The 60,948-nt window shown below is 33.4% G+C and overlaps 2 protein-coding genes across 2 annotated transcripts; one reads left to right on the top strand and one right to left on the bottom strand.

Annotated features, from left to right (window-relative positions):
• Positions 1 to 226: 226 nt before the first annotated feature.
• Positions 227 to 9,942, bottom strand: LOC123668678 (chromatin complexes subunit BAP18-like). The gene is made up of 5 exons (XM_045602385.1): positions 9,753 to 9,942; positions 8,865 to 8,956; positions 6,731 to 6,832; positions 5,585 to 5,744; positions 227 to 1,048 (listed from the first exon to the last, which is right to left on the bottom strand). The coding sequence occupies exons 1-5, from the start codon at positions 9,771 to 9,773 to the stop codon at positions 941 to 943; spliced, it is 483 nt and encodes a 160-aa protein (XP_045458341.1). The 5' UTR covers positions 9,774 to 9,942; the 3' UTR covers positions 227 to 940.
• A 41,448-nt stretch (positions 9,943 to 51,390) lies between these two features.
• LOC123668495 (myrosinase 1-like) lies at positions 51,391 to 60,591 on the top strand. The gene is made up of 11 exons (XM_045602229.1): positions 51,391 to 51,419; positions 52,127 to 52,230; positions 53,725 to 53,872; positions 54,548 to 54,714; positions 57,275 to 57,535; positions 57,854 to 57,948; positions 58,232 to 58,379; positions 59,210 to 59,373; positions 59,724 to 59,876; positions 60,150 to 60,241; positions 60,441 to 60,591. The coding sequence occupies exons 1-11, from the start codon at positions 51,391 to 51,393 to the stop codon at positions 60,589 to 60,591; spliced, it is 1,512 nt and encodes a 503-aa protein (XP_045458185.1).
• Positions 60,592 to 60,948: the final 357 nt, after the last annotated feature.

Below are 60,948 nucleotides of genomic sequence, written 5' to 3'. Positions count from 1 at the left end.
AATACGCGATATTAATGACCATTTTTCTAATTTAATAATTGTTATTTTAATATTAATTTTCACTTTTCTCGGTTACATGAAAAGTTCAAAAATGTACCATTTTTCACAAATAGCCTTTACTAGCAAAATCTGTTCTTAATGTGATCTCATTTTAAGAAAAACAAATGAAACTTTAAATAACAAAAGAAGTGTAGTAAGTAGATTTTAAAATAAAACCATATTTTTTTAATTATGTACCTTTTTTTGTGTTCCGCTAAATATGCCAGTGTGTTTAAATATGTATGAAATTACTTAGTTTTTAGGAACTCTCATAATGTCAATAATATTTTTGATAGTTTTGAGTAAAGTGTAAGAAGTATATTAAAAGCCTATTTAAACAAATAAATTTGTTTCACACTGAGGCATACATTATTTTTATTTTAAAAATTATATTATACTGATAGAATTTGTTAATCTGTAGTTAGATGACTTTACAGCATATGCTAAACTTTTGTCTGCTGCTTGTCAACATAATTATTATATGAAAGATTGACGAGGTTATAGAGCAATATACTTTTTGTGGATGTTGATATGTTAGTCGAGTAATCCACATGTCTTCTGGAGAGAATAATATAAGTACTACATTTATAACATTTGTGTGGTCTTTGAGAAAGCTCATTATGTAAAAAAAACTGTAGACGCTTTTAGTAACATCCACCGCATGCAATCTTTCCTACGAGGATGACAGCGGTAATTAACATTTCATTAATTTGCAAGGAACTATAATATGTATTAACTTTTCTTACGTTTTCTATTAGTCTATGCTATATTCTAATTTTCTCTTTTTTTAACATTGTATTGGTGTAAAGTAAATATGTAGTTTAAGATAACTTACTAAAATGCTTCAGTGTGAAATAAGGTTAGTGTTGCCCGTTTAGAGGTACGAAAAGCTATACAAATTTCAGGCACCCACATCATCGTTACTTGTTTCGAACTCCAGTTTCACATCACCAGATAAGCCTTCAACGTCTACCTCATTTTCTGAAGCGTTCAGCATGTTCAGTGTCACCTGTAAATTGAGACATTGTGTACTGACATTAGGCATATTTTACTTTCTTTTTTATGTTGTTATATAAATTATAGATAATTACTTATATTATAATAATAGAATATTAAACATGTAATTGAATATGATATTTCTTATGATATTTAATTTTGACTAACGTTAAATGGTCAAGTAACAATAAACTTAATTATGCTTGAATGGCATTAAATGGCTAAAAAAAGGAATTCATGTTTAAACATATTAATTGCTAATTAATAAATACACTTACAAATAATTATTCAAATGTATAAGCAATGTCAAATTAAAAGTTTTTTGTTCTCATTCAATTGTATTTAAGTTGCAATAAAATTAAAACAATCACTACATTTTTAAATTTCACCATTCTACTGTATGTTTATTCCTATACTCAAAAACTATTTGTTTATCTCACTGACCATTCTCTTTCGAACTTAAATTTAATTAATTTATTTATTTAAGATGTTTTTAGAATATAGGAATCTGTCTTATAATCTACACATGGAAAAAATTGATTACTTTAAATTGTCTACAAAAATTTTACTACCAAACTTGTAAACATTTCCAAATTTTTTTTAATCCTTCAATTTTCTAAATAATCAAACTACTTATTTTCGTACTAAACTTCATGCTTGTTATACAAATATATATATACATATAATACAACACTATCGAACCCATAACTAAACTTATTACAAATATGTTATATCAGTATTAAATGTAAATAAAAATAATTTGAAAATGCATTGTGTTACTTGTACAATACTTTGTTTTTAAGAACTTTACTAACTTGATTATAACAAACGAGTAATTTACAAACATTTTCAAATTTAGAACTACTAGAAAAATAGCCAAATTCAAGCTTATACTTCCACCTCAAACCAAAGGGTTCTGTACCACAAAATTGTATAAATTTTTTAAGTTCTTTATTTAATTTTAAGCTATGTCAGTTCATAGTATAAATCAAAGTCGCTTCCCGTTGTTTGTATGCTTAGATCTTTAAAACTACGCAACGGATTTTGATGATATATATTACATGTGGTTACGGCATTAAGAATATAACCACCCCATCTCTTCCCGTGGGTGAAACTACGCAACGGATTTTGATGATATATATTACATGTGGTTACGGCATTAAGAATATAACCACCCCATCTCTTCCCGTGGGTGTCGTAAGAGGCGACTAAGGGAAAACACAGTTCCACTAACACCTTGGAACTTAAGAAGCCGACCGATGGCGGGATAACCATCCAACAGCTGGCATTGAAATGCACAGGCCGAGGACGGGCAGCAGCGTCATCGATGCGACAAAGCCAGCCCTGCGGTCACCAACCCTAATGCCCAGCGTGGTGACGATGGGCAAAACACATGAGCAGTCTAGGTCATGTCAGTCAGTATGTCCAGCAGTAGACTGTATTAGGCTGAAATGATGATGATGAAATGATATATATATATATATATATACAAGGTGTACACGACCATACGACAATAAATGAAAACACAGGTCGTATTGGTATATAGAAATATCATAAAACTATCAGAAAATATTTTGAACCGTTTTTGAAAAAATGAAATTTTCGAACAAACTTAATATTACAAAATAATAAAATACATAGTACGCCATTTGTAATTTAGAGTCACTGACCTCTGACTAAAGGCGGGCGGGCAGGTAGCCTCTCGCCGCTGTAACACAATACATCGCAATACTTTGACACTATTATAATTCAATTATTTGTTTTTGAATGTCAGAATAATTAACACATACAAAATACATTAAAAGTTATTACATTTTAAAATTCTTAATATGTCCACCATGAACTCGAACACACGAAATGTATCTACGTAAAATATTATTTCTCACTTTTGATAACAGGTCACCATTAACTGCCATACTTTTTAATTTATCAAAAGATCGTATTATACGATTTTTTAAGTCGTCCACATCAGTTACATCCGTGGCGTAAACATCATTTTTACCATAACTCCATAAAAAAAAGTCGAGTGGTGTGAGGTCTGGTGACCTCGGTGGCCACCTCGTGGGGCCATAACGGCCGATCCATCGCTCTCCAAACATCTCGGTTAAACGTGCTCTCGCAGAAATCACGGAGTGTGCAGGTGCACCATCCAATTCGTATACCAGCCCACACATTGATGGCAAATCTGTACTGATGCGAGCTGTCTCTCGTCAGTCGCCGATTTTCAGTGCTCCAGTGCCTTAAGTTGTGACGGTTCCATAAACCGTTCTTTGTAAAAGTACTTTCATCCGTCCACATTACGTTGAAGAGGAAGTCGGGGATTTCTTCATTTTTTCGTAACATTGAGTTACGGAATTCTTCTCTGGTAGACATATCTCTTGTTAACAATGCCTGTACTTTTTTGTATTTAAAAGGCTTACGTTTGTCGAGTTTCAAAATTTTGTGGACACGAGTGAGACACACGAAAATGGCGAGCTGCCCATACCTCTCTTGATATGAACGAATCGCTAAAGCAGCGTTTGTGTGACATTCTCCATAAATTAATATCATATCGGTGTACTCTGAAGCCGTATAATTATAGCGAGGCATTTTTATTAAAAATATTACTATTTGCACACAAATAAGCGTCTAATTTCGCACAGTTTACCTAATAAATATCCTAAATAATGTGTCTTCACTTAATCTCACTCTAATATCTCACAGTAACAAAAAATATACTTGAGTACCTATAAACAATGGCGTCACTAGATCGAATGTTGCGCGAGCGCTGAGGTATCAAATACCTTAACACGTCACAGGCTAACGGCAGTCGGCGACCCACTGACCTACTTGCGATTACGAATTACGATGTGCGAAATACGGAAGAAATCGATGGAAATATTTCAGAAAGAAAGCGCAAATCAATTATTACCTCTCCACATAATAATTCTAGTGTCTTATGAACAACGGTATAAGGTTTATTTTGCGTTAAATTGTAGCATGATTAGTGAAATTACATTATTTACAATTTTTATTTAAATTGTTTCAAATACGTAACTTGTGTCGGACATGACAGATTAATAACAGATATGGGGTGATGTTTTAGTTATAAAAAAAGAAAAGTGTTTTGTGACTAAACTATGAGATATTAGTCAATTTATTTTTGCAGGCTAATTGAGAATGTTACTAGCTATACTCAGTATTAATTATTGTCGTATTGTCACGACCACCTTGTATATATATATATATATATATATATATATATAATTTTTTTGCGCATATATTATTTATTTTATATTTAGTATCAGCATTGCACCCGTGCGAAGTCGGGGCGGGTCGCTAGTAAATAATAATATATGGAATTATAATGGCCATAGAAAAATAGTCCAAATACACCAACATTGTCAATACTGAATACTTAAATAGTCCTACTAAAAATATTTTTAAATATATGTACTTATAGGCTGCCATTTAAGAAATGAACAGCTATCTAATTAATGAGATGGTATAGATATGTTTTGAGTACAGAACCCTTATAATACTTATATTACCACAAACCTCATGAAATTTATTCACTATCTAATAAATAACTTAACAATACAGCTTAAACAACATTACTAGCCGCTTTTTATCAACACACAATCATTATTTTAACACTAAATTGATTTATTCGTTCTGTTTTACTATTTGTGGAGACGTAATCAAAATTAACGAGGGTCCAATTCAAATTAGTGATGTATAATAAAAAATCTCTTTATATTCAAATACTGATCTTCATAATCCATGAATTGAATTTGACAACCTGTTCTCATACCCGTACATTCCTTTATTCTTTAACCAGTGACTGTGACATTAGGTAACTGTCAGTTTTATATTCACTGACTATTCCAGTGACATAAATACTTGTTTAATAGTTATCCCTATATTCTTTCTTAGACCAAATTTTATACCGATCACTTTAAAAAAAACTTTAAACATTTATTCTTTATGAAGTTTAAAGGTTTTATAGTAAGCTATAAAATAGAGCTCTTTATAAAAATAAGAGAAGTGAGTTAAAGTTTTCAATCCTACGTATATTAAATTTAAACTAAACATTGTTAGCATGAAATAAGCAATATAGTGATAAAAAAATTATCTATAAATACAAAAAAAAAAAAAAAAATATTATTATATTATTTGCAAATTCTTGTATTCATTATCGTTATTATTTAAAAAAAAAATTAAGAGCCTTTGAAACATCTTTTAAGAGTACTTGGTTAGTAAGTCTGACAGATATGATATTATTAGTTTTTATTGTTTAAAATGATGTTAAGTAAATAATAATGTATAGTAGTAGTCTGATAAAAACTAAGATAGTAAAAACATATCTTAAGTAAGCTTGCAAGTATTAATTTCTTATAATTTTTAGTTTAAAGAAATTTTTTCAGACTAAACTATACACTTGAGTGTGAGGCAAAGATAAAAACTAAACAAAAAATAAATTCAAACTTCACTAACTGAAATAAAAAAAAAAGACAGCACAAGAACTATAAAAAAAATCCTTTATGTGATAGTCAGTGAAGATTTGAACCTCGGCGTTTTTTCCTAACACGCTCTGTTGGCTGATGATGCTCAGTGGCGAGACTACCTGAGGTTGCTGGCTCGAGCTGGCCATTGTACTGCTTACCTGCCTCACTGGTATACCTGCATCCTCAAAGGCTTTCTTCTTAAGAGTAGTACGGATTTGTGAACTGCAATATGTGATATATACAATAAATAAAATAAATGTGATAATATACAATAAAAATTAAATAAATATATTTATTTACACAACTTATAGTATATTTATTTATCGACTAGCCCATTGGCGCAGTTTGTAGTGACCCTGCTTTCTGCTCCGAGGGTTGTGGGTTCGATTCCCACCCTGAGTCTGGGTGTAATATAAATATTTATTTATATATTTATATATGTATTATTTATGAGTGTTTATCGAAAAAAAAAAAAATGTAGCTATATACCAGTCGGCTGTTACCTATAACACAAGCATTAAGTTGCTTACTTTAGGAACAGACGACCGTGTGTGTATTGTGTAAATATTTATTTATTTACGTATACATTAAAAAAAAATATAATATTTACCAATATTTAAAACATTTTAACAATTTCCAAATACAAGGTACATTATGTTAAAGTAATTTTTTTGGCTCCAAATATAAAAACTAAAATATACTATTCATTGCAACGTAATAGTAGTCAACAATATTTTTGGAACAGCTTGCAAATGCTGAATGCTGTGCAAAACACCTTTTCTTTCTCTTAAGCCTCACTTGCAAATACAACTAGTAAAAACTTTAAGCCGCGTTGGCACCACGTTGACAGCACTGGTTTGTGACTGTTGCGTTGGCGGTTGCGGGTTCGATCCCTGCACATAACAAGCATTTGTTTTGGCCATACAGATGTTCGCTGTGGTCTGGGTATTTCTGTAGTCCTTGTGGGTCTCCCTACCGTGCCTCGGAGTTGTCGTCCGGGTTGTTATCATGTACACCTGATGGCGATCGTTACTCATACTACAGAATATATACGACAACTCGCATTGGAGCAGCATGGTGGATTAAGCTCTGATCTTTCTCCTACATTTGGTAAGTGGCCTATGCCCAGCAGCAATGGGGAATGAGGCAGGCTGAAGCGTATAAAGCGTAAAATCTTTATAAACGTCAATTAAAAAGGAAATACTCACACTGTCCTAGCTTTTATATGCTGACTTAGTTTGTTCAGGTCGACCGCAAAACGATGTACACAATTACGTAGCATTTCTATCTCTTCTTCTGTCCACTTACCCCTGTAAACGAGCATTACTTTACAGAGTTACTTGGGTTTGGAATATCAAAAATATCATTTTTTAAGCATTTTTGAATATCATATCAAAAATTGACCGCTCCAGCGGGATTCGAACCCGCGTCTCCGACTGACCGTGTCGGCGCTCTAGCCAATTAAGCGATGGAACAATGTACCCGCTAGAGCGAAACTTTTGATATGATGATTTTTATTTTCGGTTTAAGCGAACCGTGGCGCCGTCTATAGTGAGTTCTTTACAGAGACCCGTAACTATTCAAAGTTTCATATTACAATGAAAATCTTTGACAGAAGACGACACCATGCTATTTTTAATATGCATGATTTTATTTTTGTGTTACCCACACGGTTCGCTTAAACCGAAAATAAAAATCATCATATCAAAAGTTTCGCTTTAGCAGCCCCTATTTTTAAATAGCGTTTAGCGGCAAGACAACGTTTGCCGAGTCAGCTATATATACATAAATTGCTCGTCTATAGGTATTAAATTATTGTGTGTGCACTACATTTACATATGCTCCAATTATTCTCCTATATAGAGAAATATATAAAGCCACTACATTCAAGTCCATTAAGTTTCTATTATTGATTATTTATTTATTATTTTTAAATGACTTCAAAATAGGATTAGAAATGAGACTATCCGCGAGAGAACGAAAGTTACCGACATAGCCCACAGAATTAGCAAGTTGAAGTGGCAGTGGGCTGGTCATCTGTGTTGCAGGACCGATGGCTGTTGGAACAGACAGTTGGGTCCTGGAGTGGAGAACACGTCTTGGCAAACGCAGAGTGACACGTCCTCCGGCCCGTTGGACTGACGATCTACGTAAGATTGCTGGTGTGGGCTGGATGAGGATTGCGGAAAACCGGAATGTCTGACGCGAACTTAGGGAGGCCTATGTCCCACTGCTGGACATAAGCCTCCCCCGACTGCAATAGGCTGAACTGACTAACTGACTGATGACTGACTTCAAAAAAGAAAAAGATTCTCAATTTAATCAGATTTCTTTTACGTCTGTTACCTTTTTACAATTTTTTTACTGATTTTGACAAATTTTAGTAAATGGATTTTGATATTTTTTTTTAATTCACACCTGGTGCTTGTCGCGTGGTTCCATTTAAATTTGATCGAGATCAGACGAGCACTTTTTTAGTTAATCCCAATAATGTGTATAAAATGTTAAATATTTATTCAACTACCTACATTGCATTGCTTGTCTGTGTAAATTGAAGTTCTTTGTTTTTCGTTTGAGAGTAAACTTAATTATTTATTACTACTACTACTACTGCAACATTAATAACAATTACATGATGAAACAGTACAGGCAGACTGTATATTTCTTGTACAAATATCGAAAGCTATATGGCACTTGTACTATAATAATCAATACATATATACAAATAAATAAAATTGGAGTGTGTGTGTATTGGTGTGTGATGTATACAAGGTACTAATCTCTGAAATGGCTTGGCCGATTTTGACGGGAATTTCATGCAGACGAAGTCGGGGGCACAGCGGGTTTTTCATAACTTTTGTCTGTCTGTCTGTTTGTTCCAGCTATTTGACTGCAGATTTTGACGAGACTTTTACTGGCAGGTAGCTGAGGTTACAAGGAGTAACTTAGGCTACTTTTATTTTATAACTCGGCGAACGAAGATATTTATCAACGAAAATAGCACCCAAAACAATGATTGTTAGAATTATAGTCTGAAACGGCTTATCTGATTTAGATTTGGTTTTCACTAATATATCGTGGTGTGGTATTCACTTAACATTTAGTGTTAGATTCATGTCATCGGATCAGAAATAAAAAAATTGTGTCTTTTTAAAGAATCACATTGAACATGTAAATACCGAAAACACACACAAAGTCGCAGGTTGTGTTGTTTACACCATTTTTGAAACTTTGAACACATGCAATAAAATAAACTATTCCTTGCAAAATTTAAAATGTTTGTCTAAATATTAGATAACTTTTATAATATCATATATATTTTGTAATAAGTAATATGCATACCCCGGTTGCGTTTCACCCATCGGATGTAGAAGCATTGTCATTTCGGACAATTTGTTGAAGGCTGTTCCGGCCTCCCGAAAAATTTCTCCTACCTGTAATAAATATAATAAGATTATAAAATAACATTCAAGTTCCATAATCTAAAATAATACTACATACTTGCTAATAGTAATAGTAATTAAAATACATTTACTGATTGATGGAACCACAGTTTGAGATCGTAGAATACTATGATTCATAAAATTGAAGAGTGCAAAAAAAGTTAGTTATTTAGTTTAACAATAGGCATTACTTATGGGGCTCGTTTCACCAGTTGAGGACGATATCCAACAAATAAGAGTTATATTATTCATTTTTACCATCAAATTGAATCTACATTTATAAGATATTTCTATTCACAAATATGAATCTAAAAGCTATTTTTTACTAATTATAGAGAAACAGCCATAACAATCTATTCTTTTGCTGTCAAATTCTACTCATAGCTTATGTGTAGGATAAATTTTATCCACAAGAGAAACCAGTCCTAAGTATTTCCATAATATCTCGTATAGATAAAAAAACAATCTCTTTTTGAAATACCCACCTTTACAAATTAATTGAATACATTTCTTAAACATTATTTATATATTTCTATGTAATTAAAGTTATCATACAAAATGAAGTTATAAAAACATTTTGCACAAGATTCCAACTTGTAAAAAAAAAAGTAAAAATATGCGTAAAAACATATCAACATTTATTTATTTACTTGACCAAAGTGGTTATAATGTGTTACCATGATACTAATATACATTAACTTTTTTAAAACCATGCCAATAAATTTTAGACAGTTTAAAATAAAACTTGTGATATAATAATACAAACTTAGTTTAGCTACTGCCTTACCTTTGCCGCCGAATTGTTCATGATGCCGAGGGATTTGAAGTTAGACAAAAAATGAAATACCGACGAAAAATTATGGATGGTTTGAAAAGTATACAAAATATTTAGAACATTAATTGCAATTAAAAGCCAGATAATACAAATGCAAAAGGAAAATATCTTATTGTATTAATGTAATGGACAATTCAACAGACAACATGAGTTATGGTTGAGTTATGAGCACAGATTAGACATGTCGCTTTAAAATCGATTAATCGAAAAATCGATTATTTAGAGTAATATAATCGATTTTTCAGATCGATTTAGAACCCTACGTCGATTCAATGACTCGATTCATAAACCTCCCGAATCGGACCGATCCATTCAAAGAACTAGCGATAATCTTCCTCAATTGTCTGCGGTAAAAAGTAAAGTAAAGTAAAAACTAAATGTTTTTTTAATTTTTTGCTGTCGTCGGACGCAAAAGCAACTGGTAGTACTTGGTCAATAATTTGAACGCGTCATAGAGTAAATATTTATGAACGCTTCTGAAGGTGGGCGTTACTTGCGTTAAAAAAAAAACATTTTATTTTTCTATCCGGCTGTCAAACCTAACCTATCTAAAAAATAAAAACCTAAACCTATCTAAATTTTATAAACTTAAAATTTAATTAATTTATTAACCGACTTACAAGTACTTAGGCGAGACTAGAAATTTAAACTGCCACATTAGTTTAGTGGTCGCAAGAACTACTGCTAAGCAAAAGATCCTGGGTTCGATTCCCACCTCTACCTATTCTTTCGAAGGAATATAGGCGTGATATTATGTTTATTAATTTAATAATACTTCTATCCAATTACTTGTATTTGCAGTAAATGGTCATCAATAATGTCCTGTATCTTTATTAGGCAATTAGTCATGTTTGAAATTGGCTCGATTAATCGAAAATCGATCTTTTAATGCTCGATTTAAACAAGAATCGATTCTAGTATGTCCGATTTGAATCGAGTTGGAGATCGATATTTTTTTTAAATGAATCGACATGCCTAGCACAGATTAGTAATTACTAATAAATTAGTATCCACTATACAGAGAGGGGACAGTAGGAGTGGACGATTTACATCGATGTATTAAAAACACTCGATGTATAGTAACGATGCATCGAATCAAACCGATATATTGTTAACTCTCGGTAGAGACTTAGAGAGTACTATATTCCTTGATTGTTAATATTTCAACATCGACTATACATCGATGTAATTTTTATTTGATGCTTCGAAGATGCAAACAAACCCTCAAAAATTATTCTTTAAACAAAATTTATGATACATTTTATTATTAAATAGTAAACAAAAGTGTTTACTTTTACACTTAAATGCAAAGTAAACTAATTTTGCTTAAGTTATCAACTTACTATGTTCGCTGGATTATTCATCGAAATTCTTAAATGGACACGGGCACGTCACGTCTATGACTTTACCTTTTTTAACACAGTATTCTCTACTTTAGTAGTAGGTAGTTACGTTTGTGAAATATAAATTAAACCAAATAAGCACTTTGAATAAATCAAATATTTGCCGAAGAGCCAAAAACGAAAATATAATCAATAAATTGAAATATTATTATTTTTTTTAATTTATTGAGAGCTGGATACAAGTCCTTCGTTCTAAGCTGTACAAATTTTTACATCTTAAACTAAAACAATAATAATTTATAAATATAAACAAAATCTTCTACACTTCATATTTTTCCTTTATTATATCTTCTCTATTGATGAAACTATAAACTTGAATAATGGTTTAAAAATCTTGGATTGGCTAATATTTCTTCTAAGCGGCGGGGAATATTTATTTTATTTCCTGAGCAAATGTTATTTATATTCGAAGCCAGGATTAATTTGTGTAGCTTCAATGATTCACATTTAAAAATAACGTGGTTTAAGTCAGCGTATGGCTCGTTGCATTTAGTGCACTCACAGTCCGGCCGTTTTAAGAATGCGTTTCTGACAGATGGTGGTGAGCGATGTAACATTGAACTGGCGTACAATTTACGGCAAAATTTTAAATATCTTTAACGAGTGATAAAATTAAAAATCGAATAACTATGCCAACTTGTAGTAAATGTATTTAATTTTGGGCTAAAATTATTATAATTACTTAAATTATTACAATTAATTAAGAAATATAAAAACAATAGCTTTTAAAAGTCAATCCAAGTCAAACGGCGCTGTTTCAAGGTTATGTCAACTGTTTGTTTTTGTAGTGATGTGACAAAATAACGAGGCAATTGTAATCGAATATTTTTGTAATCTTAATATAATCTGTCGGGATAGTATAAAATAAAACGTTGTAATTTTATAATATAAAATAGTTAGTTAATATAATAAAGCTGGTACGTCCACACAAATCTTAAGGAAATTAGTGTCATAATATCAGTCAGATGAATAATAATTGTGTTTGCAGCCAAACGAAAAAAACCAACTTCAATTTTATCGACAAATAAATACTACGTAGGTAGACGAAAAAAAAAAGACAAGTACATACGCATTATAAAAGTTTACTCCAAAAGTTGTAATCAGATCTCGACAAAATTTAAATGTGACCACATGATAAACATCGGCTTTCGAGTAATTAAAAATAATCAAAATCGGTACACCTAGTAAAAAGTTATGCGGATTTTCGAGTTTCGTTCCCTCGATTTCTCTGGGATTACATCATCAGATCCTGGTTTCCTTATCATGGTACCACACCAGAGATATCTCCTTATATACACGCACGCCACTTTTTAAATATGGCGCAAAGTGCATCTTTCTTGAAATCTATTCGCTCCATTGTTCACCTTGACTGATCATTTGATTTTTGCGTTTTTAGACGTGGGAATAAATACATATAAAACCACATTTTTCATGAGTTTATACTCAATATTGATACTTAACAAATCATTCAGCATAAAAAATCGAATGTTTAATTTCGGTACTATACGCGGTTACAAGTAGCGTGCGAGCAGGACGAAACTACCGCTTTCTTGCGTCTTCTTCCGTCACGCTTCTACCGTCTTTGTTTTATTTAAAATCGTTTAAGAATATCATTATTTTTCTTACCTAACAGTTCAAAATTTACAGGCCAAGTATCGAATCGTGTAAAATACTTTGACGTACTGTATCGAAAGTGACACTTCGATAATTTACTAAGTATGATATATATGTACAACGTAAAATGTCGAAAGAGTCACATTCGATAAACTTTGATAAAATTATTTCCAAATAAATAATCGAAACTGCCTGTTTCGATTGTTCACACTAATTGATGAACGTAGGAAAGTATTGAAACTAACATTTCTCAAAATCTATAAAGAATTTTGGATAAAGTGACATATACATTTAATTGTCGATAAAAGTTTAGCATATATCTGAAATTATTTGTAGATAGCATCACTTCGGCCTATGGCAGTCCACTGTTGGATATAAGCTTCCCCAAGTTTGCGCCAGACATCCCGGTTTTCCGCAATCCTCATCCAGCCTACGCCGGCAATTTTATGTAGATCGTCGGGCTAACGACCGGAGGACGTCCCACACTGCGTTTGCCAAGACGCGGTCTTCACTCCAAGACCCGTCTACTCCAACGGCCATTGGTCCTGCGACACAGATGACCAGCCCACTGCCACTTCAACTTGCTAATTCTGTGGTCTATGTCGGTTACTTTCGTTCTCTCGCGGATAGTCGTATTTCTAATCCTATCTTTGAGGGAGACCCCAAGCATAGCCCATTCCATTGCAACCAACGTCCAACGTCTCCGTAAAGATGACAATATCATCGGCGAAACGAAAGTGAGAGATGAATTCACCGTTGACGTTAATGCCTCGTTCTCCCCAATCTAAGGTCTTAAAGACATCCTCCAGCACAGTGGTAAATAGTTTCGATGATATTACATCTCCTTGTCTTACCCCACGCCGGACGGAAACAGGTCCTGTTCTCTGGTCCTGGACATGAACGGTGATCGTCGCCGCGTCGTACATACATTTCAGTATCTCGATATATCGCCAGTCGATATGGCATCTCTGCAGAGAGTCCAGGACAGCCCAGGTCTCGACAGAGTCGAAGGCTTTCTTGTAGTCCACAAATGCCATACACAGCGGTTGATTATATTCTTCTGTCTTTTCAATAATCTACCGAACAGTATGAATGTGGTCCACGGTGCTGTAGCCATTTCGAAACCCAGCCTGCTCTGGTGGTTGGAATTCGTCGAGTCTTCTGGCGAGACGATTCGTAACAACCATCGAAAACAGCTTATAGACGTGGCTCAGAAGTGAGATCGGTCTGTCATTTTTTAACAGAGACTTATCGCCTCTCTTAAAAAACAGCACCACCACACTCCTGGACCACGCCTCCGGCGTGGTACCTTGGTGGATGACGGCGTTAAAGAGTCTTGCCAAGGCTTTTAGGACAGGTCGCCCTGCGGCTTTAAGGAGCTCAGTGGTAACTCCGTGATCCCCCGGGGCCCTCTCGTTTTTAAGCTGCCCGAGCGCTGCACTAATCTCGCCCTCTTCGAAGTCCGGGATACTCTCCGAATAATGGCGCAACAATGGTGCCCGTGGATCTTCGGTGTCCCAAGTCGCAGGTTTGCGTGCGCTCGACGAGTACAGCTGTTTATAAAAATTTTCAACCTCTTCTCGGATCTGAGGGTGAGAGCAGACGGTTCTGCCATCCGCTGTTTTTTCTTCGCAAGAAGGCTTTTCCCCAATGGTCTTTGGAAAACTTTGGACCCCCTATTCTGCTCAATCAGAGTAGCAATCTCTTTCGTATTTGAGCAGCGGAGGCCTCGGCGTACAAGTTTCCGTATTCTCTTGGAAAGAGCCCAGATGCAGAACCATTATTATGCAGATATCATAATAAATGACAATTTTGTACACAAAATTAACTTCATAGTGCTCTCCTGTAATGTGCCTTTTTTCAATTTCGATACAATACATAGGGATAGTTGATATATAAGGTCGAATTGAGTAACCTCCTCCTTTTTTAAGTTAATTAGTAAAAAAAAAACATTGAAAATAAAATAACTTATCACTTTGATTTTGAAAAAGAAGAAGATGTTTTTAAAAGAAGCATTTTTCAAATTTAATGATAATAGGAGACTTCTGTCTTCTGTGCTGTCTGATAGAACTTGTCTGAACTTGGGGAGGCCAGCAGTGGACTGCAATAGGCTGAGTTGACTGATAAATATTAAGGTAACTAGAGAAAGGAAAATTATTTCACAAATACAATCTTGCATGTTTCAACAAATATCGGTTAGACAGGCCCGAAATACACGTAATAATTGAACAGAGACCTAATAAAATAAAATTGCAGTAATTTTTTTAGGCGATCATGTATTGGGTTGTAGGCCTATGGGCTTGATCATCATGGACGTCCGCTTCAGAGAGTAGTCCCAGCCTCGCCAGCGGAACCATACGATTCCTTTAGAGAGAAATAATGATAATTTGTATATAAACTTATATAGATATAATTTAACATTTTTCACATCACATGGTAATGTTTATGATTCCTTTTAAAGCAAAAGATATGATACATATATTATGCACATGGTTTTCTAGTATGATCTAAAAATCATGTAATTACAAAAATTTGGTTTAAATATTCTCATACGAACTTGAGTTATCGATATTTTGACACACGGAACCGGTGTCAGCTTAAACAAAAAAAAAAAAATGTTTGTAATCTCATGATTAATAAGTAAAAAGTTGGAATTTTAATAAATTGTAAATTTGTATTTTGAATTTAATTTAGTTCGCTTGCTCTAACTTTATTGAACTAACGTAATTAAGGGTAAAGGTAATTGTGCTTTTAAATCTAAATTATGATATAAATATCAAAAAAAAAAAACGTTGGAAATAAAAATCCATAAAAAACTTTTTAGATGGAATAAAAATTATTAAAATTATAGATAAATCGTAATTATGTTTAAAGTCTGAGTGCAAAGCTCCATTCACCCTGTTTCCTGCATTCACTCTTCTTTCAATATCACTCTTATACTTTCCATCTCTTGTAAACTTTGAACCCAGATACACAAACTCATTCACCTGTTCAATTTGTTCATCTCCAATCACGATATTGCAGTCTGTCACTGCCTCACCTCTTTCCAACACCATCATTTTCGTCTTCCTTACATTTATCTTCATTCCCTTTCTTACAAAGGCTCTACTCATATCAGTTACCATCTCCTGCAACTCCTCGGGCGAAGACGCAAGTAATACTTGATCATCAGCATAGAGAGGACATTTGACGAGTAACTCATTCATTCTCAACCCATTTTTATTCTCTTTTAAATCTATCAAACAATTATCAACGAATAGATTAAACAGCCACGGTGACGCTACACATCCCTGTCTAACACCTTTTTCGATATTAAACCATTCAGTGTATGCTCCATTTTTCCACACACAAGCACTAGAATCCCTATAAAGAGATTGCAATACTCGTATGAGGACACTGCTCACACCATTTACGGACAATGCTGACCACAATTCATTCCTCATCACTCTATTACACACATTATACTACTACATTATACAATTCGACTTGTTATCTGATGTTGCATTAGGCAACGTTGAAGTGGTTTAAGAACTTATGGGAAATGCAAAATGAGCGCATAACGGTCTCTTGAAATAGTTGTGAGGAAAAGGTACCTGGGGATATCTGGGTATTATCTCCGAGCCCCGATGCAAAATAGTTCGTCTAGTATAGAAAGTAGTGCAAAGCGTAAAACATAGAAAGTAAATGTTGGTAAAATAATTAAGAACGTTTAATAAAAAGTAAACTACAATTTGAAAGTTTATTTTAACATAACTGAAATTTTTTCATGACTTTTCTTTTATACTGTCCTACTTGACAAATGACACAGAATTACTTTTACAAATTTAAATTATGCAACATAATTGTACAAAGAAGGAATAATCACTGATAGACGAACTCTTTTGCATCGATTAAAAAAAAATTAATCGAAATTTAATATTTTATATAGATATACAAAAATAATGAACTTAGAAAAAAATCTCACAAAGAATCTCAAATCTCACACTAGACGAACTATTTTGCATTGGGGCTCGTATATATAATGATGAGTGAAATCAATTTGATTTCATCAACGTTAGATACATTTCAAATTCATTCACATATTTAGTAGGATTATTGTTAAATGAGATCATACAAATATATCTATTATTATGTTTAAGCCTTTCATATCCCACAGCTAGGCTATAGGCCTCTTTCCCGACATAGGAGAAGGATCGTAGCTTAATTCATCCTGCTGCTTCAATGCGGGTCGGAGGATATATTCCCTACTATGAGTAATGATTGCTGTCAGGTTAACATAATAATAACCGGGACCGACGGCTTAACGTGCTCTCCGAGGTATGGTGGGGAGACCCACAAGGACTGCACAACACCCAGACCACGGCAAACACCTGTATAGCCAATACAAATGTATTAATTGTATTATTGTAATTATTTCAAAGGGGTCCTTCATATCGGGGTATAAAGTTACTGCATAAGTTGACAGCTGAACATGTGGTGCCTTCACTGATACCAAAGATGAGAGTCAAACACTGCTCACAAGTGTTCAGCAAGTCTGTTAGTGTAACACTAGGAAGTATGGCAGGTATGTTTACATTATGTTTATTACAGGTAATTAATGGCTGCATGGATAATTCTTGTACGTAGCTAGCCATGGCAAGTAATTTTTATTAAGACAGAATACTAGCTGTTGCTCGCAGTTCGCTTGCTCACGTTAATTTCGATTTTCACAAATTCAAAATTCCTATTTTAGCACCTTAACGACAGCCTGATATGTTCAATGATTTGAGCTGTATGTTTATAGATCAGTCAGTTAGTCAGTTATATACACAAATTAACTATTCCTAAGATTTGTGAAAATAATATCTTATTACTTGGTCTTTCGTCATTACCGTTTTATATCTGACATTAAAACCAAATCTTAATTAACTTAAAACAAATCTTAATTGACTGACTATCAACACACAGCACAAACAACTGGTCAAATCGGGCTGTAATCTCTACCTCTAAGAAGGTTAAATAGGGGTTGAAATTTTTGTGATTCACACCCATGAAATCGCAAAGCATAGTTAATTAATGGTTACTGAAAGTAAATTTTATTATGAATTTTATTCCAGGTCTCTTCCAGGTTTTGTAATGCAATTTTAACCTTTTTGAAAAATGTATAAAAACTCGTTCATATGATAGAAAATGTTACAACAGCAAATTCCAATGTTGAATTTTAATTTACAGAAAATGGAAGCATGCCAGCAGAGTGTATAGACACAGCAGATTTGTTACTATTGTTTGACAGTTTATTTGACTCTGTGAATTGTAATAACTACAATATAGAAGAGGGGAAACCATCCAACGCCTGTGACAAGGAACTCACCTCATTTACAATTCTGGAATGAAACATTACCAGTTTTGAAAACAATGAAATATATTCGAAAAAATGGTAGAGAATCGACTATTACGTAAATTACTAGCTGGGTAAAAACCATTGAAGGCTTAAAACAAATTACAAAAATGTTACATGCAAAAGGCATACAGTCAATACTGTTGTGTCATTTTAATCAAGACCGACTAGAAAACTTTTGGAGCAATAAGGTCTCACGGGTACAGCAATGTAATGTCCAACTCTGCACTATTCGAAACTGCATTTTAAACATTATTATAATAAATAATATAACCTCACCAACTTCATCACAGGCAAATTGTGAGAAAGATGACAACATTTACTCTTAATCATTAAAATCATTTTGAAAAGTGAAATATAATAAAAACAAAGAAGCTGCAGAGGATGGGCAAATCGAAATTGAGGGTGCACATTTAAATATCGATATCATAAATACTCAAACTATTATAGAGAGTAGTTCTCGAATTAATGTAGATAATTGCGCGGCCGTTGGTTATTGTAGTGGGTGGATGGCAATTAAAGCGAAAAACTATGTATTTAAAAACTGTAAATCTTGTAAAAGCTATTTCATAAGTGAAAGTAACGAAGATTTTCATAATTTCATAAAAAAAAGAATACGGAGGTAAAAGATGGTTGTGCTATCCCACCCGGGCGTTGTTTGAATTTTTGGTCCAAGTTGAACACCTGATAATGGAAGTTTTAAAAAGTTATGGTCACAAAGAAAAAAAATTGTGAATATGTTGCAGTCAAAACTCTTAACCAGTCAAAAGCACTATTGACTAGCAAAATCAGTCAGAAGTACTTTTGACCGTTTGCTTTAGTCAATAATACTTTTGACTAAAATAACAGTTAAAAGTACTTTTGCCCAATGGAGCTGGTTAAAAGTACTTTTGACTAAATGATTCCGTCAAAAGTGGTTTTGACTGGTTGTATCAGTCAAAACTCTTAAAAAGTTAAGGTGGTCGATAAAAATAACGACAAACACACATATAAACTTTTATATTACTCATTATTAGTTGAGAACGTGCTGATATTAGAACAAAAATGAGTGACTACGAAAAGAAAGAAGGCTTTTTGCAAAGAATTTTAGCGATGGAAGATATGAAAGATAGTCATTTCAATGTGATGATAAAAAAAAATTTGAAAAGTTTGCAGTGGATGTGGAAGACGCGAAATTTAATGAAAAAGAAACACCATTACAGTACAGTGGACTACAAAGCTTTTACACATTGAAGTTTGTGGTATAAAAAAATTAGTTACAAACACAGAACCTGTCAAATATTTTTGCCGGCTGAGGAAATCTACGACATTATTGATGCTGCTCATATTTCTATAGGGCATGGTGGTCGCGATAGACTTAAGAATGAAACGGCAAAAAAGTACGCTAATGTTACAAAAGAAATGATTAATTTATCAATGTGCGAAGTATGCCAAAGGAAGAAAAGCAAGAAAAGGATGGGTCAGGTTTAGAAACCGATCCTGCACACTGAAATGAACAGCCGCTGCCAAGTCGATCTGATTGACATGCAGTCGCAAGAAGATCGCGGGCATAAATTTATTATGGTTTATCAGGATCATTTGACTAAATTTATTCACATCTAACGAGTTAATAGTGCTTTTGACTGGCGCTTTTTTGCAGTTAAAACTACTTTTGACGGAGAGCGTCAGTCAAAAGTATTTTTAACCGCGAATTTGCAGTCAAAAGTACTAATAACCAATAATTTTCAGTCAAAACCACTTTTGACCAACTTGTCCAGTCAAAAGTACTTTTGACTGATTTCGCTAGTCAATAGTACTTTTGACTGGTTAAGAGTTCTGACTGCAACAAATACATTTCATTGATTGCGTCAATCTATTCTATAATATAAAAATGAGTCGTTGAATGTGTTGCTAAGCGCAAAACTCGAGAACGGTTGGACCGATTTCGCTAATTCTTTTTTTTAAATATTCCTTGAAGTACGAGGATGGTTCTTACGGAGAGAAAAATTCTAAAAAAAAAAATTTAAATTTCCTGAAAAAGTCTAAAAACAACACTTTTCTATACTCCCATACAAAAGGTTTGTGATAATACTTAAAAGTCAATTTGAACTTTAATACCATACGATAAAGTTTGTGTTAGGCGATACGAAGTTCGCCGGGTCAGCTAGTATTGAATAAATTTAATAAAATGTGAAAAACAAAAACACATTTAAAAAATATCTGCTAAATAAAAGTGTTCAATTTTTCACAATGACTTGTTGCAAACAAGTAAGCAATGTTCTCACTGGAAAAAGCTATATTAATTTAATTCGTTTAGATAATAGCGATGAAATAGACCACATTTTCCTACTAGCTCGAGAACATTTTAATAAAACAAAGGGAAGGAAACGGGAGCGGCAAACTACTAGTGTTTAATTATAAAATAAAATAAAAATGTTAACTGGGTCTTTGTCTTCCCTCTGTTCAGTAGTTTAACCCGATTCCAAGATTTTAATCGTAGGGCTTGTAGAGGCGGCACTGTTGTAAAATTATTTATTGAGTTGTTCTATAGTTTTCTTGTCATTGACTATTGTTATGTTCCCATAGTAAATACCAATTTAATAAATGTACTATAATCATATTGCCTATATTTAATGTATGTATTTTCATCTAAAGCTAGAACCTCAAGTTTGAATTTACCAAGAAATACAGGCACCACGCGTGCCCAAAGAAATTTGTTCGTATACTGGAACTAGTAAAAACCTGTATTCTTTAAGTAGTTCCAAACACCTGTGTCTAATTTTTTTATTAGGTATGTATAGCTTCTGCGCGCAACTTCTTCCGCGTGGAACAGAGGCGCGCGCAATACTTGATCATTATTTTGCTGCGATGTTATTTTAAAACTACGATATCTCCTGAGATACTCATTGAAATCGAATTATGCAAAAGGCATTATGGTAAATAGTATTATGTTTTAAGTTAAATACTTGTGATGAATAACGTATTTATTTAGATAAGGATTAATATCATGTTTATAAAAATATCTTCGCAAATAATGCATTGTTTTAGAACAAACTTGGTTAGCATAAAAAAGATTATAGTGAGCCAACCTTAAAAGATAGAATTATGCTGTCGCGGCCTTTTTTTAAAACTTTTAAAGAGGATCAATTCTATCATACATGATTTTTGCGAAACTTTAACTGTTATCACAGCGCACGCAGCGGAAGCTCTTAAAAGGAAAAAAGAACCCCCGATTTTGAAACATTCTTCAATGGTGCTCCGCTCCTTTTGGTTTTAGCGTGATGATATATAGCCTATAACCTTCCTCGATAAATGGGCTATCTAACATTAAAATATTTTTTCAAATCGGACCAGTAGTTTCTGAGATCAAACAAACTCTTCAGCTTTATAATATTAGTATAGATAACTATACAACTATAAAAACCCTTAACCTACCTGAAAAAACAAAGAAACGACATTTAAAGCTATTTTACCAATTCCTATACATAAAATTAAAATTAATTATTTCTTTTATAAGTGACTATTATGAAGTGTCAAAATCTCTATAAAAACAATACATATTACTACTGCTATAAAATAGGTACTAGGTATACAAATATACAAACTCAAAGGAATACATTCCTATATATATATATATATATATATATATATATATATTTATATGTATACACACAACTAATAGATATTATGAATATAAACGACATAGTGCAAGAGAAATATAGCACTAAATCAGTAACGATATTATAGCGACTTTAAGCAATGGTATTTCAATCAGCTCTTAAATGACTCTAATGATTGTGCACGCCTTAAACTTAAAAGTAAATAAAGAATTTCATAGTCGGGCCGTTTGGAAGAGAATGAGTTAGAGTAAAAAGAAGAAGAAGAATGAGATGTAATTTTAAAAAGGAGGTTACTATCAGAGCGAAGAGACCGATCGTGAGAATTCGATAATAATTCAAAGGGTTCTTTTAAGTAGCAAGGCGTCTTCGGATTGAACAATAAACAGTAGAGAAGTGATAGGGATTGAGTATTGCTGTGAAATGTAATTGGGAGCCACCCGAGTTTCCTTCGAAAATTAGAATTGTGGTCATATTTCCTTATCCCAAAAATAAACCGAATCGAGAGACATTGACACGATTTAATGATCTTAACACAAAAGAGGGTAGTTGTAGAAAAGTAATAACAGCAGTTGTTGAAAAGAGGGTAACTTGAGTTTAAAGTTAAAAGTAAAAAGAACGTCTGACATCTTCTCCTCATCTCCTGATTATCAAAATCCTTGGTAAGCAATTCGACTTGTCTCTGCAAGGCATTCAACGCTGAAATGACAAATGCCTTAAAATTTGAGAACTCTGTCGCCAATGATGTCGTCGTCGGGGATGAGGTTTTCTGAAGATCATGCTGGAACTCCTCCATCTTATTATGAAATAATGCAGTCATTTTAGCCAAAGAATCCTTTATTGAGTCCATAGTGTTATTGATGTGGTAACTTTTAGAATTAGAAAGAGATTTAACTAAGAGAATTGTAGCCGAAGGGATACTATTGATCACATATGTAAATTTAGCACTTAAAAGCTTTAATAAATAGTAAAAAATACATACTAATTTGAAGTTAAATTATAAGAGCTGTTGAAAACGTTTGTACAATTATTCTTGACTACCGCTAAAAAAAAACGCGATTGCATCACCACCATCATCACCATCGCCGCCACCAATAACACCGGGATTAACAGCAACACCAATGTCCACACTAGCAGGAACAGCAGGGACCGCGATTCTAGCATCTAAGTACAATAAAATGAAGTTGCTAATGAGGCTTTTATACTTTGGGTACATTTGTAGAATCCCACCCGAATAACCTCTGTTAGTAGAAGTTACTTGGGAGGTTAAGTAAGGAGGTTAATACAATAAAATCAATAATAAATTGTATTATTTAAAAAAAATATTTTTTGTGTAAATTTGCGTTTTACAGGAAATATAGATGAACGTGCTGTGTGGCTACGGCACTAAAGAATTTAGCCACCCCCTCTCTTCCCGTGGGTGTCGTAAGAGGCGACTAAGGGATAACAAGGTTCCACAACCACCTTGGAACTTAAGAAGCCGACCGATGGCGGGATAACCATCCAACTGCTGGCTTTGAAATACACAGGCCGAAGACGGGCAGCAGCGTCTTCGGTGCGACAAAGTTCAAGGTGCGGTCACCAACCCGCCTGCCCAGCGTGGTGACTATGGGCAAAACACATGAGTTCACGTTATTTTTGGCGTAAACTTGTGGAGGCCTATGTCCAGCAGTGGACTGTATAGGCTGTAATGATGATGACAATGATAGATGAACTTAGAATGAAAGACTGTATCTGTTTAGAAAATTTCATCAAAATGATTACAGCTGTTTCTGAGATATCCGAAGTATAACAAAATTAAATTTTGTTTTTTATTTATATTTTATTTAGGAAACAAACAGTACAATAATACAGCAATTAATCAATTTATACAACCCAATAAAGTTTCTAATTAAAATTAAAATAAAAAAAATTAAAAACAGTAGCCTAAGTTACTCCTTATTACATCAACTATCTGCCATTGAAGGTCCCGTCAAAATCGGCCTAGCCTTTTCAGAGATTAGCCAAAACAAACAGACAGACAGACAAAATTGTAGGATATGTTATTTTGGTATATGTACCGTGTACACACACACCTATATGCATTTAGTAATATTCAGTTATTTTAATATTAGTAACAGACACTGCAATTTTATTTATTAGTATAGATTAAATGTTAATTACGTTAATTTCGTTAATGTAACGTTAAAGTATAAAAATGTCCATAATATAAAATGTCTATGTTTAATTATTTATAAATTTCTATGTTTTAATTTATAAATAAGCCGTCATTATTAAGCCGACCAATGTTAAAAACACAATATTTGTTCGTATGACGTGTATGACGCGCGACATTATAAAATTGTAGGATTATAATAATTGTGTTTGCTCGCAAACAAAAAAAACCGACTTCAATTACATCGACGAGTAATACAACGTAGATCGACGAAAAAATAGTCAAGTAACTACTCAAAAAGTAGTTATCAGATCTCGATAAAATTTATATGTGAACACATGATAAACATCAGCTTTCGATTAAATCAAAAATTATCAAAATCGGTATACCCAGTAAAAAGTTATTGCGGATTTTCGAGAGTTTCCCTCGATTTCTCTGGGATCCCATCATCAGATCCTGGTTTCCTTATCATGGTACCAAACTAGGGATATCCTCTTTCCAATAAAAAAAGAATTATCAAAATCGGTACACCCGGTAAAAAGTTATTGCGGATTTTCAAGAGTTTCCCTCGATTTCTCTGGGATACCATCATCAGATCCTAGTTTCCTTATCAGGGTACTAAACTAGGGATATCTACTTTCCAACAAAAAAGAATTATCAAAATCGGTACATCCAGTAGAAAGTTATGCGGTATAATACAACGTAGGTCGACGAAAAAAGCGTCAAGTAAAAACGCATTATTAGATATAACTCAAAAAGTAGTTATTAGATCTCAAATAAATTTAAATGGGACCAATTGGCACACACCACCTTTCGATTAAAACAAAATTTGTCGAAATCGGTCCACCCGGTTAAAGTTCTGATGTAACATACATAAAAAAAAATACAGTCGGATTGAGAACCTCCTCCTTTTTTGGAAGTCAGTTAAAAAGTAGTAATAAATAGTTTCATAAAAGGCCCGTCGTCGATTCGCGCGAAGCGCTGATATCACAATAAATATGACGGCGGGTTTTTCAATTGAAGCGAATTTAAATTGAATTATGGTTTAAGTATTAGCATACTTGTCATATGGTCCCATTTTAATATAATGGAGTATCAATTAGTACTTTTTGAGTAATTTTGATGTCGCGTATTTATGAGACCAGATGTCCAACGCCATCCATGAATCAGGTTAAGCTGCTTCAATGAATATCATCCATGCCATCTACCTAAAGTAGGTTAAACTACTTCAATAAATATTTATAGAAAAATTAAATGGGTATTAATTATTATTATCAAACTATTTAGTCGTTAAGTATAATGCGTATATTTACAATAGTTATGAACAGCGAAGCAAATACTGTATCTTGATTGCATCATAAATTTGTTTACGTTACAGCTACAGGATGTCCCCCGAAACTAACGACGTTTGTGGCCATCTTTTAATCTAAATTTTCTCACACGTATTAGATTTTGCGTGGGGTGCAATTTTTGTTATGTTTATGCTCATTTGTGTTGTGATTGGTTTATTCAACTAAAAGGACCGAATTTTTTTTTTTGATGTCTGTGAAATTTTTTCAGTAGCCTAAAAGGCGAACAGTAGCTAATTAGATAGTTTTGTCGCCGATTTCCACTTCGAAGTTCGAGTAGCCTAAATAGGCAATACTACGTAGCGGCAGCGGCGGCGCGGGAGCGCGGCCGTTGGTTGCGCTGTACGGTGAGGCTGTCGACGCTTCAACGGACATTCGATTAACGTCTGTTACGTCTAATAACGTTCATTTTTTTAGAACGGACATTTGTTTTTTTTTTTTTTTTTTTTTTTTTATGTCACTAGGTCAACCAACAAGCGTACGGCTCACCTGATAGTAAGCGATTACCGTAGCTTATAGACGCCTGCAACACCAGAAGCATCGCAAGCGCGTTGCCGACCCAATCCCCAATCCCCCCAGGAGCTCTGGTCACCTTACTCACCAACAGGAACACAATACTGCTTGAAAACAGTATTATTTTGCTGTGATCTTCTGTAAGGTCGAGGTACTACCCCAGTCGGGCTGCTCCATATTTTGAGCAGGAAATTCCTACTGTGCCCTACCCCAGTTACATACCTAAATACAACATGAATATCTAGAAACATAATTATAATACGCGAAACATTAATTTTGTTTGATATAGGTACATATAGGCGCATATTTTTTTATTTCTTGTATTACATAGGTACTTAAATATTATTTATGAACTTCAACAATAATTAAATTAACTTAAATAAAAAAATGAGTATTGAACCAGAGTCACTCGAAATTTAAAACAGTAGATAGGTAATTATTGTTTTGAGTTCGTCATTATAATTTCGGAATACATTATAATTATGAATTAAAGGGAACGAAAACTACCTAGTATCTAATGACAAAAATCTGACCCGTCATTTAATAATATTTTTTGTTGGGTAGACCATTTCGATGAATCTTTTTTTAATCAAAAGGTGGTGCTTGTCATTTTATGGTGTCATTAAAATTTGATCTAGTACTTTTCGAGTAATCTATACTAATATTACAAAGTTGAAGAGTTTGTTTGTTTGTTTGATTGTTTGAACGCGCTAATCTCAGAAACTATCTACTGGTCCGTAAAGTTTCGCAAAAATCATGTATGACAGAATTGTTCCCCTTTAAAAGTTCTAAAAAAAAGTACGCGACAGCATATATCTATCTTTTAAGGTTGACTAACTATAACCTTTTTTATGCTAACCAAGTTTGTTCTAAAATAATGCATTATTTGCGAAGATGTTTTTATAAACACGATATTAATCCTTATCTAAATAAATACGTTATTCATCACAAGTATTTAGTTTAAAACAAAATTGATTCGATTTCAGTGAGTATCTCTTAGGAGATACTGCAGTTTTAAAATAACATCGCAGCAAAATAATGATCAAGACGGTATTGCGCGTGCCTCTGTTCCACGCGGACGAAGTCGCGCGCAGAAGCTAGTATCTAATAATGCGCATTTACGTGACTATATTTTCGTCTACCAACCTTATTGTACTTATCGATATAATTGAAGTTGTTTTTTTTTTTTCGTTTGCGAGTAAACACAATTACATTGTTTAATATTATTTATTTTATTGCAATATCTTTAAATAAGTTGTTTTTATTACCAACTGAATTCAAGTACTTCACTACATAGTATAAAACAAAGTCGCTTTCTCTGTCCCTATGTCCCTGTGTCCCTATGTCCCTATGTTTGCTTAAATCTTTAAAACTACGCAACGGATTTTGATGTGGTTTTTTTAATAGATAGAGTGATTGAAGGTTTATATGTATAATAACATCCATTAAATAGTGGAGAAATACTGTTATTTATGATGTTTCTAATATGATGTCGTAAATAATTACATTTCTTCCGCTTACATTGTAAACGCAGCCTGAACTCTACGAGATTTATCAAAATAATGTACTAAGTATTGTACACATTGAAAAGGTCTACAGAAAACTCCGCTATGGTATATGTCTATCTCTTATGGATATCCCACAATAACATTTTTTGTCATTTACTTTTTACGACAAATAATGGCTAATTTTCAAAGCGATTTTAACCAATACAGCATTAATCCTTATCCTATTAAATACCTTAAATACATTGTTGATTTAATATAGATCTATATGGCCCTTTACAGCATATGATTTAAATTAATATTTTCGAAGATATTACAGATTGAAAAATTGCGGTACGTAGGGTTTGCGGCGGTTCCGGTCGGCTTTTACTCTAAAGTTAACGCGTGCGGGTCACGGGCAGTAATGAATAAATCAAAACTACTGGATCGATTTTAATCATTTTTTCAGTGAATGACATAGGCTATAATTATATTTTATACCCGTGCGAAGCCGGAGCGGGTCGCTAGTATATGTATAATACATGCATATTAAGATAGTAGAGAAACACTGATAATTTTAGAGGTTTCTAATGTGATGTCGTAAATAAACATATTTTTTACCCGACTGCAAAGAAAGAGTTATGTTTTTCGCGTGTATCTTGTATGTATGTATGTAATATTCTTTATTACCTCATATCTCCAGAACCATGGAACGGATTTACATAATTCAGGTATCGTTAGATTCGTCTTAGCAGTCTCAGTTAAAGTGTAAGTGTTCTCAGATACGTGACGTTAAAAAAATCAAATATGACGGCTGTGCGAAGCCATTGTAGTTAATGAAAAAAAAATCTTTTTTGAATACTCCAATATGGTTGTCAAATTAACGAGCTCAATACAAGGATTTCAAAAAGGTATATCATAATTATTATTACCTAATACTAATAAAAAAAAGACCATGAGAAAGTTTAAAAAATGATGTAAACTCTTTTAATGAATTGAACTGGTTACGTTATTTGTCAAACTAATAAGACAAAAATAAAATAATAATAAAAAGAAACAAAATTGAGGGCTTTTGAGTGTTTTTCTCATGGCCAATTAGGTATAGGTATATCGCTCGTTCAAGAGTAACCTCTAAAGAAAATATGTTTGTATTGTCTAATGACAAAAAAACCACAAGGAGATCGGATGGATATTGTTAAAGTTATAGAATTTATCGATTTATGGCAGTTTTAAAGTTACGTAAATAGAAAAGGAATATAATAATAATAATAATAATAATACTTTATTTCAGACTAGATTTTAAGTCCATATTGGGTTAGTACTACAAAACAACATTTAGAATAAAAAAACAAAACAAAATTAAATTAAAAAATCAATAAGTAAAAATAAAATTAAATAAAGTAAAAGTAAAATCAAAAATCAAAAAATTAAAAATTCAAAATTCAAAAAAATGTGACTTAAAAATACTACTAAATATGACTTTTCCCTCTGTGAAGCAGGGGGATAAAAAGTATGTGGAGGGTACACGGAGCACTAGAAAATGATTTCGGTCGTAAATTTTTTTGTAAAAGTAAAAAATTTGAGGGTAAGGGTAGGTTGTGTATTTTATGTTTTGCGTATTATATGCCTATTTTCGGTGGGGTTATGACGTTTAATTACTGAGTTCCTATGGCCACCTTCCAGCTCCATCATCAGACTCTGGATACTATCTAGTACCAAAGTACTCGTCAAGGCGAATCAAACGAGCGCATACTCGATGAGGTTATGACGTTTCATTACTGAGTTCTTATAATCATTTTCCAGCTCCATCATCAGACCCTGATTACCATCTAGCATCAAAGTACTCGTTGAGGCGAATCAAACGAGCCATACTCGATGGGGTTATGATGTTTAATTATTGAGTTCCTATGGCCACCTTCCAGCTTCATCATCAGACCCTGGTTACCATTGAGAGACAAAGTACTCGTCAAGACTGTTCAAACGAGTCCAAACTCGATGAGGTTGTGTCGTTTCATTGCGTAGTACCTATAGCCACCTTCCAGCTCCATCATCAGATCAGCACCATGACATCATAATATTGCATTGTCACGCGATTTACACATGTATGCAAAATTTCAGCTTAATCGGTATACCGGAAAATGGATCAAATTTTGCAACATCGCCACACGTGTAACTAAATAAAAGCTTGTAATAATATTTTTATAACTTTGTTGTTATAGAGCGTTCAGTTATAACGATCAATTGTGCAATTTTTAACCGTTGTATTATAGCGCATAACTTTTTACTGAGTGTACTGATTTTGATAATTCTTTTTTTGTTGGAAAGGAGATATCCCTAGTTTGGTAGGTACTATGATAAGAAAACCAGGATCTGATGATAGGATCCCAGAGAAATCGAGGGAAACTCTTGAAAATCCGCATACATTTTTACTGTGTGTACCGATTTTCATGATTTTTTATTTAATCGAAAGCCGATGTTTATCATGTGGCCACATTTAAATTTCATCGAGATCTGATTACAATTTTTGGAGTAATCTTTGATAATGCGTATTTACTTGACTATTTTTAACCGAAATCCAAAAAAGGAGGAGGTTCTCAATTCGACTGTATTTTTTTTTTTATTTATGTTACATCAGAACTTTTGACTGGGTAGACCGATTTCGACAAATTTTGTTTTAATCGAAAGGTGGTGTGTGCCAATTGGTCCCATTTAAATTTATTTGAGATCTAACAACTACTTTTCGAGTTATATCTAATAATGCGTTTTTACTTGACGCTTTTTTCGTCGACCTACGTTGTATTATACCGCATAACTTTCTACTGGATGTACCGATGTTGATAATTCTTTTTTTGTTGGAGAGAGGATATCCCTAGTTTGGTACCATGATAAGGAAACCAGGATCTGATGATGGGATTCCAGAGAAATCGAGGGAAACTCTCGAAAATCCGCAATAACTTTTTACTGGGTGTACCGATTTTGATAATTTTTAATTTAATCGAAAGCTGATGTTTATCATGTGGCCACATATAAATTTTATCGAGATCTGATAACTACTTTTTGAGTAATCTTTGATAACGCGTAGTTGCTTGACTATTTTTTCGTCGATCTACGTTGTATTACTTGTCGATGTAATTGAAGTCGGTTTTTTTCTCGTTTGCGAGCAAACACAATTATTTCGTCTACTTACGTTGTATTACTTGTCGATATAATTGAAGTCGGTTTTTCTTTGTTTACCTGCAAACACAATTATTAATGTACTAGCTGACCCGGCGAACTTCGTATCGCCTAACACAAACTTTATCGTATGGTATTAAAGTTCAAATTGACTTTTAAGTATTATCACAAATCTTTTGTATGGGAGTATAGAAAAGTGTTGTTTTTAGACTTTTTCAGGAAATTTAAAATTTTCTTTTTTTTTTAGAATTTTTCTCTCCGTAAGAACCATCCTCGTACTTCAAGGAACATTTTAAAAAAAGAATTAGCGAAATCGGTCCAACCGTTCTCGAGTTTTGCACTTAGCAACACATTTTGCGATTCATTTTTATATATAAGATAATAAAAATTAATAACTATGGTATAAAATGTTCTTTACATAATTAATTTGTTAAAAATTTCAAGTATGTTATATAACAACAGTCAATAAATTTAAAATAAAAATAAAAAATCAATATTATGAAACATTTTTTTAAAATTGATTTAGTTTACGAATGAATCTAATATTTACAATATGAATAAAATAGGATTTTACTATGCCCCAGAAAATCTTTGTTAATGTGAGTTGCATAGTATTGGATGATAGTAGACCAACAAATTTTGGCGGTTGTAATTTCTTTAACCGACTTCCAAAAAAGGAGGAGGTTCTCAATTCAACTGTATTTTTTTATGTATGTTACTTCAGAACTTTTGAATGGGTGGACCGAAATCGACAAAAAAATTTTGATCGAAAGGTGGTCTGTGTCATTTGGTCCCACTTGAATTTATTTAAGATCTAACAACTACTCTTCGAGTTATATCTAATAATGCGTTTTTACTTGACTATTTTTTCGTCGACCTACGTTGTATTATAGCGCATAACTTTTTACTGAGTGTACCGATTTTGACGATTTTTATTTTAATTGAAAGTTAATGTTTATCATGAGGTCACATTTAAATTTCATCGAGATCTGATAACAACTTTTTATTCAACTAGTTATTTTTGATAACGCGTATTTACTTGACTATTTTTTCTTCTACCTACGTTGGATTACTTGTCGATGTAATTAAAGTCGGTTTTTTTCGTTTGCGAGCAAATACAATTATGCATTTGTTCATTTGAACATAGTCTATTTTTCGCAAAGGTAAATAAAAACGTATAAAAGAGCCTAACTTATTTGTAAGGAATGAAGTTATTGGTTTAACCAAATAATATTCCAGCAATATAATAGGAAGCATTCGATTCTAAATTACACTCATATCTTATAGAGATACTGTCATTGAAGTGCATTCAAGATAGGTGCGCATTTAATAGATACTTGATTAGTACTCGTAAATATACTAAAATCGCTATAAATTTATTAGTTAGTTATCCATGGAAGTAAATAACCTTTCTTTCATCGCCCGTTGACTCGATTATTATGTAAATATATGTTTTCGAAAGATAGATGTGTCATTTTAATTTCATTACTTGTTATAGCAACCCTAGAAAACCAAATGATTATGCTGCATTAAAGCTTGATATGAAAAAAGTAAGAAAAAATCTATTTCTTCTGATAACGGTTTATAATAATTTTGCTATACAACTAGATCAACATAAAAACAAACGGGCCATCTGATGGTAAGCGGTTACCGTAGCCTATAGACGCCTATAATAAAAGAACCACACTAGGAGGACTACCACACCACACCCACCACAGGAACCCAGGATCCAGCTTGGGGAGGCCTACGTGCAGCTGTGGACTGCGATAGGCTGAAGTGATTTTCTGCTACGCCCTTACTTCAACTAATATTTGCTATAATCTCTCTCTTATTATCGATCTTTATTTGGTACAAAATCAAGCTAGAAAAATTTAATTACTGTGAATGTAAATTTAATTATTTTTATTTTCACGAGAATGATATTAGGGGCATTAACGTCAAAGTGTGTATCGGATAACGTATACAATAGACGTATATCCGGTTATTTGTGCACTAATGAAGAGAATCAATGAGTATAAAATGAAATTAATATATTATGTTCAATTTTATGAATAGTGAATGACTTTTCAAATAAAGTCCGCTTAAAAGGTATGTAATTTTGTATAGGTCATGTTTGAACTAAATATATTCGAGCAAAGACAGGTTGAATGACCCATTTTAGTTACAAAGATAGATTATCTGCAAATTAAAAAGACCGGTCGCCGGCCTTTAAGGGCAATGGTTCTCATGGAAAACCTCCGGAAAAAGGTCTTTCTACAGTTTGTACGTACGCGGAAAAAATGAGCGGACAGATCCAGTCGGTGTGGATTATATTATCTAGTTCTATGACGAAGAATGTGACTCTAAAAACGTGCCAATGGTACCATATCAATCGTGCAAAAATACTATAATATTAAAGAGTTCTTTATAACACTCCTCATTATACAGTAGGTAAAAAATATACACATACACAACGTCTATTTTTATATAATACTTAAAGATTCTGCATAGTCCATAAGTTTTGGATCGTAGGTAATGCGAACCGCCCAGTATTGAATAGAGTCATTGTTACAGGGGAGCTCATGTCTAAATTTTAGTACACGGTGTGTGACCTGAACTGTGTAGAGCAAAGGCCGATGTTCCAAATTGAAGTTAGTGTCATCCTGCTCAAAATCTTTCGGTTTTTTTTTCAGCTTCGGTCGTTCCCAGAACTTGGTAAAGACGAGGCAAAAACAAATAAATATAAAACTCGATTAGTAGTAAAAGATATGATAAATTATATTTATTTACTGCAACTTTTCATTCAGTTTTACTATCTACACTAGAAGAAATAGCTTGCAGAAATTTTAGTTAAATCCAACTAAAATTTCCGTATTAAAATTTAAAATATTAATTATTAACTTATAGTCAGTGTGGGGCAAACTCACCATGTCCCACCATTGGTACGCCTATGGTTGCAGACTCTGGATCCCTCTCCAAGTAATCACGGAATTGTAAATCTTTCGTTTGCTAGCAAAAGAATCCCAATACTTTTATTAATATTTAATAAAACATTCTGAAAACTCGGTACCTAGAGGCCGAAGATGCATGTTTGTCACGAAAAATTACAGCAACAAATCGTGTTGCTAGTTCTAAACATGTAAACAATGTATATCATCTTGGAATGTAATTAAAAGTAAATTCGAGAGTAAAAACTGAAAATAAATCTTCCGAAACCAAAAATTATACAATTTCATACTCATTAATGTAATATTATTAGTGCAAATATGAGTCATACATTAGTCATACTAACACGAAAATTTCAAATGTAGAATCGACATTTTTTTTAGGGATACAACTAGACCAGAACTGCTATTAGAAAGTAGATATGAGCAAAATATGTGAAAAACTTAAAAATTTATCTAGTCTTAAGGTAACAGCATACGGCTAAACAAGCGTACGGCTCACCTTATAGTAAGCGATTACTACGGTAAAATGCTTATAGACGACGAAGAGATACATATCCAGTCCCCGAGCTAGTGGAGCTGAAACTCTTGAGCATAAAGAGCTTGAGATAAGGTTGTACGCATACATTTGGCTTTGAAAGTGGTATCCGCCTGGGATGACGCCAACATAGTCAAATTTAATGCTTCCAAAACGCAAGCGTGTCTTTTTACCGCTAAACGGAGTCTATTCTCATTAACTCCGACTTTCCGAGGTGTATTTGTACCGATCACCGATAGTATTGATCTTCTAGGCATAAATATCTCGTCTAATATGAATTTCAGACAATGCATACTATCCAAGAAAAAACTGTGTTAAGAAACTTGGTATCCTCAATAAAATCAGGCAGTACTTCACATCAGAACAGCTTCTTACACTGTACCAAGCACAAGTTCGATCGTGCATGGACTACTGCATCCACTTATGGGACGGCTTTGTCAAGTATCAGCTTGCTGCTTTGGATTCTGTGGATTAACGCGCTAGAAGACTCATTGGTGGCGAATCGCTGGTTAACTCTAGAGTTCAAAGTCTGGAATATCGGCGCAAGGTTGCCTGTCTGTCGGTATATTACAGGATATATTTCGGAGAGTGCGTTCAAGAATTATACAATTTGGTTCTACCATCACCTTTCTACCACCGAACCGCAAGGCATAAAAAGCAAGTAAAAAAAAGTCCTAGTTTATGTGGAGCTGGTTACCTGCACAGCGATAAGCCACTTTTTAAATCACTACATGTTATATGCTTTACTTGCTTGTACATTTACGAAACAGGCGTATTTGTAAAGAAAAAATCACATTTATTTAAAATTAGCTGCCCGGACAGACTTCGTTGTATCAAAAATTGATAAAAAAAATTTTATTTAGATTTTATAAAAAAAATGTATTAAAACCTTCCGTTAGCCTTTAGGAACATACAAGAAAATAAAATAGCCGAATTGGTCAAGCCGTTCTCGAGTTATGCACTTAGCAACATTCATTTTTAACCGACATCCAAAAAAGGAGGAGATTCTCGAAATATTATTTTTGGCATATATATTCATGGCAGCGAAAAACCACCGGAAGAAAATATGGTCATTAGTAAATAGCCTAACAAACAATGTTGTAAAGTCTAGCTGTGTTCCTCAAAAACTAAAACACTCAAGTGGATTTATTACTGAAACAGATCAAGTTTGTGAAAGTTTTAATAACTTTTTTACACTAGAGAGTACTTAGAGTTAGCTAAGAATATTCCATTTCAATTTCATCAAAACAATAATTATTTGTATAATAATTTCTGGTAGTCTGCTAAATATGTATAGCTTTCAATTACCACACTTTCATACTAATATTGCACATCATTCGGTTATATATAGAATTCTGTCATCCTATATTATATCCAAACTTTGATATTTTCAATAGTTCCTTGCCCATCATCATCATCTGAGGCATTACAGCCGCGGGTGGGCCTTAGCCTGGTCCAGCAAAGCTCTCCAGTCCGATCTGTTAGAGGCTTTCCTTCTCCAACTTGTTATTCCCAAGGTCTTGATGTCTTGTTCGACGGCGTCCAACCATCTGAGCTTGGGCCTGCCTCGACTTCTGCGGCCCTCTGATCGGACTTCTAAAAGGCGCTTGGGTACTCTGGCCTCGTCCATTCGCAACACGTGCCTTGCCCATGGCCAAGAATATTTATCATTCATAGATTGGTTGAATAGTTTGTGATATTCTGTGATTAGTTTAAGCTGGACATGTCAAAATTGCATGCTGTTTTCACTGTAATATGAAGGAATATTGTACCCATTTCAAGTTGTTGTACACACATTAACTTTCTTATATTTTATTATTTAATTTGTGAACCTAATAAAAAATATACATATATAGACTCACACACTAGTAATACTGAGAATAAGCTAGATAAATTTAGGCTCTCTACTCAAGATGAGGTAACTAAAATTATTGACAGAATTGTAAAACTAGTGCTTATAGATTGTATTACTTACTACTAAAGACATTAAATGCGTAGGATATTCCATGGCTGGTCAATTCTCACAATGTTTTAACCGGCTATTTATTGAAGGTAAAAACGCTCAAGTCTGGCCCAAAAACTGATCAAAATAATTACCACCCAGTTTCGATCAATATTTAAATTCTATAAATTTTCTAACTGAGTGGCAATAAGGCAATATGGTTTTAGGGCAGGTTTTTCAGTAGTTGCTATAGAAGAGCTAGTCATAGATCAAAGAAAGATCATTCTGGGCATATTAATAGAGTTGAAGTAAGCCTTCGATACTGTCAACCATAACTTTCTTGTTAGAAAATTTATAAATATTGATATTATTGGTTCAGCTCTGGACATACTCAAATCTTACCTAAGCAATAGACAGTAGATAACTACAATTGGTAAGTACAAGAGTGACTTCAAAAGACTATCTTACGGAGTTCCTCAGCGATCAATTCTTGGACCGTTGCTTTTATTGATATAGATAAATAGCATATCTGATATAAAACTTAACGGTCAACTGACTTTATATGCAGACGATACGTGTTTATTTTACCATGGTAGTTGTATTCATTACATTACTAAACTAGCTCAGGAAGATCTTAATGTGCTGTTTAATTGGTTTCAAGCTAATTTACTCACCATGAATATACCTAAAACCACCTATTGTATATTTAAAGCTTAAAATAAAATTATACCATCCTTTAACCTTTTGACCGCCACGCCTCAAATCCATTCCCGTGCCCTCTACGCCAAGGCATAAAATAAACAAAAATACCTACGAAAAAAATATTGTAGCCAGGAGTCGTTATCGAGTTCCACACAGTGACACGGTTTTTATGCAATAAATTACTACTTATATAAAGAAGGTTATATAAGGAAGGTTTATTTTTCAATATTTTTTTTTTTGTGTTAGCTTGCACTCTTTATATATACTAACAATAACATAAATAAAAAACAAACATCACAAAAATAATCGTAGTAAAGCACAACACTCTTTTCTATTGCTATGACGTCACTGTCACGATTGGACGACTACGGCGCAGCTGACCTACGGTTTTGAAATTTTCTTAGAGACGTGCTGTGTCGCACGCAAGGAAGCCGTACGCTATATATCGATTTCGAATCGAATCGATATATATATGAAAAGTAATTTAAAAACAATTAACCAAATTCAAATTTGTAATTTTTCTTATTAGATAATTAATAACTAAAAAGGGAGTAATAAAAGTTTAATATTTAACAAACTCTAAAGTACTTACCTTAATATGCCTACTATTTATTTAGAGGTGTGGGTGCCAGCCTTAATATTTAACGCATATACCTATATTTCTTTTAAACTAAGGCTGGCACCGACCGCACCGATTATATTAATTTGCTTCATCGGATCAACTACTAAAGTACTTTTTTTCGCTTAGGTAGCAAATAGTACTAAAACAGTACCGACTTACCGAGTAATAGATCCCGCCATTTGATTTCACGACACAAAAGGGCTAACTAAAACACGGAAGAAAAGCTTTTATGAGAGTTTGGTTTAGAGATGACGTTGATGCTGCCAGGTGATTTTGAGAATGAGAAAGAAAATCGTAATTTTCGCTTTTAACCTTAGATAAAAAAATGAAAAAAAAAAACTATTTATTTGTAATTGTATATCATTAAAATTATCGATGCAACGCATTTCAAAATACGACGATGTTCTAAGGTATTGTTCATGTTGCACTTCACTACTTTTCTCACTGACGTCACCACAGTGTCGTCTATGTTTGACAACGGCGTGTAGTAAACGGATTAATGATGAAACGCTAGTAATGCGCCAGATATGCGCTATCAGATTTATTATGGCAATTTGATTGATTTTAGTTGATTTGTTTTTTTTTTTAATTTATTTGCTATTTCTGTGTTAGCTGATAGTTTTATGTTTTTTACATTTTGTTTTATTCAAATATCAAATTATTTGTAGAAAATATAACACGTTTGAGTTCAATTTTTAATAGCTTAAAAAACACCTATACCATTTTGACTAGCCCGTTGGCGCAGTTTGTAGCGACCCTGTTTTCTGTTCCGGGGATTGTGGGTTCGATTCCCACCCCGAGTCGAGTGTAATATATATTTATTTATATATGTATTATTTATATTTAAGTTTATCAAAACAAATTGTAGCTATACCAGTCGGCTGTTATCTATAACACAAACATTAAGTTGCTTTCTTTAGAAACTGATGACGGTGTGTGTATATTATAAATATTTATTATTTATTCTTTCTACCTCTTGCGTCACATCCCTAGCGGCCAACTATAGACGACTTCGGCGTTCTAGACATATCATTTTCGTGGAATAAGAATGGATGTTTTTATTTCAATGTTTCTCAGTACGTGTAGCTCTAAAATACTTGTTTTTTTATTCAAATTTTGCAGGGATATTCTTTTTTCAGAAATGTCGAATTAAAATTATAGAAATATTTTTTAAATAATTTTATTTCATATTTTTGTGGTCCGGGTTTTTTGTCGTCTATAGACGTCGTTGGCGCATACGACTCGCGAGCCCTAGTCAAGTATAGGTGACTATGGCGGTCAAAAGGTTTAATTAGTAAACTAACAATAGACAGTAAACCTTTAAACGAAACCTTTTTAAACGAAAAAACGCAAAAATAAAATGCTAAAAGTATATATATATACAATAGTATGAAACCCATCGGAAAAGGAAGAGAATACAACGAAAATGAAAGGAAAAATAAATTACGGGCGATCTTAGGTCGGAGACTGGTAGGGAGGGTTAAGGTTAAAAGACGGTTTATCTCAATTTCCGGCTAAACTACAAGTCCTATGGAATAAAGTTAAATTAGTTGTAAGTAATAAAAAGATTTACAACTTTTTTATATCTATACTTTTTTCACATAACCTCAAAATTCAGGTGTAAAATTCAAAACGAAGTTTTTTATATTTTTATCTTCTACAATTTTTTTTACGAATTTTTGTGAAAACTTACCTTTTTAACCGACTTCCAAAAAAGGAGAAGGTTCTCAATTCGACAGTATTTTTTTTAAATGTATGTTACATCAGAACTTTTGACCGGGTGGACCGATTTCAACAATTTTTTTTTAATCGAAAGCTGATGTTTGTCATGTGGTCACTTATAAATTTTATTGAGATTTGATAACTACGTTTTGAGTAATCTTTGATAACGCGTAGTTACTTGACTATTTTTTCGTCGATCTACGTTGTATTACTCGTCGATGTAATTGAAGTCGGTTCTTTTTTAGTTTGCGAGCAAACACAATTATATTATTATGTCCTAAAAACAATGTATTTTCTTGATTTAAAATATTTATTTTTTCACTTTATTTTGACCACAATATCGAAAAATCACCCAAATTTTCAATCGACACTTCTCACATCAAAATATCATTTTTTTTTAAATGCACAGCAGGCTTTTCGTTTGTTGAAATCACTACTTTTGATGGCGCGAAAAAAAAATATTACTATAATTATTAAGTTTTCAGAAAATGCAGAATAATGCTCACAAATTAGAAAAATATTTAATAAGACATCTACAATATTTTGAGAATGTTGTAGAATCTTCTTTAAATTATATGCGTATATGTTTATTTATTGCTTTTTTAAAATAAATTATATACTTGATTGACCTACGGAAAATTCCAGCCCATCAAAAGGTATTTCATAGAGAAGTGGGGAAGGCGCTAGGAGGGGCTGGACCTTAACCTGTTACTTCTTAAAAGGACTGCACAAACACCCAGGCTAGAGCAAACATGTATATGACAAATACAAATGTTTGTCATTTGTATTTGTCATACATAACGAAGTTGTCAGGGGAACGACCCCGCAACCACCAGTGCAACAGCCACAAACCAGCTGTGACCGTTGAATTAGAAAATCAGATTAATCATATTAAACGAAAGCTCTCATCTTTTTAACCGACTTCCAAAAAAGGAGGAGGTTCTCAATTCGACTGTTTTTTTTTAATGTATGTTACATCAGAACTTTTGACCGGGTGGAGCGATTTCGACAAGTGTATCCGAAACTAGACTTAAAAAATTGCAAATATTTCAGAATAAAATCTTAAAGGTTCTCGTCAACTACGATTTCATGACAAGCACTGATATAATCTATAAGGAAAAAAATAAATAATAGGTACCCATTTTAATAGCAGTTATATCATTTTAATACTAATGTCTTGATTTAATTCTCTGTCTTGATTTAATAATCTTGTTTTGATTTATAAAATCCTTATTAAAAAAAATTCACACTCAAATTTATTAGACGCAACGAAATGCCAATATACTTACTCAGATGACACAATAAACTAATCAAACCTAAAACTAGAACCAATTATAGGAAAAAAGAATAAAATTTAAAGGAGCACAGCTATTCAGTAACTTCCAGATTATGTAAAGGTCGTAGATTCGATCACTATTTTAAAACGGAGACTTAAAAAATACATTACATAAAATGAGATAGTTTGATTACGAATTTCTCTAATCATTGTTTTTTTTTTCACTTTTCTCCTTTTAACTTCTCTCAAGCGTTGCTTATACGATTCACAAAAACACAGACCAGGTTTGCCACCATACTAAGCTGTAACTTTTTTTTTACATGCGGAAAATCTTCATGGATACTTTTTGGCATACCTTCTTCACCGGAGAGGCTATGCCAGACTCTTACTAAATAAAAACCACCACGTGTGAGCAGACCTCCACCTGAGTGGAGCGAGATGGGATCGCGCTAGTATGGACAACGTCATTCCGGCAGTTGGCCCGAATGAGAATATTCAGACCCCGGCACCTAGAGGGGTGGCACCCACAAGACCAAACTTCCCGACCTATGCCGTCTCAAGCCGAAGGACCCCAAACCCCAGCCGGCCAACCACTTAAGAGGCGCTTAACCGGACCAGTCAGCAGAGGGTACTGCAGAATTGGGACATAGGGTCCAGGAGCGTCCTACTTCCAAGCCATATACGCCTGACCACTGGTCTGACACGCGGCTGCAACGGCGTTGGAGGTATGGCCTACTCGACCTCCAACATCGGATCGCACCGAGCAACCGAGCAAAGCTTCAGGAAGCCCCGCACGACCCGACAACCACCCCACGGATCCGTCGAGTCATGGGTACTGACGAAGGGACTGGTCCACAAGCTTAAAGTCGCTCAACGTGCAATGGAACGGGCTATGCTTGAGGTTTCTCTCAAAGATAGGATTAGTAAAAATGAGACTATCGCGAGAAAACGAAAGTAAATGACATAGCCCACAGAATTAGAAAGTTGAAGTGACTGTGGGCTGGTCACCTGTGTCGCAGGACCGATGAACGTTGGAGCAGAAGTGTCCTGGAGTGGATATCGTGTCTTGGTAAACGCAGTGTGGGACGTCCTCCGGCCCGCTAGACTGATGATCTACGTAAGATTGCTGGTGTAGGCTAGATGATGATTGTAGAAAGCCGGGATGTCTGGTGTGAACTTGTGAACAAGTTTGAGGCTAGGAAGCCTATGTCCAGCAGTGGACCGCGATTGGCTGAAGTGAATGTGAATATTTTTATAATTAATCGTAATAACTATTACATACCAAAAAGATGATAAAAAAGAGTAATTCTCAATGAAACTGTTTGTAGTTAAATTATATAAAATATAGAGCATTACTAGCTGACCCCGCAAACGTTTCTTTGCCACATATGTTATTAACCCGCTTAATCCACCCCCCCCTTATAACTATAACTTAGGGATATGAAAAATAGATGTTGGCCGATTCTCAGACCTACCCGATATGCCCACAAAATTTTATTAAAATCGGTCGAGCCGTTTCGGAGGAGTTCAATGTTTAACACCATGACACGAGAATTTTATATATTAGACTAGCTGACCCCGCAAACGTTTCTTTGCCATATATGTTATTAACCCGCTTAATCCCCCCCCTTATAACTTAGGGGTATGAAAAATAGATGTTGGCCGATTCTCAGACCTACTCGATATGCCCACAAAATTTTATTAAAATCGGTCGAGCCGTTTCGGAGGAGTTCAATGTTTAACACCATGACACGAGAATTTTATATATTAGATTAAACGAATGAAAATGCGAAGAACTCAAAGACTCATTATATATTGGATTTATTTTCTATAAAGAATCACATTGGGTTCTCACTCAAATGTTACTCAAACGCATTCAATAAGCCATTTATGCCCAACTTCATTTACGATGAGCTCCCTGGAACTACATATCCTGAATATGTACGAATGTTACAAAATCGACTAAAGCATTCAAGAGAGAAAGTTCTAGAATTTATTTATAAGTCCAAAGAATCATCAAAATCCTATTATGACACTCGTACTCGTCCTGCCAAATATAAAAGCGGAGACTACGTTTACTTAAAAAATCACTTAAGACTGCGAAAGGCTCTCTCGCCACTCTGGAAGGGTCCTTACAAGGTTGTAAAAATAAATGGTAATAATACACTTACTCATACACAGACGTCACGTCACTCACCATTTCGATCAAGTGAAGCCGGCAGTTGACGTAGACCGTAACCTGTAACATAAATATAATTTTAGATATAATTCGGTTCAGTAAATACTTACCTAGAATTAGATTTAGCTCCTGAAAACGAAGGAAATAAGAAATTAGGATTAAAATATTAGTTCTAGCTATTTAGTCACTTAAGCAAGTTATTGTAAGAATCTCATTCAAAGTAACACTTACCTTTTCGCCTCTCGAAATCCTAAGGCATTATTTAGCTTATTTATTATTTACAGGGCCTCGATCCAAGATCAGGTGCATCAACCCTTCAACTCGAGTCTTGGGATATACTTTGATCCAATTGGTGAACTCAAAGCGAACATTGGGTACTTAGACGTAGTTATATCTTATGATATTTCCTATATCGCACCTCATATCCAAAATATTAATGCAGTAATAGGCACAACTCGTTTCTTTTGCAATCAAATTCAAATAAATATTACATACTATTCTACTATATACATATTCTAGAACCATTAACTATTAGATGTAAAGACATTGTTTTCGCATATTCATCTATAACTCATTTAATAGGTACTAATAAGTTCAAGCGTAGTGCTTGGATAGGCGCTGTGGGTACCCTATCCAAAACAATATTCGGTACTCTTAACGAAGATGATGCTGTTAAGTACGATAACGCCATACGAGATTTACATGATAATCAGAAAAAACTAGCTTCCCTAATTAAAGATAATATTTTGGTTAAAACATTCACCTTTTCCAAATTTAATGAATCCTTACAAACAATTAAAACCAATGAAATTATACTTAACCAAGGGATTGATAATTTGTCACAATCATTTAACTATATAAAAACTAAATCAAATATTAATTCTATATTGCAAAGTTTGGAAGCCGCTGTCCTCGCTTTATCATTCCAACTAGAGGACATTGTAAACGCTATCGTACTAAGTAGCCAAAACATTCTACACCCAACCATAATGACGCCCACACAATTGTTTCAAGAAAATTTATTTATTTATTTAATTAGAACCACCAACAGAATTGCATGTTTAAAAAATTTACAATTAGATATATGCAAAGGTATTAAGTATATACATATAATTCCTCTTAAAGGTAGTTACAGCATGCGCTTTAGACAATTGAGTCATCAACATCAAAAGATTTTAAACATATAGGATTTAAATTAAAAAAAAAATACATACAAAATAAAGAACTAAATACATAACTATTACTATTATAAATTAAGATAAGTTAATATTAGTGCTACATAACTTTTGATTTGAGGAATCAAATGACTTTAATAGTTTCTTTTTAAATACAGCTAAGTTATCTGCAAAGATGTCTAATGACTTGTTTTTAACTGTAAATTCTCTGTAGAGCCTACTCAGTCTAGGGATGAGGGAATAATAACCGAGGTTTGTTCTCTGGGTTTTATAAGCAAATAGTGAAAGGGGATATCGTGGTATGCGAGAGGGAACGTTAATTGAAATTTTGCTTAGGAGTTCTGAATTATCCACAGTTCCATTCACTAGTTTGTGTAAGAATACCATATCAAGTAGCTTGCGCCGGTTAGAGAGTGAGTTTAACCGAAACTTATTTAACCGTGAGTAGTAGGGCATTCTTTTGTCCTGTCCAATAGAATAAAATTGCGTAAACCGTCTCTGTATACTTTCCAATCTCTCTTTATGGGTCTGGTAGTTAGGGTTCCAAATGAGCGTTCCATATTCTAGCTTACTCCTTACTAATGTAGTGAATAAAATTTTTTTGGTTTTCAGTTTTTTAAATTGTTTAGAATTTCTACAAATAAACCCCAACATCTTGCGTGCCGACCTGCATATGTTATCAATATGTACATTATAACGTAACTTACCATCAATAGTAATACCTAAATCGCGAACATACTCCAATTTCTGTAATTGGTGCGTACCAATAAAATATTTTCCCTCAACAAAAAATCGTTTACGTGTGAAAGTAATATATGAACATTTGGAAGGGTTAAGCTCCATTCCATTTAACTTACACCATTCGAAAACTCTATTGATATCTTCTTGTAAAGACTTAACGTCATGCTTATTTGTAATTTCTTTAGCAAGCTTTAAATCGTCAGCATAAATTAAACATTTGGAATTCTTGATGCAATTAGTAATGTCGTTAATGAAAATATTAAATAGTAATGGTCCTAAAATTGATCCTTGAGGAACACCAGACACAGCGAGATAAAATAGAGAATTGTGACCTTTGATAACTACGTATGAGCGTCTGTTGGCTAAATATGAAGAAATCCAAGACAACAGAGGCCCTCCTATGCCAAAAGTTGAGAGTTTTGCCACCAGCAGTTTGTGGTTTACCCTATCAAATGCTTTTGAGAAATCTGTGTAAACTGCATCGACTTGTCTACACGCATCTATAGATGTTGTAACGAAGTTCATGAAATTAGCTAGATTTGTTGTGGTAGATCTACAGTCAATAAATCCGTGTTGAGATTCTGAGAGAGCATGGTGAACGTGGCGTGACAAGATTGGATGTAGCAAAGATTCGAAGACTTTCGATAGTGTCGAGAGTATTGATATAGGCCTGTAGTTGGTTATAGATTCACGATCGCCATTCTTATAAACAGGGACTATTCTTGCTAACTTCCATATCTCAGGATAAACACCTGTGCATAAAGATTTGTTATATATTAAGTGAAGTGGTAATGATAATGGAACAGCGCATTCCTTAATGAATAAAGGAGGCAAATTGTCCGGACCTGATCCTTTTCTTACATCAAGTCCTTTCAGCTTTCTGATTATATCCTCAATGGTAATTTTAATATTGCAAATGCTACCTGAGATAACATTCAAGACATGTGAGTAATTTTGTGAATATTCACTCGAGTCATAGACTGATGCGAAGAAATCCGCAAAGAGATTGCACAAGCTAGAGCCATCAGTGGCAATTTTATCACCAAGCTTCATCTTTGCGGGATATGTATTTGTTGACTGCTTCATATTTTTTAGATGAGTCCAGAAACTTTTAGGATTTTTCGTCAAATTATCTTCAATTGATGCAATATATCTATCATAACATTCCTTCATTAACTTGTTACTGTCGTTTCTTAGAGATTCAAAATGAATTTTATCAAGTTTGTTTTTGAATATTTTAAATTTTAACCTGTATTTATTTTTTTGTTTCAACATGGAAATTAGTTTATAGTTATACCATATAGGGAATTTACTGTTTTTACGTTTAGTCTTAGGAACATGTTTTTCAATGATTTCCCTCACTTTATTATAAAATATTGTGAGCATAGAATTGACATTAAAACAATTTGAAAATAAATAAAATAATTTTTAACAAAAAAAAAACCGACTTCATGCAGGAAACTAAAAAGTGAAAAATAAATTTACTTAGTACAAAGTAATTCGTATTTTGATTTAGTTAATCAGAAATGATTAAATAAATATTTTTTAATTTTGAAGTCGGTGCCAAGTAAAACAATAACTACTCTAGTATCTCGTAAGTTGTATTCAGTTTTCTTTCATAATTTGTTTCATTGACTATTAGGTTGAATACTGTTATTATTCTGTTATTGTTTTGACATATCTAATAATATTTTTTGTACTTGTTTGTTGTGTGTGTGTTGTTTGTATTTGTTATTGTAGCCAGGTTGTTGTAGTATTTACTTGGCACCAACTTCAAAATTATAAAATATTTATTTAATCACTAGCGGACCCGGTAGACGTTGTCCTGAAAAACAGCTACCAAATTTGATAGCTTATATACCGATAGCAGCGCCACCTACCAGGTCCATTTGAGATAACTACCCTATCTCCCAAGTTAGACCAAATTACAGATGCTTACAAAATTTGATAAAAATTGATTCAGTAGTTTCGGAGCTACATACAGATAGCAGCGCCACCTACCGGGTCCTATTGAGATAAAAACTACCATATCTTCCAAGTTAGACAAAATTGCAGAGGCTTACAAAACTTGATAAAAATTGGTTCTGTAGTTTCGGAGTTACAGACAGATAGCAGCGCCACCTATCGGGTCCAATTGAGATAAAAACTACCCTATCTCCCAAGTTGGACCAAATTACAGATGCTTAAAAAATTTGATAAAAATTGGTTCAGTTGTTTCGGAGCTACATACAGATAGCAGCGCCACCTACCGGGTCCGATTGAGATAAAAACTACCCTATCTCCCAAGTTGGACCAAATTATAGATGCGTACAAAATTTGATAAAAATTGGTTCAGTAGTTTCGGAGTTACATACTAATAGCAGCGCCACCTATCGGGTCCAATTGAGATAAAAACTACCCTATCTCCCAAGTTGGATCAAATTACAGATGCTTAAAAAATTTGATAAAAATTGGATCAGTTATTTCGGAGCTACATACAGATAGCAGCGCCACCTACCGGGTCCGATTGAGATAAAAACTACCCTATCTCCCAAGTTGGACCAAATTATAGATGCGTACAAAATTTGATAAAAATTGGTTCAGTTGTTTCGGAGTTACATACATTTAAAATTTTTATTGTTAACGCTCACCCGCGCAATCCTTATTGGGGATGAGTTATCCTAAAATTCGCTCATTGATCATTTCTACATCACATGAAGGAAATTCGTACCAAATTTGGAGTCGATAGTTATAAACGGGAATTTTCCATTGTTAACGCCCCCGCAAGAACATTATAAGTAATGTGAAATAGCTAGTTAATACCATTTTTACTGTATGTAAAATTAAATTAAAATGCGGTCTACAATTAAGATCAATTTAATCATTAATAACTTACGTAAAATGCGCCCTAATATATTACTTAACATGAACTTTATTGAATAGCAATAAAGTTCAAATTGACTCTATATTTTAGTTAGAAAACGTTTTTGTGGGAAAAGAAAAGGCATGTTTTTAGGGTTTTCCTGGAAATTATTCGAATTTTTCTCGCCGTAAAAACCATTCTTGGACTTCAATGAATATTTAAAAGAAAGAATTGGTAAAATTAGTCTAGGCGTTGTTGAGTTATGCGCTTACCAACAAATTTTGCGATTCATTTTTATATATAAGAGATATATATAGTTATTATATATTTAGTTCAAATTTACTTTTAAGTATTATCACTAATCTTTTGTATGGGAGTATAGAAAAGTGTTGTTTTTAGACTTTTTCAGGAAATTAAAAATTTTTTTTTTACAATTTTCCCTCCGTAAGAACCATCCTCGTACTTCAAGGAACATTTAAAAAAAAATAATTAGCGAAATCGGTCCAACCGTTCTCGAGTTTTGCGCTTAGCAACACATTCAGCGACTCATTTTTATATTATAGACTAGCTGACCTGGCGAACTTCGTATCACCTTATTTTTTCCTGAAATATAATAATAACATAATATATCAAAATAAAATATAGCCTATCTTTTAAGTTGGATCGAACTGCACATGGCGTGCGAATTTTATTATAATCGGTTAAGTGGTTTAGGAGTCCATTAAGGACAAACATTGTGACACGAGGTTTATATATATATTAAGATTTCCGATTAACTAAATCAAAATACGAATTACTTTGTACTAAGTAAATTTAATTTGTTTTTTTTTTTTGTTAAAAATTATTTTATTTTACAATTTTTAGTGATGGGTAAACCTAACAAAGATGCTTTTTCTCTTGTGTCGGGGGTCCGCAAACATACACAATACACAAGCACAAACACCCAGACAATGACAAACATCTGTATGGCCAATACAAATGTCTGTCATGCGCGGAGACTGAACCCACTAACGCCAGCGCAACAGCCGGTGCTGTGACCGCTGCGCTAACGCGTCGACATACTATGAGTAAAGTTCGCTATCAGGTGTACATAATAACAACTGGGACTGTCAGCCTAGCGTGTTCTTTGAGGCTAGGTTGGGAGAACCACAAAATTAACAACTAGACCGAAAATAAATATTTGTATAAACATAAATATCCACTCCGAGCGGGAATAGAACCCGCGACCGTCGATGTTTAGGCGCCGCCGACACGGCACATGCGCCATTATATCAAAGCGGTCGTCAAACAGCAAAAGGTAACTGCTGTAAATTGTTGAGAAATTCCTTCGAGTGTTTATGGGCTCCATCATCAAACCTGATCCTGCGACACAGATGATCACACAGCAGGTAATTGCTATAAATCGTTGAAAAGTTCCCTCGACTATCTTTCGTCTCCATCATCAGACTGTAATGGTACTTGTAACTCATATAGGTGCAAAGTTCTCATCAATAGAAACGAATTAAGTTCAAACAGCAGGTAATTGCTATAAGTCGTTGAAGAGTTTCCTCGACTATCTTTTGTCTCCATCATCAGACTGAAATGGCAGTTATAACTCAAACATATGCAAAGTTCTCATCAATAGAAACGAATTAAGTTCAAACAGCTGGTAATTGCTATAAATCGTTAAAGACTTCCCTCGACTATCTTTTGTCTCCATCATCAGACTGTATTGGCACTTATAACTCATACAGGTGCAAAGTTCTCATCAATAGAAACGAATTAAGTTAAAAAAGCAGGTAATTGCTATAAATTGTTAAAGAGTTCCCTCGACTATCTTTCTTCTCCATCATCAGATCGACTCCAGACCTTTATTAAATAGTAGTGCTTTATAGTACTTAATGAAAACTTGATTAAATTTACTAGTCACCCTTACGATTTTTGAAAGTTTCCCTCGATTTCTCTGGGATCCCATCATTAGATCCTGGTTTCCTTATCATGGTACCAAACTATGGATATCTTCTTTCTAACAAAAAAAGAATTATCAAAATCGGTTCATAAACGAAGAAGTTATCTCCGAACATACGTAATATATATATATATATATATATATATATACGGTCGAATTGAGTAACCTCCTCCTTTTTTTGAAGTCGGTTAAAATATATTGATAATCATATGTACCTACCTGCTTACTGTAAATTACCAACTACATTAGAATTAAGTAATATACACGTATTAATGAATGTATCCAGTGTAATGTGTTTTAGTTTAAGTAATAAGATTATTTTTATTCAAAAAATCCCTCTAGTATCCTCTAAGGAATATAGTTTGTACCATAATATACCATTACCTACGTTGCATGAAAGTCTTAAGCCTAACTCATTTATTTTTGTTGTACCTAATAGTAAATACATCGCATTGACCAAAGACAAATCAGAATATTGTTACTTGAATTCACTCACTGAATGCAAAACGATTAACTCCCGCGAGTTCATCCGTGACGTGATTACTGCGTATTCGACAAGTGCCAACCCTAGTTGTAAAAGTGAACTTTTATCTAACGTAATAAGTACTTTACCAACTCAATGCAAAATAGACTTTATTTACGGACAATTAGATCTATGGAAACCGCTTAGTAATAATAAATGGATTTATGTGCAGTCGCAAAGTAACAAACTGTTTTTCGAATGTAATAATACCAAAAACTCAGAATTAAATATACTTGGTACAGGAATTGTAAAGGTGCCCATGAACGTTGTTACGCATATTGTAAAAGTACCAAATTAATACCTTAATCTGTTAGCATTAAGTTTATTGTCACTACTATTTACCCTGATTTTAATATAATTCAAGATTCATGACTGTTGTACATTAGATAAGTTCAAGAATGTAATAAGTAATGGCCCCCTTATTAAATTACAAAATGTAGACCTTGACACATTTACTCCAGAAACAAAATATAAATTAAAATCATTAGCAGAAGAAACACAAAGAATAATAAACAAACAACCAATAGTAAAATACGGGGACCACTACTCAATAATATTAATTATTATTATTTGTGTCATTTTAATGTATTCAATGTCTCGATTATTCTTATACATTAAATCGCGTAACCGTCGTACCCACCAAATTCATATTGCTTCCCAACTAGTCCATGCAGATCCGCCTTCATCAAATCCACTTACTTCCAAGTCCTGTGATTCCGATCCCAACTAATAAGGTAAAGCAGGCTCCGGAGGTCATTCCACCAGCTAGTACCAGAAGGCATATATAGTTTTATCCTTCCTAAACTTCGACGGTCAACCCCGAAGTTTAGTCTACCTCGGGGAGGTGTTATAGCCCTGACATTTTAGTCTTATCTCTTACCTGTCCTGCCACCTCAGCACCTCTACTCTAGAAACCTCACATGCCTGCTCCTCCCAGTCAGTCTTATTCTTACCTCCGACTCCGACGGTCGCATTTTTTTTTTAAAGTATTTCCAATCAAAGTTTTATAACAGTACGCAAATTTCACTCATATAAACAACATTTTCGGATTTTATCGCGGCTTATAAGTTTTTTAGATGCCCGATGTTTCGGATACTTTACAGCAGTCACGGGAGGATTATATATTATTTTAAATATTATATTTTAATATTATAAATATGAAATCTTGAAATATTGTATAAAAATATATAATATTTTAAGAGCCATAATATTAATTTAACGCTGATAAATCCTCGCGCTGTGGCTTGCGGGCGCCACCGCCAAAACGAGTACCTCCTAAAAAATTTTTTTTTATACTAAATATTAATTAAAAAATTAAAAAAAAAAATATAGTGTATAAGCATTTAAATAAATAAATTCCCGTTGGAAAAAAGTTTAAATTAATTTTTCTTAAGAAATGGCGCTATTGTAAAATAATAAAATTTCTTTCGACTTCACCTCAGAGCTCCGTGTTTATTGCAAATTATTGAAAATGTTTAAATAATTGCTGTATAAATTTTTGCTTATTGGATCCTTTCTTATATATATTCAATAGGACTATGTTGCTAAAGCTTTTAAAAATCGTGTATTTCGTTTATAATATATTTTTTAAGTTAACAAAAAATTATTTCAATTCATTCAATTCATTTCAAAAAATAACTTTTTAGACGTCATTCCCGATCGAATGAGCTTTGCCTTATATTATTAGGACCTTTAATCTCTATTTAACACGTTTTTGGACTTATTGTCTGGACTACCGTACGTATGTGTGCGTTTATCAAAAGTGTATAAATAAGGATAATCTGAATCAAGATGTGGGGGCTTAAAGCTGTGGCAACAAGGTTAGTGAAAAGTTTCAGTTGTAATTTTAATATTATTAAAATAATATAAGTATTAAATATGAAATATATATTAATTGATTATTAATTTTTTTTTCAAAATTTGAAGGTATATAATTCGTATAAAATTCATACGCTATTTCAGGAAATCAAAAATAACTTATTAAGTTTTATTAACCATCTAAATAGCTATAAGTCCGCCCATTGCACTTCACAGTCTTTAACTGTTTTTAAATGTGTTTAATATTTAAAATGTGGTTGTGGTGTACAATAAAGTAAAAATAAATACATATAAATAAATAAATAAAACAAAATAATTAGTAATTGAAAAAATTAAAAAATAAGATGGCAGAACTTTAACTTCTTGAGTACTAAGAGCTTTTAAGCTCTGTAATCAACAGAACTATGGATTAGGGATGTTTATTAATTCTTATCAGAATTCCTTATTTAATTTTTAAAAATATACTAACCAACTTTAAAATAAAAAGGAAAAGTTTCTCAATTTTTTATTTTATTTTTTACCATGTGTGTTCCTTTTTTTTATCGAAAATGGTGCTATCATGTAGTTCCGATCGAAATCTTTTTGAGACATCCCCAATGATGCGTATCTAATTGAAAATTTATTTGGTTAAATACGAGAAGTAGTCGATGAAAATTGATGTCAATATTTTTTTCGTTTACAAGCAAACGCATTTTTTTCCTTTTTTTAGTTTGTTGGTGTGTTCGGTGCTGGGTGCTCGAAATTTCCCACCTGATTTTAAATTCGGGTCAGCTTCATCTGCTTACCAGGTTGAGGGAGCTTGGAATTATGGCGGTGAGTTATTGATTTAATATTTTTAAGTGAATTCGATTGTATATTTTTATTTTTGTTAACACAGGTCTTTTGACTGGGTGGACCAATTTCGATGATTTTTTTATTGGAAAGGTGTCATGTGGTTTAAACTAAATTTAATTGAGATCTGGCAAGTAATTTTCGAGTTATATTTAATAACGCGTATTTACTTAACTATTTTTTCGTCGACTTACGTTGTATTATACCGCATAACTTTTCACTGGGTGTACCGATTGTATTGATTCATATTTTAATTGTAAGTCACTAACTTACATTAACTCATTTAACTTTGATTAACTCATTTAACTTTGATTGAGATCTGATGACTATTTTTTGAGTACTCTTTGATAACGCGTATTTACTCAACTATATTTTAAGTGTACCTACGTTGAATTACTTATCGGTGTAATTGAACTCGGTTTTATTTCGTTAGCGAGCAAACACAATTATATTATAATACTACTAGCGTGGCTTGGCAAACCAGTATGGGGTCCGCTTAAGGTTAAGCCGTTATCGTAGCCTACTGATGTCTGCAACATCAGGTGCTTCACTCGAATAGCTCTCACTACCTTACTCAACATAGGAACTTAACACAACTTGAGTGCAGTAACATTTTGACGTGATTTTCTGAAAAGTTGAGCTGAACTTTCCCAGTTAGCCTTCTCTAAATTTTAAGTAAGATACTTCATACTGTGCAGTTCTTCGATCTTACTTAGTTGATACAATAGTACCAGCAGGAAGAATACTTAATTTAACAATTAATCTTAATTAAATACATATGCCACAGAAATATGATAAGCTAATTTCCTTAAATTAAATTATGATCAGTATAACAAGTATCCGCAAGTAATAATTGCAATATATTATTAATTATTTAAATGCTAATAATAATAATAATACTGGAAATGGAACTTGAATCTTTCCTTAAAATAAAATAGATTAAGGATATGAGTATTCCTGCGAAGGCAAATTGGGAACCACTTATTTTTTATATATTTGCGTAGTCCAAATTTAAATAATATAGGTACATAATTACTGAATGTAATCAAGCTTATTAGGCTACTCCTCTGTAATATTAAAATAGTGCCTATGTGCAAGAGCAATTTTAGTAGTAATGGGTAGTACGCAATTACACGCAATCTGCGGAGAGACTCAGCCAAAGCGAACATCTTGTGACTAACTTCACATATCTGTAATATAACACCTAAATTTCTCACGTTTTCGCTACATGAAATGGTGAATCCATTCAATGTAAGATACGGTAGTTCAGATTTATCTTGTTTGGATTTATAATTAGCCTGAAAGCTTTAGTTTAAAGTAACTGGGAATGAATTGGGAAATATGAACAATATAATTCATTTTAAATTATTGATAGCTTCAGAAATCACAACGACAGTTACGAATCCGTCTAACAAAAATGCTACAAGAACGTTTCGTATACAAAGATTATCTTTATTGGTCTTTAATATGTTCCAGACAAAACTCCTAGTATTTGGGATGTCTTTATAAAAAAATATCCCAACGTGATCATCGACAATTCAAATGCAGACATCGCTTGCAACAGTTTCCATGATTGGGAGAGAGATGTTAAAATGGCACGCGAACTGGGTTTAGACTACTACAGGTACCATATTCTCTGAATTTAATGATAACATACAAACAATAAACTGCTGACTGCTAATTAGCGTGCACTTCCTACATACGCAAACATTTTTTTTCTGTTTTAATAGTGTCCTATAAAAGCCTCCTTTACTAAACGTTCGAATTCTACTAGAATATATTCAGTATTTATGTCGTATATAGCGTTTAAGTCCAAGAAATATATTTCAATTTAAAAGTATCTTAAATAGCACTACTAAGCTACTACTGTACTGTAATCTGTATAAATATGCTCCAATTGGTTAAAGGTTTCATTATCAACGAGGGCGGGGTTAGAATTTAATTTGTCACGCTTTTATACTTCTGGCTAGCATATGTACCTTTATGTTTCAAACTAATACACATATTAAGGATTTCTAGAACTTAGATAATGACTTGGTAATGTTAGAATTAGATTCATTATACGAGTATATTTAAATTTGTAATTTTAAAAATTCTACCTACGACAACATTTAGAAGATAATTCGTTTGTATAGGCTATATTTTATAACATGAATGGACTCGAAATTACCTGTAATAAATATACAATTATATTACACTTCATTTCAAAGGAATTAAATTGATTGATAGCCGCAGAAAAACTTATTTGCAGAATATCTCATTTGAAACTTATTTCATAAGATTGCTCCGTGTTTTTCAGATTTTCAATTTCCTGGCCAAGGATTTTGCCCACTGGTAAACAAGATCGTATCAGTGAATACGGGAAGAAGTATTACAACGACCTAATCAACGCGTTGCTTGAAAATGGTATCAAACCAGTTGTCACGATGTATCATTGGGACCTGCCGCAGGCCTTGCAAGATTGGGGTACATATTTATTAGCTTTTAATATTGATATGCTATGTGGCTATGGCATTAAAGAATATAGCCACCCCCTCTCTTCCCGTGGGTGTCGTAAGAGGCGACTAAGGGATAACACAGTTCTACTACCACCTTGGAACTTATAAAGCCGATCGATGAAACATATATATGACGCCTGTGAAAGATCACAAAATGCTATTGGTATATTTTGTGACCTATCAAAGGTATTCGATTGCGTTGACCACGGGATGTTATTAAGTAAACTTGAGTATTACGGCGTTAATGGTAAAGCTCTTAATCTAATTGCTTCATATCTGTCTAATAGAATTCAACACGTCTCAATAAACGGAACGAAGTCTTCTGGATCTGTGCTAAAAAGGGGCGTTCCACAGGGGTCGATTCTGGGTCCATTTCTTTTCTTAATATATATAAATGATCTGCCATTTTATGTTAAATATATTTGTGATATAGTGCTATTTGCAGATGACACTTCTCTAATATTTAAAGTTGATAGGAAAAAAGTAAATTATGATGACGTGAACGCTTCTTTGTCGCGAATTCAAGATTGGTTTAAAATAAACAACTTGGTTTTGAATGCCAAAAAAACCAAGTGCGTTGTGTTTTCGTTACCTTAATGTTAAGCATCCAAATTTTAATTTTATAATAAATAACGAGAGGCTTATTGTCAATGATACTACAGTTTTCTTAGGGATACATTTGGACTCAAAACTTCAGTGGAATTCCCATTTGTCATCCTTGAATGGTAGACTCAGCTCCGCGGCATTCGCTGTTAGAAAAGTACGACAACTGACCGACGTTGCAACTGTACGCTTAATATATTTTATCTATTTCCATAGTGTTATGTCTTACGGCCTGCTACTGTGGGGTAATGCTGCAGATATTGAGACTATATTTATCTTGCAAAAAAGGGCTATTCGCGGCATTTACGATCTTGGAGCTCAAGTCTCCCTACGGGATGTTTTCCAAAAGGTGGACATATTAACGATCGCGTCGCAGTATATTTATAACAATATTATGTATATCCACCAAAATATTCATTGTTTTGAAATAAATAGTAATAATCGCATTGTAAACACGAGACGGAATAACAAAATTGTAACTCCAAGTTTTCGACTGTGCAAAGTAACCGTTTCCTTTCTGGGTCATGGTATTCGCATGTATAATAAAATACCACAAACGATTTTGGAATTGTCTCAACATAAATTTAAAGTTTTTATAAAAAAAATAATAATAGCAGGATTACATAGTTGATAAAGATGTGTGGACTTAGTGACGCTGTATTTTATGCAACATGTTACTAATTTTGTTCTAAAACACAGTTTATATATTATTTTCAAAAGAGTAACTACGGAGTTTCTTGCCGATTCTTCACTGCAGAATCTACATTCCGAATCGGTGGTAGCTTCATTTTTACAAAAATAATAATTTATTTTTAAAGCTTTAATTTGTAAAATGACGATTCGAAAGTGCTCTTGGAGCCTATTTGAATAAAGCTATTTTTGATTTTGATTTTGATGGCGAGATAACCGTCCTACTGCTGGCTTTAAAATATACAGGCCGAAGACGGGCAGCAACGTCTTAGGTGCGACAAAGCCAGCCCTGCGGTCACCAACCCGCCTGCCTAGCGTGGTGGCTATGGGCAACACACATGAGTTCGCGCCATTTTTTGCGCGAACTTGTGGAGGCCTATGTCCAGAAGTGGACTGCAATAGGCTGATATGATGATGATGATGATGATGAATAGTGATGAAAATTAACATTTATTATTTAAAATACTGTATCAAAAACATAATCTACTGATTCTAATTGGATATAGGCTATATATTTTAATAGCCAGTCTTCGTATTCACAAATTCCTAAAATAATTCTTTTACCAAGACTACACTATTATTTCCTCTGTTTGTTATAGAGTCTATCTTTAGAACTGTAATATATAGATAACTGAAGTTTTATATATATTTATGCATTTATTTATAATTATGTATATATGTATTTAAGTAAATATATTCACACGTTTATGTCATAATTTGTACATCTACACTGACACAATACCATCTCCTCTGCCCCTAGGTTGCCTGGAAGAGATGCTTTTCAGCGAAAAGGCTTTGTACCTTCTTTGGTGTACAATAAAGTGTATTGTTATGTTATGTATTGTTTTCACCAAATATGTGATCATATAGGCGCTATAACAGCAAACTAAAAGGTAGAAAGCAGGATACAATATAAAAATTCTAAGATAGGCTAGACTTTTACAAGAGAGGTTTCCTTCGAAGTTCTTCTAGTCTATCAAATCGAAACCTCCAAGGAATAGAATTAGAACTTGAGTTTTTTAAGTAAACGGTTTTGTGTCAACATCATAATTAATTGAAAACATTAAAAATATAAATACTAAGGTTCGGCATTATGTGGAGGCATTGAAATATCAATGGGTTAACATAATTGAGTTATGATGGTCATGGAATCCATCGAATCGAATAGAAAGTTCGAATGGTTGCGAAAATATCCACTTTTTGTTTATTAATTGAATTTTAATGTATTCTTTCAGGTGGATGGCTGAACCCTCTAATAACTGACTGGTTTGAAAATTATGCACGCGTCCTTTACTCTCTATTTGGAGATCGCGTCAAAACTTGGCTAACTCTGAACGAACCTCTCATATTTTGTGAATTGTCCTTCAACACCGGTAAACATCCTCCAGGACTATTAAGTGCTGGTCAAGGCAACTACGTTTGCAACAAAAATGCGATGCTCGCTCACGCTAAAGCTTGGAGAGTTTATGATAAGGAATTTAGAGAAAAACAAAGAGGTAATATTATTTGAAAAAATTACAAACTTGCCCTTATACGGGACTTACCGTGGATGTCATTTTAAAAAACTCTCGCTATTTTGGCGACACTGCACGAGTCTCCCGTGACCATTTCATCTGCATAACGGTATCATCATCGAAATATTGGGAATAAACTCAAGTTTTATATTGGAGAAAAAATTAAAGATGTTGTAGAAGTATATAAAACTATTTAATACATATATATCACAATATTATACCTATTAACCTGTATATAGTAGTATTCTTACGTGATTATTAGTTTATTAGTTATGTTGTTGTGTTATTTGTATTTTACAGGAAAAGTTTCTCTTGCAAATCAATACATCTGGCTCGAACCTCATACTGATAGTGAAATTGATGTAGAAGCGACAAAAATTGCAAGACAGCTCATGGTATTTATTAATTATTATATATCTATATTAATATCAAATGATATTAGCATGAGTGTCTAATATATAAAATTTATTGCACTCACTAATTCAGAAGCATTACCTATAAAATTTAATGGCAAAAGTTTATTCATTACCATATTTTTACGTGTAATTATTATAAACTTTTTAAACCTTCGCTATAAAAAAAGCAGAATTCTCTGCAATTATCCAAATCGAATGGAGTGAAAGTAAAAAAAAAATACTTAAATATTTTGATAATTCTTTTACATTATTATATTTTCAGATTGGTATGTACACGCATCCGATATTCTCCAAAGATGGCGGATGGCCACCGGTCATTGAGAGGATTGTAGCAGAGAAGAGTAAGAAAGAAGGTCGTTTTCTGTCAAGACTACCAGGTTTTACTCAAGAAGAAATCGAAGTAATAAAAGGTATGGTTATAATATTTAAGGCTTAAAAAACTTTGTTCTCATAAGATTTTTATATTAATATACTAGCTAGCCACTAGAACGGTAAAGACGTCCACGTAATGATAAATACGGTAACCGCGTAGCCGATGGACGCCTGCAATAATAGGTGCGGTGCATCACAAGCGCGTTTTCGACCCTAGCACCGATACTAGAAATTCTGGCTATTTTACTCACCACAGGAACTCAATACTACTTGACAGTAATTTAATTTTTCTGTGTTCCTCTAAAAGATTATGGTACTTTCTCACTTAAACGGGTCCAGATTTTAAACAATATATTTTCTATTAAACATATCCGCTAACCCGCATTGGAGCTGCGTGGTGGATTACACACATATTGATATTGGATATTACAGGCTGAAGCGTATAGATAATAATATAGATAGATAGATACTCTTTATTGTACACAACAACAATCAACACAATAACATATCACAAATAAAAATAAAATAAAAATAAAACAGTGTACAAAGGCGGTCTTATCGCTAGAGTAGCGATCTCTTCCAGACAACCTTTGGGCATATAGGACACAGCGTAGTGAAAAAGCGGTAGGGGAAGTGTATACAGAGAAGTGACAATTAGTGTCACCTAGAACAATATCAAACTATCGAGTATAAATACACATACATATACAGCACAATACATACATACATAGATACATACATACAAACATATATATATATATACACAGACATACATACACATATATATACATACGCATAAAAATACTATACCTACATATAAACGAAATACATATAATATGAATAATAGCATATATACTTTTCTTTGCAGGAACCTACGATTTTTTGGGCATCAACTACTATACGGCACGGACTGTGAACAAAGTAGAAGATGGAGTTGAAGTTGGTGAATGGCCTCTTTTAGGATCATCGGACTTAGACATACAACTCACTACTAATGATAAATGGAATATGACGGATGCGTCGTGGCTCTTCGTATGTATATAATTAAAAATACGGTTAAATTTAAGATTATTTTTCAAATTACTACCACTATTTCATTCAACTACCTTCTGCCTGCGGCTTTGCCCGCAATAAACGAGGAACACACTTTATATGTATGTCTGCAAGGCTACCGGCCGTCCTCGCTCTTTCTTTATTGTCCTGGATAAATAAGCTATCTAAAACTAAAGTAGTTTTTCAATTTCAAATATTAGTTATAAAGATTAGTGCTACTGACCAAACTCTTCAGCTTTATAATATTAATTATAAAATTATTACTTTTTAACATCAACTTGATTTTGACTTAATCGCCTTAAAACGTGACATTGTAAAAATTATTTCAGGAACATCCTGTCGGCTTTCGTCGACTGTTAAACTGGCTGAAAAATGAATATGGAGACATTGATATTCTGATCACTGAAAATGGTTACGCTACTAATAAAACCATAATTGATGACCAAGCTCGAGTGAAATACATGGAAAAGCATTTGGAACAGGTACTATAGTCGCCGGCAGAAAAATAGTCAATACTAGTCACTGCAATAAATATCTAACGCATACGATCATCTGATATTAATACAGGCAATTTAATGCTTGTATTGGTAATAGGTGTTTTTTTTTTGATAAATATAAATAATCCCTCTCCCACTCAGAGGTGGCAATGGAACCAGCTCCTGGGACAAGAAGCAATGTAAACTGTAACAAGGTGCTAGTCAGTTTTGTGCGTTTTGTATTTCTGTAGACTAAAATTTCATTTCGGATTTTTCTAGGTTCTTCTTACGATTAATGAAGATAAAATCAAAGTAATAGGCTATACCGCTTGGTCAATGATGGACAACTTCGAGTGGTGTGATGGTTACAGGTATATTTTTCTTAATATTAATTTAGGTATCATATAACGTTTCACCACTGAGATAATATCACTTTTCAAATAAGCGAGGGCTTAGAGCTAAATTTACCACACTAATCAACTGCGAGTTGGTGGATAAATTCCCTAAGTTTTGTCAAATATTTTTGTATCGTAAAAAAAGTGGAAAATAATTCTTTTCAACTTATTTCAGCTTAAGGTTTGGGTTGTACGAAGTGGACTTCAAGGATCCAAAACTCAAGCACAAGCCTCGAGCTTCCGCACATTACTACACTAATGTGATAAAGCATCGCTCACTAGATTTTGATGATAAAATCTCTAATATAATTACTGGTGAACTTTAAATTTTATTGTTCATAAATGAATTCTTTTGAAAATTAATTAATTTTTGAAATAACATTAATTTTTTTTTGTTTCCCTTACATAGTTTTATTAACTAGTTTATTTTAGTTTTATTTTCTTTATCAATTTAAAATAAATTTTGAGTAACATAATTGTGTTTTCTCGCAAATGAAAAAAAAAAACTGACTTATTATTAAATTCGTTTTATCATATAAATTTAAGAGAACATGTAAAGACTAAAAATCCTGCTTCTATCCTTACCCTGTATAAAGCCTTAATACGTAGAGTCCTTGATTATGTGTCCCTATCTGGAACACTAACTATAATATACATATTGACAGAATTGAACGCGTGCAACG

Source organism: Melitaea cinxia, chromosome Z (assembly GCF_905220565.1).
Source record: "Melitaea cinxia chromosome Z, ilMelCinx1.1, whole genome shotgun sequence".
NCBI classification, from domain to species: domain Eukaryota; kingdom Metazoa; phylum Arthropoda; class Insecta; order Lepidoptera; family Nymphalidae; genus Melitaea; species Melitaea cinxia.
The sequence above is the reverse complement of the archived record's forward strand: the minus strand, read 5'-3'. Positions and strand labels throughout refer to the sequence as shown.

Coding starts and splice junctions, on each gene's coding strand:
- LOC123668678 (XM_045602385.1), bottom strand. CDS start 9,773: ATGAACAATTCGGCGGCAAAG. Junction 5,745..6,730: donor CATATAAAAGCTAGGACAGT/GTGAGTATTTCC, acceptor CACATATTGCAG/TTCACAAATCCGTACTACTC. Junction 1,049..5,584: donor TGTTAGGAAAAAACGCCGAG/GTTCAAATCTTC, acceptor CTCAATTTACAG/GTGACACTGAACATGCTGAA.
- LOC123668495 (XM_045602229.1), top strand. CDS start 51,391: ATGTGGGGGCTTAAAGCTGTGGCAACAAG. Junction 51,420..52,126: donor CTTAAAGCTGTGGCAACAAG/GTTAGTGAAAAG, acceptor TCCTTTTTTTAG/TTTGTTGGTGTGTTCGGTGC. Junction 58,380..59,209: donor AGAAATCGAAGTAATAAAAG/GTATGGTTATAA, acceptor TTTTCTTTGCAG/GAACCTACGATTTTTTGGGC.